Consider the following 61,188-nt stretch of genomic DNA (forward strand, 5'->3'; position numbering starts at 1 on the left):
CTCGCACTGCCTCCAGACAGGAAACCAGCGGCCAAAGCAAGAACTCTGGCCACGTTCTTCTTCGAACAGGATTGTGCTCTGAGAAAAACAGGATGGCAGATTGTTGTGGTTTTGAGGTTGACAGTAGCTTAAAAGAATAAATCAACCCAAATTGAAAATTCTGTAAATATTTACTTCATGTCACTCCAAACCTGTATTACTTCTTCTTCTTCTTCTTCTGTCAAATAGGAAAGGTGAGATTCTATGGTATGTCCTGGCTTGACTTTTCCATATAATAAAGTTAAATCTGGACTGAGTGTGACAAGCTCCAAAATGACCAAAAAGTGATTCATAAGACTTGTGCACTACATTCTAAGTCTTCTAAAGTCATATGATAGCTTTGTAAAATAAGTAAACCAAAATTTAAGTCATTATTCACTGAAAGTTTGACCTTTGGTGTCATTGACATCAAACCCGATGCAATGACACAAAGTGCCATTTTTGATTTGAGCACATGCAGAACAATATTTTCAGTGAATAACGACATCAATTTTGCTTGGATTGTCACATTATACTATTGTATGATGATTGTTGGATAAGTTACTCAAACAGTAATCCAATACAAGTTATTCTCTAAAATTGTAATAAGATTACTTTACAGATTACTTCACAAATAATCAAATATATTTTCCCCTTGTACATTGTCGCACACCCTTCAGCTGTCCCAGAAATGCAAACTGTCGTACATAAACATATGAATTCATATAATAAATATATTTTACAAAAATAGTATTTTAGAAATATGTGTAATCCAAGCAATGTACTTACAAGTAATTACAATTCAATGTCAGAAATGTTAATCTATTTACAAGAATTTAAAACGTAATGTTACACTACTTTTTTAAATTTTATTTTACTTTTTTAAGTAATTATATTACAGTAACTAATTACTTTGTGATTACATTACACTCAACACTGAATATGATACTTTTTGGTGCTTTTATAGTGATTAAAGAGCTTGACAGCCAATGGTCACCATTCACTTCCATTAAATGGAAAAGAGCGGAAAGGATATTCTTCAAAAGTTCACATTTTTAGTTCCATAGAAGAAAGAAAGTCATTTTGATTTTGAACAACATGAGAGTAAGTATATAATGATGGAATTTTTATTTTTGGGATTACCCAGAGTTATCTTGTTAACTGGCTCAAACATGGCAAATTGCGATTCTTTCAAAGAAAATAACTGAAACGATGCCATTAAGAAACTACTGGGGGGCTACAGATCTAAATCTGAATTCCAAAGGCTTCATGCAAAAGGGCCCTTGGCAGAGGTAAGGAATCACTTCCTTTGTTTCAAAGCAAGAAGAAAAAAGTGACCTCATTACGAGAAAATACATCTTAAATGTTTGCACATGTGGACGTTGATGCTATTTGCAGTCACCAAGCAGCAGAGCAGGCCAAGCCTTTGGGGACGTTCCTTCCCCCACCCTCTTCTCCTGCCAGATAATCGTCCATATGCTTTTTCAGAAACATCCTGAGTGAAACAGCTTAATGTCCTGTATGGCTTTCACATGTTTCGGTTGCACAGAAGGGGCTCAAAGACTTCTGCGTCCAGATGCAAGCACTGCAGTCACGTTGTCTGGCTAAAAACACATTAGGAGATGGCTAAGAGCATCACATGTTCAATTGGGGGTTTGTGCATACCTGCAATTTGATTGATAACAGCTTACTGATGACCACTGACCAGTTTGTATAGGTGAACCAATGGCTTAAGGACATTAAAATGTCATTCTGTGCATTATTCAACAGGATAAACGGGAGGCCAAAGTCAAAATCCAATGGAATTCTCATTGAATCTCCCCTTTAATGGTATAATGCCCTGCAAAACACAATAACTCCACATTCCACTTCGGGTCTCTTAGACTATGATCTGTCTTGTGACAGATGGGTTTGGCTCAACTATGCTCAGTTTTAGAGACAACGAAGTGTGACTATTTTATAATCTACATTTGGCTGGACAATCAAAAGGCTTTGAAGCCATTTTCTGTAGCGTATTTACTGTATTTTGGCTTTGTAACTCCGTTTAGTTCACCCAAAAAAGAAAATGTATCTTTTTATGGATGGTGATTAATACTGCCAAGCTCCAAAAAGGACAAAAAGCACCATTACAGTATCATAGAAGTAGTCTATATGACTTGTGTGATATATTTCAAGTCTTCTGAATCTGTTCAACTGCTTTAATAGGAGAAATAGACTAAAATGTAAGATGATATTCACCAATAATCATCCCCTCTGCCGGAGCTCTCAAATCCAATTCACGCTTTTGTTCCATTCAAAAAATTGCAATTTTAGAAATGTTTCATCATGTTAATCATTAATGCAAAAGCATCCTTGGTTCACAATGCTGCAAGTTTGCAAATTAGATTCGAGAGCTACTGTAGAGGAGAAGATCATCAGTAAATGACTTCAATATTTGTCTGTTCCTCACACACAGATATCAATCAGCTTCAAAAAACTTGGAATTTAGCAAATGAGTCATGTGGACTAATTTTATAATGCTTTTTCTGTGCTTTATATAGCTTGACAGCCCCAGTCTCCATTCACTTACATTTGATGGAAAACAGCAGCTCAGACATTCTGCCTAATATCTCATTTTTATGTTTTTCATGGTGAAAAGAAATAATACGGGCTGTACGGTACGAGGGTGAATAAATGATGATAAAATATTATTTTTGGGAAGAACTATCCCTATAACTTGGCAAACAGCATGAATGTAGGAACAGTAACTGGTTTCTGTTTTTTATTGGGCCCTAGAACAAACATGTAGAACTACACACCAGCTAGGCCACCATGTAGTTCTGATATGATCAACTGGTATTTACAAAGTACTTTCTCTTTGTTCCATCTTTTCCTAAAAGCAGGAGCTTCATTGATCATACATGTTAGAAATGATAAAAAAAAAAAAAAAAAGAAAAGAAATAAAACTGTACATCATACATTTGATATAGATTTTTTTGCTTTTTACAGAGGTAAAAATTTGGATCATAAAAAACAAAACTAATCAATACAATAGGGTTTTATTTAATTTTCATCTTTTTTTTCAGTTTCTTTTTTTAGTATACAAGGAGATAGATTAACAATATGCTTCAGGCACTTTTTAACAGGTAAATGTGTGTAGTAGCCAGATGTCGCACCAGGACAGATGTTCATACAGAATGCTTTTGGTTAACTTTCTATTACCACAGATAGAAAAATAAAACTCAGCTCTTCTCTAAGTTTGGATGATGTCAGTATTGCAGAAGCTGACAGACTGAGATAAAGAAAGGACACATGGTGAACGAAGGACACAGTGACAGCTGACACCTCACTGCAGAGGTTTGCATGAACCCCTGCGTTCCTCTCCACCACCTATTTGTGGTAGGACTCCAGTGAACCGACAGGGAGCATCTACTCGTTCTCCATAACAATAGACACCTACACACTCATTAAAGCACATAGTATCACCCCTACACTCCTAAAAATAAAGGTTCCGAAAAGGGTCTTACAATGCCATAGGAGAACATTTTCAATTGTGGTGCACTAAGGGCTGAGACTACATGAAACAATCTGTTTTTGTTTTAAAATTAAACCTATAGTTTATATTATATGTATATATTATCTGGAATTGATAGGATCAGGATACCAGAACAAAAAAAACAAAAACAACAACAACAAAAAAACATATATTCAAAAAGTCTATGGTTCTTAATAAGAAAGGGTTCTTTGCTGAACCTAAGATGCTTTAACAAACCTTTATTTTTAAGAGTAGCTAAACCACAATTGAGAACACAACTCTGAGAAGAACATGATTTTGAGGCTAAATGTTTATATAACATGAACAAGCATGTGACGCACATACACTGTACAGTCACTGACTTTTCACATCCGGTTTGAATATCTACGCAGAGTAATGCTTAGTCGGTTGATGATTTATTCAGACAAAGCATAAACCTCAACCAGGGAAAGTGACTGGATAACCATGGAGTTCTTCACAGGGATGGGTGAGGTGATCGAGACAGACCCGACACATACGAGCTGCTTCACCGATTGTACCATGCCATTTCACTCCCATAATAACTGGAGCACTTTTTTATTAAACACAAAGGCCTATATATTGGGGTGTTATTTTTATTTTTTTAAATATAATAGAAAAATATTTATTCATTATTTTTTACTGTGAGGAACTACTCTGATTCGTTTTAATGTCCTCGCAAAAATTCTCGTTCAACTGAGAGAAAATTAAGGCGTTAAGTAACATTATTGTAATGAAGAAACTGGAGATCGGTTTGGCAAACGTCCCTTTATAAAGCACCCTGAAATCAAGCTTATTTTTCTGTTATGTTTTTTTTTTTTTTTTTTTTTGGAAACTGGAAACATCTCTGAAACAACAATTTCTTTCTGAAGATCATAGAGACAAATTATGAGCCATCTGTCATAAGGGAAAATAGATTGCGGTTTAGTGTTTCCCCTCCTTAGAATATATGAAATTAAATACACTGCTAAAATCATTTTCGTAATAAGTATTTTTGTATTGTTGTCCAGTAAAAACATCTACACATCCTTAAAACACAATACACAATCTTTATATATAAATTAATTATTTTTCATACCCCACTGACAAAATGTTATTTATTTTTTTATTGTTTTATTGTTTTAAGCATAAATCTAGCAAAACTGTGTGATATTTATGCTTAAAACAAGAAAAAAAAAAAAAAGACCAATAGGGTAAGACCAGTGTTGGATGTAATCTGATTACAAAGTAATTAGTTACTATAATGTAGTCTGTAATATTGTATTCTAAAAGTAATTTAACATTATATTTTTAATTCTTGTAATCAGTTTACAGTAACTGACTTTCAATTAAGTTAATTGAAAAAAAAAAGCTAATAAATACATTATTTGGGTTACACATTTTTCTAAATAATATTATTTATGTAGAATACATTAAAACATGAATTATTTTCAGATAAATATCTGTTTTCGCTTCTGTTACAGCTGAAAGGCATGTATAGATATAATATATAATACTTTTCTGTGAAGTGTTTTAGAAAGTAACTTAAAAGTAAAGTAATTAGTAATGTGATTCCTTTCCAATGAAGTAATCAGAAAAGTTTTAGGCCAGCTCCACACTAATACGTTTTCGTTGAAAATGCATGGTTTTCTCATCGTTTTGGCCTTCCCTCCACACAGAGACTGCGTTTTTAACAGCAAAAAATGTACTTTTCAAAAACACTCTCCCAAGTGGATATATTTGAAAACGCCATCCTCGCGTTGCAGTGTGGACAATGTAAATGGAGATATCTAAAAATGATGACGTATTTGTTGTCATGTGACGCAGTCGTGTGATCCATTCAACCCAAAACAATCAAGATGGTGGCCCATTGTAGCGGCGTTGTTGAGCCTGATATTCACTTTGAGAGCATTGTTAAAGATAATCATGGTTGGGGAGTAACGGAATACATGTATTCATGTATCTAAAATACTAAATATAAGTAACTGTATTCCACTACAGTTATAATTTAAATCACTGGTAATTAGAATACAGTTACATTCAAAAAGTATTTTGATTACTGAAGAGATTACTTTGCCTTTAATGTAATTTGTTTCTTTTAATACAGAGTTTATTTTTTTCATATAAATGACGTGATTCGAGGAGCTTTTGAACATCGGTGAAACACTTTCTAATGATGTGTTTCATTCATACGAACGCTTTCACTGTTTTCTGTTGTGAGTGAAAAGGTGGATATGACGTCATTGAGGAACTTTCCCTTGGGAGCTTAATAGAGAAGCTACATCATGTTTCTACGACTTAACAAAACAGTTAGAAACGGTTTGACAGATGAAACATAAATGCAATAAATACACAATTACGTGTCATGTCATTGTTTTTTATGCGGTTAGATTATTTTGTACAAGAAATTCTAACCAACGTTGCCTTTAACATCGTATAGAAGGCTACAAATAATATATTTTCTGCCTCATTCTATGAATCCACATACGATCAGAAAAGGATGTTGTTGTGTACATTCTGTGGAGTTCTGAAGCAGAAAAAATAGTTAACCTTGTGTAAATTGTCATGCGAACATTTAGCTTTGTGCTAAGCTAAAATGCTATTTCTTGCCTTTACATGCATCTGTTAGCTGGCCCGATTATATTATCTAATGAATTCTATGAAAAAAAATTCACATTACAGCATAACTTTTTTCTCTAGTAAGACCTTTGATATTAGGGCAAAGATTGTATTCTTAATGAGAATTTAAATATAGTTTTTTCTGAAAACAAGATAAATTTACTTGCGTAGCAAAACTGCATAAGATATTTAGGCTTCTTTTCAGAGAACGTATTTTTACAGTGAAGTGTGTTTTCTTACTTTATTTACTTGTTTATAGTCAAAACAAGTGAAAAAAATCTACCAGTGCTGAAGAAGTAACCCAAAGTATTTAGAATACGTTACTGACCTTGAGTAATCTAACGGAATGCGTTACAAATGACATTTTACAGCATGTATTCTGTAACTTGTAGTGGAATACTTTTGAAAAGTAACCTTCCCAACCCTGAAGATAAATGTTACTTTGTACAACCTCCAAATTGCATTCCTTCAAAGGCGATGGGAAGTTTAATCGTAATTGCTGTCTGGTGACGGAACATGAGGACAATTGTGTTTCACACCGTACATGGAATGGCAATTTTTCGCATGCACAGTAAGGGGATTTAAGAGTTTTCATAAGTTTCAGTGTGGACGAGAAACTTTTGGAAAACATTTGAAAATGTCAGCGTGGACGGAGAGCGTTTCGAAAACGAAAACACCATTTTCAAATGTATCTGGATTAATGTGGACGTAAGCCTTAGAGAAGTCATTAGCAATCTGTAATGGAGTCTTGTTATCTTATACAAGTTTACTTAAATGAATCTTGTTTTAAGAATATTTAAATATTTTTTACTGGAAAACAAGAATAAAATGATTTTTGCAGTGTAAGCTGTGTGGGCTCGGTTGATGTGCTTCTTTGACCACAGTCCAATAATTTCTCTCTATTTTTTCTCCCTTTGGCTGGTGATTCAATTGACTGTGAAAATAAATATGACAAAAATAATCTTTGGATATCAAATATGCTTAAACTTAAAAGTCACCCTCACATCAAAAATAAGTCAACTATAAGGAAAATGTCCATTGTTTGAAGCACAGCCGTGGCTGTTGAAGATGATTACAATAATTTGATTTTAAACATATACATACGAGTATACAGTATTTACATATACTCTTAATGCAGCTTATGTAAATTTGGCTTAAATATAATAATGACAGTACTATGCTGTGATACAATGTTATCATTTACAACACTCTCTCTCTCTCTCTCGTCTCTTCCATTCAAACCCAAAGTCCACCCAACTACAGGTTTAGTGTCTCAAGCTAATCTCAATGTTATTGTTCTGAATGGTTAAAGGGCTTGGGATATAAATGCAGGTTCGTCTATGGACCTGTTTAGGAAGAGTAAACAGCTAATTTCTCCCTTTGCTGGCCAAAGTGAATGAACAACAAAATCAAATGATAGATGCTGAAATCGAGCACACGCAACATTAAAATAACAAGCGATTCAAGTGCTTGAAACAGTGAAATCAGTGTAAAAAATATAAAGTACCTGCATAAGTAATGCATGACATTATGTCAAAAGAGCAATTTCTTTCACGAGGAACCGGAGAAAATTCCAGAATAAAAGGGGGAGCAAAGAACACACACACACACACACATACACACACACACACACACACATACACACACACATATATATATTCGTATTTATAAAAACAAAACAAAAGAGAAGTACGTAAAAGTTTTTCAAGCCAGTTAAATGCACCAAGTTTCTTTTCTGGAACCAGGAGAGAGCAAACTAAAATAAGACAGTACATTGCAAAAATAATTTTCTTAATCAGTATTTTTGTCTTGTTTTCCAGTAAAATATGTGAACCTTCAGTAAAAATAAGATCAGTTGCTTGAGAAGCAGAATTGTATAAAATAAGATACTAAGACTTGTTTTCAGAGAATATATCTTGATTTAAGATTATTTTTCTTACCCAATTGGCAAATTGTCTTTTCTTGTTTTAAACATAAACATTAAAAAAAAAAAAAGTTAGATTTATGCTTAAAGCAGGGCATAAAAAATGGCAATTGAGAAAAGAAATATAAACTCAACAAAATGTCTAGATATTTTTACTGGAAAACAAGTTCATACTGATAAGAAAATGTTTTTTTGCAATGTAAAAGCTCGAATGATCCACCCACGTCTGTCTGTTTTTTTGCGCTCCTGCCCTCCTCAGTGCGTTCGGGAGGGGGGCAGGGGAGCGTCTCAAACGACGGCCTTGTGCTTTCCTCCGCAGCAGGCGCAAGCCACACCGCAGCGGTGGCACATGTGCAGCGGCGGATAGCAGCACAAACAGGGTGCAAACACCGACAGACCCAGCAGGGCCATCCAGCGCAGACAGAAACGTTCCTCAGTGGTGTCGCAAGAGCACGGGTCCGAGTAGTCACCCTCCGGGTCGGACATGCAGTGGTAGAGCATGCTGTCGGCGCACCACATGAAGCTGACCCGGTGGATGCAGGTTCGGATGGGGTCCGGAGCGTCGTGGCACTGGCCGCGACGGTTCTCCTCGTGGTTAAACATATCCCGGCAGTAGACACAGCGTGACCATTCGCCATCCTCTTTCCTTCGCTTGCCCTTGAGTTTGAAGGAGCGTGGCTGGTTGGCCACCACGACACCCTCGCTGGCCCCACAGTGGCTCTTGAGGTCGCACTGGCTAAAGTCTGAGCTGGGCACATAGGGGTAGTTGTAGTCATGCTTTAGGGTTTCGTTCTTAGCAATGTGAACGTACAAGTCCGAGTCCTCAGTCTGGATGAACTTGTCCGGCACGGCGGCGTAGCGGTAATCTTCGTAGCCTGTGATCAGCCAGCGCTCTCTGGGGTTGATTCGGACTATCTCCTCATCCTCAAATGTGAAGGGATTCCTGGAGAATTTCTAGGAGACAATGGGGAAATATGAGCAGGAGTAAAGCAGAAATAACTTACTAATTGTAGACCTTTGTCAGAGTAGAGTCCATATGTATTTTTTTGTGATTGAAAATGAGGCTGTGAGGGATATTTAGCAAAAACAAAAATGTATTACTTAATCAGTATTTTCATCTTATTCTCCAGTAAAAATATCTTATCATCCTTACAACATGATACATTTGCTTGACAAGCGAAATTAAATATTAAAGAGATAGTTCACACAAAAATAAAAATTCTCCCATGATTTACTCACCCTCATACCATCCCAGATATGACTTTCTTTCTTCTGCTGAACACAAACAAAGATTCTTGAAGAATATATCAGTTCTGTAGGTCCATTCAATGCAAGTGAATGGTGACCAAAACTTTGAATGTCTAAAAAGCACATAAAGAAAGTATAAAAGTAATCCATATGACTACATGTATTCAGAAGCAATATAAGATCAATATTTAAGTCCTTTTTAACTATAAATCTTTCACATTCTTTTTTTTTTTTTTTGCCGATTTGCATTCTTTGTGCATATCGCCACCTACTGGGGAGTAATGAGAATATATAGTTAAAAAAATGACAAATATTGATCTGTTTCTCACCCACACCTAACATATAACTTATGAAGACCCAGATTTAAAACCCGTAGACGCATGGATTTCTTTTATGCTGCATTTATGAGCTTTTTAAGCTTCAAAGTTCTGGCCACCATTCACTTGCATTGTGTGGACCTACAGAGCTGAAATATTCTTCTAAAAATCATAATTTGTGTTCTGCAGAAGAAAGAAAGTCATACACATCTGGGATGGCATAAGGGTGAGTAAATGATGAGAGAATTTTCCTTTTTTGGGTGAACTATCCCTTCAAGACACATCTAACAAAATGAATTATGTTTATTGTTCTGACCCCATTGTCAAATAGTCAGTAAATTTGGTTATATTTATCTAAAAACATGGCTAATTGTGTCATTTAGTAAATGTTATTTGTTTTAAGGGTGTTTAGAATTTTTTTACTGGAAAACAAGACAAACTTCAGTGGTAAAATCCATCCCTACGTCTGAATATCCATACTTCTCTACTATATAAATTAGTATGCCAAAAACACTATGCAATGGAGTAGTATGTCCAAATTTACAGTTTTCATGAAGCAGTAAATGAGAAATACCCAGATGACCTACTATTTCTGGCGAGATTTTTAAGTGCGGATTGACTGGACACTTAACGATCCCATAATCCCTCGGGAGCTGAGGCAACGGCACGTTCAAAACACTGGATTTAAAGGAACGGTGGTGAATCGCAAGGCGGACAGCTCTTCTCAACTGTAAGTGCAATATATACCAAGATATTTGTTCCTTGTGCTTGAATGGTGCTTGTTTAACAAAACCAAAGCAGACAGTTTTCACGGTTATTGTTATTACGTCATATATTCGGGTCACGAGACGATGCCAACGTCCACAGATGAAATATGTCCAAATTCTATTCATACTACTCGAATGCATACCTAAAAGAACGTACTGTTTTGCCAGCAGATAAGTGCTTCCTTCATCAAATACAGTACATACTGTGATAATACGCGGTTTCGGATGCAACTCATGTCTTCAGAAGTGATACGATAGTTGTGGGTGAGAAACAGATCCATATTTAAGTCCTTTTTTACTATCAATCTCCACTTTCACTTTCACATTCTTCTTCTTTAGTTTTTGGCGATTCACATTTTTCATGCATATCGCCACCTACTGGTCAGGGAGGAGAATTTATAGTGAAATAGGACTTAAATATTTATCTGTTTCTTACTCACAGATATTGATTTAACCACTGGAGTCGTATGGATTACTATTATGCTGCCTTAGTCACCATTTACTTGCATTGTATGGACCTACAGAACTGAAATATTCTTCTAAAAATCATAATATGTGTTCTGCAGAAGAAAGAAAGTCATACACATCTGGGATGGCATGATGGTGAGTAAATCATGAGAGAATTTTCATTTTTGGGTGAACTATCCCTTTAAGTAATGTTTTCAGACACATCTAACAAAATTAATTATGTTTATTGGTATGACCCCACTGGCAAATAGTCAGTACATTTTGTTATATTTATCTAAAAACAAAGCTTAATGTGTCATTTTGTAAATGTATCTTATTTTAAGGGTGTTTAGATATTTTTACTGGAAAACAAGAAATAACTTACAAAGTTGTATTGTTTAATATCCTCATGTAGATCGTTCAGCTGACGAAAAGAAATGCAGTTGACAAAAACTCCACCAAACATGAGCTGGGATAATAAAACGTGCTCTAGAACATTTCGATTCTACAACCCATTGAACGGACTGCATGTCTATCCCTCACAGCCCTATTTACAATAGAGAAAAATTTAATATGACTCCAACCCTTACTAAGATCTACACCAAAATAAAATACTAGTAGCCTATACAGTGTTGGGGAATGTTTATTATAAAAGTGGAGCACAACTGAATAGTAAAAAAGGCAGATGCCTTGAGATGCATTTGTAAAACAGTTTTTAACTAGACGTTAAAAAGAAAGGAGAGAAGAAAACAAAATAACAAAACTCATCAAGATGTCCATCTAGCACTTACACCGATCAGCCACAACATTAAAACCACCTGACTAATATTTTGTAGGTCCCCCTCGTGCCGCACCTCAGAATAGTATTCTGAGATGATATTCTTCTCTCCACAATTGTACAGAGCGGTTATCTGAGTTACCGTAGACTTTGTCAGTTCAAACCAGTCTGGCCATTCTCTGTTGACCTCTCTCATCAACAATTTCCATCCACAGAACTGCCGCTCACTGGATGTTTTTTGTTTTTGGCACCATTCGGAGTAAATTCTAGAGACTGTTGTGTGTGAAAATCCATATGACTACATGTATTCAGAAGCAATATGATAAGATCAATATTTAAATCCTTTTTAACTATAAATCTCCACTTCCACTTTCACATTTTTTTTTTTTTTTTTTTTTTGGCAATTTGCATTCTTTGTGCATATCACCACCTACTGGGGAGTAATGAGAATATATAGTAAAAATGACAAATATTGATCTGTTTCTCACTCACACCTATCATATAACTTATGAAGACCCGGATTTAAAACCCGTAGACGCATGGATTTCTTTTATGCTGCATTTATGAGCTTTTTAAGCTTCAAAGTTCTGGCCACCATTCACTTGCATTGTGCGGACCTACAGAGCTGAAATATTCTTCTAAAAATCATAATTTGTGTTCTGCAGAAGAAAGAAAGTCATACACATCTGGGATGGCATGATGGTGAGTAAATCATGAGAGAATTTTCATTTTTGGGTGAACTATCCCTTTAAGTAATGTTTTCAGACACATCTAACAAAATTAATTATGTTTATTGGTATGACCCCACTGGCAAATAGTCAGTACATTTTGTTATATTTATCTAAAAACAAAGCTTAATGTGTCATTTTGTAAATGTATCTTATTTTAAGGGTGTTTAGATATTTTTACTGGAAAACAAGAAATAACTTACAAAGTTGTATTGTTTAATATCCTCATGTAGATCGTTCAGCTGACGAAAAGAAATGCAGTTGACAAAAACTCCACCAAACATGAGCTGGGATAATAAAACGTGCTCTAGAACATTTCGATTCTACAACCCATTGAACGGACTGCATGTCTATCCCTCACAGCCCTATTTACAATAGAGAAAAATTTAATATGACTCCAACCCTTACTAAGATCTACACCAAAATAAAATACTAGTAGCCTATACAGTGTTGGGGAATGTTTATTATAAAAGTGGAGCACAACTGAATAGTAAAAAAGGCAGATGCCTTGAGATGCATTTGTAAAACAGTTTTTAACTAGACGTTAAAAAGAAAGGAGAGAAGAAAACAAAATAACAAAACTCATCAAGATGTCCATCTAGCACTTACACCGATCAGCCACAACATTAAAACCACCTGACTAATATTTTGTAGGTCCCCCTCGTGCCGCACCTCAGAATAGTATTCTGAGATGATATTCTTCTCTCCACAATTGTACAGAGCGGTTATCTGAGTTACCGTAGACTTTGTCAGTTCAAACCAGTCTGGCCATTCTCTGTTGACCTCTCTCATCAACAATTTCCATCCACAGAACTGCCGCTCACTGGATGTTTTTTGTTTTTGGCACCATTCGGAGTAAATTCTAGAGACTGTTGTGTGTGAAAATCCATATGACTACATGTATTCAGAAGCAATATGATAAGATCAATATTTAAATCCTTTTTAACTATAAATCTCCACTTCCACTTTCACATTTTTTTTTTTTTTTTTTTTTTTGGCAATTTGCATTCTTTGTGCATATCACCACCTACTGGGGAGTAATGAGAATATATAGTAAAAATGACAAATATTGATCTGTTTCTCACTCACACCTATCATATAACTTATGAAGACCCGGATTTAAAACCCGTAGACGCATGGATTTCTTTTATGCTGCATTTATGAGCTTTTTAAGCTTCAAAGTTCTGGCCACCATTCACTTGCATTGTGCGGACCTACAGAGCTGAAATATTCTTCTAAAAATCATAATTTGTGTTCTGCAGAAGAAAGAAAGTCATACACATCTGGGATGGCATAAGGGTGAGTAAGGTCCAAAAAGTATATAAAGGCAGCATAAAAGTAAATTCTAGAGACTGTTGTGTGTGAAAATCCCAGGAGATCAGCAGTTACAGAAATACTCAAACCAGCCCATCTGGCACCAACAATCATCCATGCGATAATGATATAATCAGCCAATTGTGTGGCTGCAGTGCATAAAATCATGCATATATGGGTCAGGAGCTTCAGTTAATGTTCACATCAACCATCAAAATGGGAAAAAATTTGATCTCAGTTATTTGGACCATGGCATGATTGTTGGTGCCAGATGGGCTGGTTTGAGTATTTCTGTAACTGCTGATCTCCTGGGATTTTCACACACAACAGTCTCTAGAATTTACTCAGAATGGTGCCAAAAACAAAAAACATCCAGTGAGCAGCAGTTCTGTGAACAGAAATGCCTTGTTGATGAGAGAGGTCAACAGAGAATGGCTAGAATGGTTTGAACTGGCAAAGTCTATGGTAACTCAGATAACCACACTGTACAATTGTGGTGAGAAGAATAACATCTCAGAATGCTGTTCGGAGATGCCGGTTGGCGCTGTTTTGGAGGCACGAGGGGGACCTACACAATATTAGGTTGGTGGTTTTAGTGTTGTGGCTGATCGGTGAATGTACACTGAAACCCAATTAAAATTTAGAGCAGATGGAAACAAGAACATCCCGAGTGAACGAACACTTACTAATAAAAGTAATTAATTAAATTGCTTTTTATGGAAAGCAACACGTTAATTACTTTCACATTATTGTTCCTCACTGTCAGCTGGCCAAGGCTCCATCTCTTGGAGAATGGTAGTGCTATGCTTCGATGTTCTGGTTGTATTATGAGTGGTATGTTTTGCTGTGGACAGTTTTCTTGTCCACCTGATGAGTTTGCATGCAAAAAACTACAAGCCCTGTATTGACATCATGCCACGTGAAGTGTAGACAGAAACATTGATTATAATGGATGCAAACAAATTTTGTTGCATTGCATCACGGCACTTGCATGCACTGTACACAAAAAAGAGTGTGGCCAAAAGATGGGGTTATCAACAAAAATGTTCTGTATACCCTCAAAGATTCTTGATTGACAGAAAGTGAGCTTAAAAAGTTGCTCGCTCTGGAAACACTTGCAACTTGTCAACCATCCAAATGCTTACTCATAATTTTATTATTATTACACACACCTGATCAAGATTGTAGCGCTCAGGTGGCCGATATTGCAGGATGCAGCGATGTGGGTGAGGTTCATAGAAAGTGGAGGTGGCCACTAGCTGTGTAGCATGTTCCTTCTTCTGAGATGAGTTTGAGGAACTGTCAGTGGCGGTCTGAAGAACAGAGACACAGACAGACACTCAGAATAGCCTCAAAAGACCCAGAGACATCTGCAGACAAAGAGCAATAAATCTCCAGAAATATAGACACATCATGAGAAAAACAAGAGAGTAAAACAGTTCATGTACTGTCCAGGAAATTGAGGTCAGTCTTTTGAGAGAAAGTCAAGATGACACCACAATCGCAGTCAGGTGTTTTGCAGAATAAATGTAGTTTTCCATGACCTCATGCGCAGCTGGCATTGATTCACAGCTATAATGTTATACACTACACACAGACAACCAACATTACACACTTACACACGTCAGTGCAGTCAATCCAACGTGACGTGGCTCAACTTGTGTGTAATTAAACAAAAAAAATCCCTCAGGCCGCAGGATTTGTAAAAACCTCTAAAGTCTCCCTGTTATTAGGGGAACTCAAAATGATTCCAGTGCGCTGGGATATTGGCCATCACACACAAAACCAACAGCTCTGGTCCATATCATCACCACAGATGGGACTGCAGAACACCTCATTGGTCAAGAGCTTGTAGTCGAGATAAAAGTCTTTAAATTAACTAATCAATAGACTACCTTTTTAATGTACCTAATTAATATTAATATAATATCCATGACTTTTAAACTATTGGTATAAAGTCTGGTCCACATTGCAGCTTATTTTGGCCAAGAACTATCACCTTAGATGGGAAGGAGCTGTTTGATCCACAAATAAAATGACCAATTGTGCTTTGCTAGGGGTATAAATACACCCAGACTTCTGTATGTTATGTAAAGCCAGCCAGATTGGGGCTTGCCATTTTAAGAAAGCCCTAGCCATTTTTGTGTTTAGATGGTAAGTGAACGGCCCGTGGGCGTCAGAACAATTCTTAGGTTCAGAGAGTCAAGTAATTTTTATTTGTATAGCACTTCTCATAATACATATCATTTAAATTGGTCAAACAAAGAGACAGTCCCTTCTCCAACTCACACCATTGGTTGAATAACGTTGTTGGGGCAGGTTGAAGCGGGTCGCACAAAACAAACAGAGCAATTTTCATAGCACGACAGAAACACAGTGTTTGGCTTACTTATGGTTGTCTTTACGTATTAAACTGAGATAGAAGAACGAATTTTAACGCTGAAAAAGTTACATACTTCAGCTTTAAGTCCCCATTGAACAGCTTCACTGAAAAACGTCTTTGAAAATCATGCCTTAATATCTAAGGCCCCCAGTGAGTGAGCCAAAGCCAACTGTGGCAAGGAACAAAACCTCCATAAGATGTTTAGTTAGCGGAGAAAAAACCTAGGAAGAAAAACTAGACTCAGCTGGGGGAGCCAGTTCCCCTCTGGCTTAGAGAGATGGTGGAAAATGAAAAACTAAGGCCACGTCCACACTAATATGTTCTGATTTGAAAACACATTAATTTCACTACTTTTACACTTCTGATCCACACTAGATGGTGTTTACTCCACCGAAAATGTAGAATTTTGAAAATGTTTTCCATTGCTGCATGCAGAAAACGATGGCATTGGGATCCTGAAAACTGAGTTTTCAAACGAAAACAGAATAGTGCGGATGTGGCCAAAATTGTATTGTTGTTAGCTCAAAAAAAAAAAAAAAAAAAAAAATACTTTAACGTGGACCTCATTGAAACATACTAAATAAAAAAAATATTATGATATGACCCCTTTAAAAGTCATAGCCAGGTTGGAGTGCAACTTCCAGCAACGTCCAGCTGCGCTCCATCGAGAACATTGGCGTAGTCGGTAGACACGAAACATAAGAATGGTGCAGACAGCCAGCTGCCTGCGGAGGTGGGCTGAACAGACGGACAGAACGACAGACAGACAGGCAGGATGGCTGGGTGGAAGGGAAGTGATTAGTGGCTGAGAGTCTGGACGTGATCCTTCCTCTGAATAAACCGGATGCCTTAAACAACCACCTGTCAGGTGCAGTGTTAATGCAAACACACAATATCAGCTTTAAAAAAGATATATAAAAAGAATGTGTGTCTAAATATTATTAGCTTGTTGGCATGAAGCAGGGAGTTTTGCATTCCTATAGCTCAACTGGTAGAGCATGGCACTAGCAATGCTACGGCAATGGGTTCGATTTTAAGAAAATGCATGGACTATAAAATGTATACACTATGTGGCCAACAGTTTGTAGACACCTGAACACCAACATTCATATGTGCTTGTTGAACATTAAATTTAAAAAACATTAAGGATTAATCCCACTCTTTGCTGCTATAATATCTTCAACTCTTCCACTGTTGGAATATACACTCACTGAGCACTTTACCAGGAACACTATGGTCTTAATAAAGTGCCAGATGTGGTCTTCTACTGTTGTAGTCCATCCACCTCAAGGTTTGACGTGTTGTGCATTCTGAGATGCCATTATTCTCACTACAATTGTACAGAGTGGTTATCTGAGTTACTGTAGCCTTTCTGTCAGCTCGAACCAGTCTGGCCATTCTCCGTTGACCTCTCTCATTAACAAGGCATTTCCATCCGCAGAACTAAAGCTCACTGGATATTTTTTGTTTTTGGCACCATTCTGAGTAAACTCTAGAGACTGTTGTGCATGAAAATCCCAGGAGATCAGCAGTTACAGAAATACTCAAACCAGCCCGTCTGGCACCAACAATCATGCCACGGTGGAAATCACTGTGATCAAATTATTTCCCCATTTCGATGGTTGATGTGAACATTAACTGAAGCTCCTGACCCATATCTGCTTGATTTTATGCATTGCACACAATTGGCTGATTAGATGATGGCATGAATATGTAAGTGAGTGTACTTCTGGAGCTGCATGCGCCAGCTGAGCAACTGCCATTGAGATGAATGGGAAAGCTAACGGATAGCTCTCTCCAGTTATTAAAGACCTCCTTGGTCAATACAGAAGAAAAAACTGCACTTGTTAAGTCACTTCATTGGATCTTTAAGATTCACTGGTACACACACAGCCATTAGATCACTGGGATCGGATAATGTGATGCCACTCAAATTGACTTTTTCCTGTTTTTCCATGTTTGAGGCTGGACTCCAGCTGTGCGAGAGGAACAGAAGCCTCCGGTGCTCTGCACCCTGGTCTGAGCTCTCTCTCTCTCTGTCTGTCCAGCCTGGCCAGGCCTTCGTTTCCCCTTCGTGTTCATACAAAGACCTCAGAACTGCTGGCCAAAAATAATACTGGCATCCCTCTAAGGCCTGCCAAGAGCCTGAGCTGACATGATTTAAAAATACATTTAGGAGGATAGCTGGGGCTGGACTGCTGGAGATAATTAAAAACACAGACCCTTTCAGATGTTTACATTGCAGGTCTAAAAAACACTAGGCCAAAGTACTCCAGCAGTATGAGACAGACTTCGAGCAGAAAAAAAAACTTGTGAGCTGCCTCACTGTCTACTACCTACATAGGCAGCATTATAACCGAGATGGAACCTTAAAAGTAACTGATTTGGAATGCTCTACATAGACAGCAACTCACAACTGATTCTAAAAGAGTTTAGCGTTAGCATGTTGCTAAGCTAACAAATCGATTCTCTGATAAGCATTACAATGCATACACAAATATTGTTTAAGTTATCCCATTTGTAGTTAGACTGAACAATTATAATACAATAATAAACATTTAATTCTAATCACACATAGCATTGGTGTGGGAAAGAATCAATGCGACTCTTCTCTTGTTAGGTGCTCAACCAAAACACTTCTGTGAGACGCTCACTGAACTGCCACTGTTCAATGTTAAAGAGACAGTTCCGTTTAAGCACTTGTTCTACATATCAATGTAAATACTTGTAAAGAGCACAAATTATGCATGTAGACAGTAAACATATATGCAATATAATATAAACAATTTAAAGGCATCCTATTTATTGAAGGAATACATGTAATTTGTAGATTTTTAAAAGTGAAAATGTGACCAACATTATGAAAAACTAATTATAAATTAAAACATTACATATTTTCGTAATGTACCAAGTTTGAATGGACATTATAACTGAAATATACACAAAATAAAGAATTAAATCTAATTGAAAGTGGGATTGAATTTAAATGAGAATACCCAGCACTATTTTATGGTACAGCATAATTATGCTGTCTACTTTTTTGAACAGCCTTTGAGTCGGGAGCTTCCTATGATGCCTTAAAATGTCGCATACGGAGGCAGCTCACTAAGTTTTGGAACAAAGAGTATAAGAGCAAGACATGGCACACCAAACTAAATCACTAACCCTCACCAAAAATTAGGCATCTTATCGAAAAGCTCTAAAGTGTGTGGCGTAGCAGAGATAACAAGAGAGTTCAAAGGCACATGTGGCCCAACTCTGATTCAAAGGCATACCTTCTCAGCAGCAGAGCCGATGCCTGCTCGTTAATGACGTGCAATCAGTTCCGCAGTGGGGGAGGGTGGAGAGATAATGAGGGAGGGGGGTTGAGAGAGAGAGCTTTGGGAAACTGAACTCTTTTTAGTAATTTCACAAATGCATTGATCTTGTGTAGATCGTGCCACAGGGTGGCCAGCCTGATTCCCAAACTTAATGAAGGGCCCCCTTCATTAAGTTTGGGACTCAGGCTGGCCACCCTGTGGCACAAAACCACACCAGACCAATTCAAACCGGGCCAGCCAGAAAGTCTGCGCAATAAACTGGCTCTAACCGGACACAGCTTAATGTGGCCCCATAGGACCTGCTGAGAGAGGAACTGCCCGAACTGCACAAAAAATAGAAGCAGCGGCCTGTGGACAGACCAAAACTGAGTACAGAGGTCAGAAACAATAATGGAGGCTTCAAGGAGCATATTGTGAGCACTAATTACAGCATTACCAATGAGAGTGAGATATAGCACAGAATTTAAACAACGAAACACTTACAGTGTTGGCAAAAGGTAGACAAGTTCCCTTCTACTTTTAATTTAGACAGAGTTGAAGAAAACCAGATTGTTACAAGAAAATGAATTGTGCTTGCCCTGACAATACTCTATGCAATGGTGTTCTAGGTGGTTGACAGGGCATTGCTGTGTGGTTTTTAGTTTTTTTTTTTGGCCCATTCCCAAGTCTCTATGAGATTCTGGTCCCTAGATATGGCTTGGGTACCTCCTACAATGTAAGTCAATGGGCATTTTATTGTCCGCCAGATGAAAATAGTAAGTCCAGTTGCTTAAAAAATTTATAGCAAGCCTCCCCACAAGTCGCACAATTTGAGGTGTCATTTATGTCTATAGCACAAACATTGTGGGACGAGTTAATCACCAATGTTTAACACTTTGGGTTTGGGATTTTTTTTACATCCCTTACCCTAAATATGAGGGTAGGCAAGCTCTAGCAATAGGGTTGCCAAATGTCCCGAATTAGCCAGGACTTCCTGTATTTTGGTCGAAATGAAGATGTCACATACAGAATTCCCTATAGAGCTGTTCAGCTTGTAGTCCAAAAACTGGGAAGACAATTAGCATTTTAGGGCCATGGATTTCCTCAGGAATTTCCTATGGGTTTTTATAATGGCAGTTTTATATATATGAGTAAAATAAAGCCTGTGGTTAAAATTACTTGAAGAGACTTTCACATTTTGTTCATAAATACACAGTCATACCTAAAACATAAATTTTGAAGAAACTGTATTTTTAAAAATGCATGTTGCCATCACAATGCTAATTCAGGATTACAACTTCCATGAGCATATGAGCTAAGTGCTTTATGAAATGGACGACTGTTGAAGTCTTTATTTAGTGAAGAGTTAGCAACAAGCATTGGCTTCAAAATCCACAAATGAGGTATGATTGTGTGTAATTTATATTCTAGAACAAAACTTAAAAGTCTTAAGTAATTTTCACCACAGATCTTATTTTACTTGTAATTCAAAAATCCCAATTCTAAAAACCCATAGGAAATTTCTGAGGGAACCTATGGCGAATTAGCTGTTTGTATTTGCCATCAAATTGACATCACGGCTTAGCAGCTCTATTGTCCCATATTGAAACTCTAAAAATGCTCAAGTGCCCCATATTCGTGTAGCGAAAATGTAGCAACCCTTTATCTATCTATACTTATCAAGCATCTCTAATAAGTTAAAAATTTCTTTTGAACTGTGTGTAGCTTAACTTCTAGGGTCAAACTCTTCTGATATCTGCTTGGCTAGATAGAGGGACATCTGAAGGGCTGCATGCCTGACAGTTTGCAAATTTAAAGGGTAGTTTTGCATGTTTCAGCATTACCGCCTTTGAAGCTGTCCATCAAAGCTTTCCTGATGTTCAGGTCATCCGCAAGAACTGAGATTTGATCTTGACCCAGTGCCTACCATTCACATTCTAGTGCGGTCAGTGTGTGCATGGCTACCTGAATGTAGATGCTATCTGCGCAGGGTTGCTTTGTGAAGAAAGTTTTCTATTCTCCAATGGATTCCACACCATTCACAACAAGGTCTTTATGGTGCTTTCAATCCTTAGAATTCCTCAATAAGACACTCAAGAGAGTGAGAAATGTGCTGGAACTAATTGAGTTCCTAGTGAAATTGCCTGTAATTAGCCACCTTGCATCTGAAGCAGGAAGCCCAGAGGGTGGTAGGGCACTGGTACCTTTTCCACTGCTGTGATTAGTGCTGTGAGATTTACGTACACATACTCCACACACAGACGCCCAGTATTGCTAAGGACCAGAGAGAATAAAGCAATAAAGGTTGTCTACTACTAGCATAAAGGAGCATTGATACTTTCCACCTTATTTTTTCCACTACTTCCCAGAACTGGTAGTCTTCCACATCCCACATCCTTTGAGCATCATCCATGGCCCTGGCTGTGAACTCTCTATCCAGCAAAGCCTTTTCTTGCCCTACTGCTGTACAGGAAGTTGTTATTTATTTATTTATTTATTTATTGTCATTTATACTGTATATTCCCCTCATCACACACACTACACAACCTAAAAAGTGAGGAGTAAAAGAATGTATCCTTTCTATATGTAAAAAAGAACACCAAAAACAAAGAAATTATGTTAGCGTTTGATTACTAATCAAAGAATGCTCAAATCAGAATACAACTGTATTTGTTATTGCTAAATGTTATTAGTTAAGTGGTCCTTATTGTGTTGTAATATCACTAACAAAAAGCACCGTGGTCCTTTATTTGGACAATCTTTGGATTACCAAGCATGGCACATAAATATGTAATCATCCAGAACACATAAAAGTACCATGGTATAACCATATGATACCATCCGTCCATGTTAGAACCATACCGAAATATTGTTTCAATCCCGTATTACTTTCTTTTCCTCATGAAACACAAAAAGAGAAAAATGTCTAAGCAGCTCTTTACCATACAATGAAAGTGGTTGGTGATTTTTACTGCCAAGCTACAATAAGTAAAAAAAAAATACTGTAAAGAAAGTATCAGAACTATTGGAAATCTAATATATTAAAACTAGAGGTCAACCGGTAGTGGATTTTGTTGATACCGATAACCGATAAGGTGTTGGGAAAGGCCGATAACCGATTAATCGGCCAATAGTTTTTAAAATTGATTCATAGAATGTAAAAAAAAATAAATAAATAAATAAAAAATACATTCTTAAGTCTTTCCTTACTAGACACAGAGGCTACAAGAGTCCAAAATAAATAAAATCACATATGCAGTTCATTGTTCACCCAAAATCCCAATAATAACCCGAATAAATTAAGATTTGGTGCATAACGCTGGACTTTTAACTTTAAACAAGCCTAAAACACACCAGGGACTCTTATTTTGAAATGATGGAGACTTTGCTCTGTTACAATGCTGTACAATGCTCTTGAATAACAGGGAGGAATAAAAAAATAAAAAAAATAACATAACCGATAATATATCCAAAAAGCAACTATCGGCACCGATTAATCGGTAACACTGATATATTGGTCTGCCGCTTATTAGAACTTAATGCGTCTTGATTGGTCACAAAACATGTGAGAACCAATGCCGTTTGGCATCACTGGAGTCAAAGTTGATGCAAAATGCACCAATTTGAATATGCATGTATGTGATTGACATTTGAGACCTACGGCAAACTCATATGCACTGTTTCTACAATACTTTTTGTCTTTTTTTGGAGCTTGAAAGTTAACAACAACATCCAATTTGCTTAAAATGGAAAAAAGCAGCACAGACATTCTGCTTAATGTATCCTTTTGTGTTTCATGAAAGAAAGGAAATAGTATGGGTTTGGAACGACATTACAAAACATAACATTTTAGGTAAACTATACCTTTAAACTCTTTGATAATAAGATAACAAGTGAGTTAATGATGTAAAACTAATTTGACCAGTCTCACTCTGTATGCCAAATGATGAGTACACAAAAGCTTGCCTGTACTAAATAGAAAAAATAAAAAAACGAAATAATTTCTTTAATAACAAATAACTCATCAGAGCCATTATGATATTTTTAAACTGTATCAGAGAACACGGCTTGTGTCACGGTCTGTGATGATGCAGTGATGGAGTTATGTCAGTATTATGCTGGAGGGCAGAAGAGGAGTATAGCAGGGGGCGTGGAGTTCTCTGCTCTGCTGAAGAGTACTGATGACTAATTATTAGGAGTTAAACTGATATCAATGTCCCTAACCCTTTCTTTTCAAGAAAATGTCCTTTCTGATTAATTCAAGATCGAGGTGTCGTGAGCACAACCAGCCTAAAAACAGGCCTCTCACAGTGCATGAAAGACACACCCTGCTAAAGACCCAAGAGCAAGTTCTATGCCTGATCTGAATGAGCTAAAATGAGCTGACGTTAAGTATAGGTTAGTACATAAGGAAACATCAGGAGGAATGTACAGTACATCCCAACAGAGGAACAGCACCCTCAACATAATCACCCTGATCTGTAAATCCAGACCCACATTTCTGCTGTCTGTGGCCACTTGCCTCACATGGCAATATATGGAAAGGTCATCAACACCAGGAACCGACCCAACAACTGTGCCACCAGCCTCACGTTGAAGTGTGTGTCCACTCGCTTCTGAGTGTGTCTGGGAGACATGCCAAGTGTGTGTCATGCAAAAAAGGTGGGCTTTAAAAAGAACCGGCAAACAGTAGCAGGGCTGTGCACCATTCAGTATTGAACTGAGGATATCTTTTAATTTCCAGTTCAATTCCTTAATTTGAATTGAGGTAACAAACAGGATGCAGGATTATAATCTGAAACTGAAATAAGGAATCTATCTATCTATCTATCTGTATGTCTATCGTTTTATCGTTCTATCATTCTGTCATTCTATCTATCTATCCATCTATCTATCCATCTATCTATCTATCTATCTATCTATCTATCTATCTATCTGTCCCTCCATCCTTCCATCCGTCTATCTATCTATCAACAGTATATGTTTATATATATGGTGGAAGAACACTTCATTTCCCAGAGTGCTCTAATAAACCTTGTGACCAAAGTTTAACATGTTGGGTTTCCTCTCCTGTGTGATTGTGTTGAATTTCTTTGAAATGCAATTCAGCCAATTCCTCTTCCTGTCATTCCAACTCAAATTCAAATTCAGCATCCTGTGGGGAGTTGCCAATTCAATTAAAATTCCAAATCATGAATCGAAAGGGAGCCAGTTCTTAAAGGCGAATTGTGTGATTTCTGCGCCGCCAAATGGAATTGCAAAAATAATGATTTTAGTTTTTTAAACATTCTCCCCTTCTGCCACTGATCAGCAAACAAATAGTCCCGCCCCAAACTCACACCTTTGGTTGAGCCAGTGTTGCTGTGTCAGCGTGTCAGGATGCTCATACAAACAGAGCAATGTTTTGACAGCGACTTAAAGTCACAGTGTTTACACTTTTCAGGAAAATTAACCTACAAATCGCTTGCTAACATTTGCTTCTCCATAATAACTTGGGATATAAGAAAGTACTAAATACATGCAGAAAAAAATTACACACTTCACCTTTAAATTCAGAATTTTGGACAGTCCTGCTCAACAGTAAATCTAACACTTCATTCTGTGTCCTGATTGTAGGGACACTCCCAACAGCCATAGAACAGCATAAATTCCAGGACAGAAAGAAGCGCTGGATTAAGTTTCCTTTAGAGCTCGAGGTCCTTGGTTTAGTAGTCTACATTTTTGGCCTGAAAGCGAGACAGACAGTGAGTGAAAGACGAGCTGTGAGGCTTCCCCAGTGCATGCCCCCCTCCTCCACCCGGGGCGGCAGTAAATCAGGATGGCAGTTAGCTAGGAAGCAGCTGCTAATGATAGTTTTACTGTGGAAAACAGGAAGAAATCTCCTGACCCCGCCTGCTACTCCTGCTCTCCTGTGACTGTGACAAAATGACAGCGAGTGGTACAGTCTGCTCAGAAATCGCCGCAGGAAACCTGCCTGCTATCACATCCACCATCTTCAGAAAACAAAGGCCCATCTCTTCCACCACAGTCTTGGCGGGGTAAAAATATAACAAGGCTTTTTTGGGACGCTTACACACACTCAAACAAAACCCACAGACATGAAAGCGGAAAAGAAGGGAAAAGGAAGTTACTAAACATTACTTACAAAATATACATGTCTTTAGTGAACATATAGCTTAAAACAACATACACTACAAATAAGTTAGGACGAATCTCACGTAACCTCTCAAGATCATGTTTCTTAAGAAATAAAAAATGTATTATATGTTGCTTAAAGAAAATGAGGCCTATTTTTTGGACCATTAACCATTCTTTTTCATTTCAAATACAATTTCCCCAATGCAATTTTTTTATTTATTTTTTATTTGCATTACTTGGATACAAATAATATATGATTTAGTTTGTAAAATATGTATACATAAATGCAATATGCCAGATAGACAGAGACACTATGCAGATTTAAAAAATAAACTGTGTTACAGTATCCCAGGAAGAATTACTGTATTACAGAAATGAGAACTACCATTGTAAATAACGGGAATTACAAACAAACTTAAAAAGAAAATGCCTGGATGCATTACAGTAAGGAGAAAATGGAGTGACTAAAAATAAGCTTAAATTCTTTATACAAAATATAATTGTATTACTTTTAATTTTGGATTTAAATACAACCCACACATGATTTCGTGAGATTCTCCATTTGTAAGTTAATATGAGGTGGATGTTTGATGCACAAATGAAAAGGAATTAAATAATTCTCTCTTACTGTGAATACATCGTCATCTCCAAGTTCAGCCTCATTCTGAAGCGTTGAAGAGGAAGTTGTGGAACCTAAAATAAAGCACACAGATACAGAAGACATAAATCGACAGACCTTCACAGATCCTGATGGTTAGTGCTGCTTTTTGAGGCTGGTCACATAATCCTGCAAACTGACAACTCGAGACAGATATTTCAAAGCGTATCACTGAGACCTGCCTTCACTACATTCACATTGTTAATATACAACCTATCTACCCTTCTGTACCATTAGTTATAGTTCATTCACAGCCCTGCATCTCACTTAAAATTGTGGGCCACCAGAGCAGTGTACTTGTAAAGAAGAATGTGTATTTGTCTTTCTAAAAAGACTCATTAAAATTTAATTCAACTCCAGCAATTTAAATATCTTCTATCCTTAATGGGTTTATGTTTTATGCATTTTGTTTTCTTGTTCACTGAATTGTATTTTATTAACGTATTTTATTTTTACTGTACGCATGTGATATGTTTTTGTTAGTGCTGTCAGTCGATAACATTTTGTTCAGCGCGATTAATCGTATAATTCTCTTATGTTAATCGCGATTAATCGCAGATTTTGAAAGTGCTGAAATTTGACTGTATAAATACTTATTTTCCTGTAAAAATGCATTTATTTCCTTCTTAGGAAAGAAAAGAAAACAAGCTGTAACAATATAATGCTTTTTTTTTTTTTTTTTTTTTTTTCCAAACACAGCCTTCCACAGTATAAAGATAGAAATGCACTAAAATAGCACCAATTCAAGTAACATTAAACTTTTCCCAAAGTCTAAGTGGGAGTTTGACTAATTGAAAAAATAGTCCCCACATAGGTTGCATGTTCATTGTAATGGGCATTAAATCTCTTAATCGTCCACAATATTAATCAGTCGACAGATCTGCTTTGTTACAGCAATCGTGAACTCATGAAAAGTGCTTGCAGACAAAAACACCATATTTGGTTTGGTAGCTGCAATTGTGAGCTGATCAATGATTTGATTTGAGATTGAAAAACAACTTAAATGTTCTTTTTAGTGCACAAAGTAATCATATGGTTTCAGAACACTTGGAATATAGTGGATGAGTCGTATCGACTACTTTTACTGTGATTTTATGTCATTTTTTTGGCTTGACAGTCACTATTCACTTTTGTGAAGAGTTTTTAAATTTTTTCCTTTTGTGTTCCACAGAAGAAAAAAGTCATACGTATTTGGAGTGTCATTTGGGTGAGAAAAAAGGATGGAACTATTCCTTCAATCCTCAATACAGACATTTAGGCCAAATCTAAGGTGGTGTTTTTAAAAGTCCTCACCCTCTGTTATGTCCTCCAAGGCTTTCCGTACACCTCTGTCAAAGGCACGGGCATCAGCGGGGCTATGGAACGTCAGGCCACATTTTTTGTTGTCGACTTTCCAGTGGTGAAATGTGGGTGTGGCCTTGGTGTAGATCAGATCCTTCCTCACAAAACATTCCAAGATCACCTGACAGCAAAAACAAGAAAGACAGTTTAGAGCCAGAGCTCAAAGTCTGCAGTAGCTCTGGCAGAGGTCACTGCCAGGGAAAAGTCTTGTGCATCACATTACAAATGCATTTCTAAAAAGAATGCAGCATGCAAAACTCCTCAGGATGTTAATCAGCCCTTGGAGAGGAAAACTATGAATCTTGGTGCCACACCTGCTTGTCTTTGAGGCGCTCGCCATGGATGAGGAAGTCGCTGCGGCCGGTCAGTTCAGCAGGCATCACCTTACAGACGCCCACCCTACTGAGGCCCCCACCTTCCTGTGCCAGCCAACCTCCACTGGAGTCATCTCGGGTCATGACCACCGCTTTGACACTCACAATGTAACTTTCACTGAGAGAGAGGGAGAGAGAAAGAGAGATGGATTGAGACTGGGGCAAACACAAAATTAGGGCTGGGCGATATTCTCGTTATATTTGTAATTATTTTGTTTCCAAAATAAAATGAAGCAACATTGTGCATATCGCTTAAACATGAGACAGATTTGAATCTACTGGGCAACCTGTTTTAGAGGAAATACATAAATACCAGGATATACACCAAATATCGCCAAATGGTGAAAAATGTCAAGACTTTTTTTTTTTTTTGCCAGAATTTATTTTTAGCCAATTCACCCAACCCTACTCCAAATACATTGGTATATTTTTCATTCATCTGTGGCTTAACAAAATGATGTCATTCATAGCAGTAACAAAACTCACAGTATTCACAATGTAAATGTTATACATGGCCAGATGACAAAAAAGTGAAAATAAAATAAATTTAAAGCCTTCCCTTTAGGCATTATCACTAGTCCAAGGCCCGAGCCAGGTTTACTTTCAAATGAACTCAACTTGACAATGCAAACTGCTGAGCGAGTCTTGTCCAATGTTCTTCCCCTGTAATGCTGTGAAAGCCAGAAGTCAGCCTTATATGGTAACCTGAGCCGGCATCTTCAATAATTAACCAGAGAAAGAGAGAGAGAAAAAGAGCGGAAGGGTGAGGAAGTGAGGGCACGTCTCAAGACCAGAGAGTGACTAAATCAATACATTGAGACAGAGGAAGGAAAGGGCCTCATGTACGTGTGAACACACAGACACACACAAACACACAAACTCACAATGCACATTAAGACTTCAATCTTTTGGCTCACAAACAACCCATAGGAAAGAAAAAAGCAAATAAGATCTCCTTAATATCACAGTTGTTTTTTCTAAACTGTAATGATTTTAAATAGAGAATAAATAGAAACTTTAGCTCTAGAAAAGTTCACCCCAAAATGCAAATTTTGTCATCACTTACCCTCATGCTGTACCAATTCTGTATTATTTTCTTTCTTCCATGAAAAAAGGAAATGTTAAAAAAATAGAATATTTACACAGCTCTTGTTCAAAGCAGTCCGAAGAAAAAGTGTTTTTTTTTTAACTCTCAAGCTCCAATAAGAAAAAAAAAAAAAATGAATATAAAATAGCTTTACAATAGCCATTCGATAGCTTTACGAAGACATACGGTAGCTTTATGATAGCCATGGTAGCTTTATGAAGCCATACGATAGCTTTATGATAGCCATACGATAGTTTTACAACAGTCACACCATAGCTTTATAACAGTCATACGATAGCTTTACGAAGCCATACGACAGCTATATGATAGCCATACGATAGCTTTACGACAGTCATACCATATCTTTATGACAGTCATACGATAGCTTTACGAAGCCATACGACAGCTTTATGATAGCCATACGATAGCTTTACGACAGTCATACCATAACTTTAAGACAGTCATACGATAGCTTTACAAAGCCATTTGATAGCTTTACGAAGTCGTACGTCAGCTTTACGAAGCCATACAATAGCTTTACAATAAACATACGACAGCTATACAACAGTCATATGATAGATTTGCTATAGCCATTTGATAGCTTTATGAAGTCATACAATAGCTTTACGAAGCCATACGATAGATTTATGATAGCTTTACAACAGTCATATGATAGCTTTATGATAGCCACACAATTTGCTTTATGAAGCCATTCGATAGCTTAACAAAGTCGTGCGATATCTTTACGATAGCCATCTAACAGCTTTATGAAGCCATAAGATAGCTTTATGACAGTCATACGATAGCTTTACGACAGTCATTCTATAGCTTTACGACAGTTATACGATAGATTTACAAAGCCATGAGATAGCTTTACGACAATCATACGACAGCTTTATGACAGCCATATGATAGCTTTATGAAAATCCTATGACAGCTTTATGATAGCTTTACAACAATCATACGACAGCTTTACGAAAGTCATGTGATAGCTTTACAATAGCCAAATGATAGCTTTACGAAAGTCATATGATAGCTTTACGAAGCTATACAATAGCTTTACAACAATCATACGACAGCTTTATGATAGCCATACGATTGCTTTATGAAAGTCACGTGATAGTTTTACAACAATCATACGACAGCTTTACGATAGCCATACGATAGCTTTATGAAAGTCATGTGATAGCTTTACGAAAGTCATACGAAAGCTTTACGAAGCTATACAATAGCTTAACAACAATCATACGACAGCTTTATGAAAGTCATGTGATAGCTTTACGAAAGTCATACGAAAGCTTTACGAAGCTATACAATAGCTTAACAACAATCATACGACAGCTTTACGATAGCCATACGATAGCTTCACGAAAGTCATGTGGTAGCTTTACGATAGCCATCTGATAGCTTTACGACAGTCATACAATAGCTTTACAAAGTAATAAGATAGCTTTACAACAATCATACGACAGCTTTACGATAGCCATACAATAGCTTTATGAAAGTCATGTGGTAGCTTTATGATAGCCATACGATAGCTTTATGAAAGTCATGTGATAGCTTTACGACAGTCATACAATAGCTTTACAAAGTAATAAGATAGCTTTACAACAATCATACGACAGCTTTACGATAGCTATACAATAGCTTTATGAAAGTCATGTGATAGCTTTACGATAGCCATATGATAGCTTTATGAAAGTCATGTGATAGCTTTACGATAGCCATACGATAGCTTTATGAAAGTCATGTGATAGCTTTATGATAGCCATACGATAGCTTTATGAAAGTCATGTGGTAGCTTTATGATAGCCATACAATAGCTTTATGAAAGTCATGTGATAGCTTTACGATAGCCATACGATAGCTTTATGAAAGTCATGTGATAGCTTTACGATAGCCATACGATAGCTTTATGAAAGTCATGTGGTAGCTTTATGATAGCCATACAATAGCTTTATGAAAGTCATGTGATAACTTTACGATAGCCATACGATAGCTTTATGAAAGTCATACGACAGCTTTACGATAGCCATACAATAGCTTTATGAAAGTCATGTGGTAGCTTTATGATAGCCATACAATAGCTTTATGAAAGTCATGTGATAGCTTTACGATAGCCACAAGATAGCTTTATGAAATCATGCAATAGCTTTATGAAAGTCATGTGGTAGCTTTATGATAGCCATATGACACATAAGAACAAACAGTGTTTAGCATCACTAATGTCAAACCTGATGTGACATGTCTTCACAAGCCAAAATGTACAGTATATGCACTTACATGAATGAGAGCTCTGTAAAAGATTATCATCATAACAACTTATATTTTGGGTTTTTCTTTTTGTATGATTTCATAAAACCTGAAATATAGCACACATGATGTACAGACTACTTTTATGGTACTTTGAAACTGCTTTTTGTCATTTTGGGGCATCCAGTAAAATCAGCATCTTCTTTTATTGTACTGAAAAGAGCTGCATGAACATTCTATTTTTTAACATTTCCTTTTGTGTTTCACAGAATAAAGAAAATCATATGGATTTGGAACATGAGGGCAAGTAAATGATAACAGAATTTTCATTTCTGGCTGAACTACCCCTTTAAGTTTCAGATTGTTATCCTGAGAAAAAGCCCCCAGTAATCTTATATATGTCACCTCTAGTGTTTTAGAAGTGATCTGAACAATGTCTTAAACTGTGCTCAGATTTGCCAAAATACCAAAGTATGCAATCAAAACTCAGAGGTTTCAATAGGAACTTTTTTTAATGAAATTTAGAAGAAACACCCAAGATAAAGCTGATACTTAAATGAAACTAAACTGAGAACTCCATTAAATCAACAGAGCTTTGAAAATGAAATGGGAAGTGGTCACTTTGATGGTTTGACATCAATCTATTAAGAGAATATACAACGGCACCTACACAACATAAGTCGTAGCATAGGCCTTAGCAGCCATGAGCCAGTATTTGTAATTGTTACACACAGTGACTGGCTCTGGGCCTACATATTTGAGGCCCCTCTTGTGGAAAGAAATAGAGAAATGGTGTCTGTGGGATTAGAATTAATGAGTGAGGAAGTCCTGTGGGAGCAGCACTGTCTAATGTACTTACACTAAAAGGGGCAGGCCAGGGGATTGTCTCTATGCCAGAGTCATTCGATATCATCGGCTAATTAAAATAAAATCAAACTTATCTCCTAATAAAACTAGGTGTTTTTCATAATTAAGCGAGTGGAGGGCTGTAATTCCTGTCTAAACTGCAGCTGTTGGTGCGATTCACACCACACGTCCCTTTGGGTGTCTGGAGGAGTGGTCGATTTTACAAGAGGACACACTGAGGAGCAAAAGGTGGGAATAGACCTGAACGAATGCATGGACATTTTGGTCCAATCAAAGCACTGAAGCATTACTAACAACACAGACTAACTAGTAGCTGAGGAAGGGCAGCTTGTGGCCGATACAACAGAGATTTATATATTGGTGAATCTCACAAGGCCTGTCACTCCAAAATCAAAAGATCTCACCCAAATAGTTGGTTTTACAATCATTAGATTATTTGGTTATCATAATAATTGCTAACTGCAACCCTAATGTACATGATGTAAAACATACTAGTCAGCAGTTACTTTTATGCACCTGAACACATGCAGTTTGTACAAATCGAAATATTTTTAGGATCATTAAGATTAATTATTTACTTTCATGACAGTTTCCCCCCACAGTAAGAATTGGGGAAAAATATGCTTAAATGTCACGAAAATAGTCACTGCAAAAAAAAAAAAAAAAGGTCTTTATTTTGCATTTTATTTACGCGAAGTACAATTTCTTAATTTTTCTTTGATTTTGGTTGTGAAATCTGACCTGGATATGTTTTGTGTGGATTCACCCATATAATACGATTTAACAGTAGCAAATAAAATGCACAAAATTGCTCAAATTTACACAACAACACATATTTTGCTATATATATATATATATATATATATATATATATATATATATATTCAAATTGAAAGGACATTTTTTTCAAAAATATTCACAGGAATTGACACAAAGGGGAATTAACACTTCTGTTAATCAGCCAATTTGTCACAGTTATCAGCCGATGCCAATAATCTCAAAATTTAAAATATCAACCAAACAATCAACCTGGGTATCGATCTATCACTAAGGCTAAATTATATTTTTTTAGAGCAATGCTAATATTACCAATACGATCTCTCAGCACTGCACTGCAATGAATGAGGACAAATCTATAAGAGGATAGATGATAAAACCTGGATCTTAAACAGAGAGGCGAGTGAGAATGTCACTGAAGTATGTGTGAGTGTTTATGTCTGTGTGTGTGTGAGAGAGAGAGAGAGAGAGAGTGAGTCATTCCATCCATCTGTGATGTGGAACTTTACAAAAAAAAAAAAAACACAAAAAAAAACCTTTAACTCATCTTCTTCCTAGTTCAGATTGAAAGATCATTTACAAATGCAATTTTGAGTTATACAAATGCAGGTATCTCCTGACCTCACACACACACTCTTGACATGCACATCCGCTGTTGTTGTTTCCACCTTCTTCTCCTGTTGTTTAGCGGTGATTACATCTTCTAGCGCTTCTTCGTGACTGTAACAGCTCAACTGTGAGAGTTGCCACCTTGTGGATGCACTAATTAGTGAAAATAATTCTAGGCGCATGCACATTCAGAGGAATATGCACGGTAGGGATGCGCGTTATACTGGTACTAACGAAATATCGCAATATCAAAAAATTTTAAACAGTACGAAATCATCTTGTTGCTAATTTTGGTACCATACTATATTGTGGTGCTATTAGCACAATTTTACAGGGCTCCAGACTAAAAAAATGACTTAGGAGCCACTGGCCCCTAAACTGAAACATTGACTGAGTCGCCAAATCACAGAATTGCTCAATTTAGATTGCTGTTCAGAAACAAGATAGAAAGCAGAAGAAAAGGAAGACAGCTGACAACCCATTAATCAGAGGTTTAATAAACAGTATACAGTATATAGTTGAGAAGATAAGTTTGCATTTCCTTTTGCCTCATAAATGTTCACACCCCTTTCATAATTTATAAAAATATAAGAGACAAAATATTTTTTTTTATTTAATACTGCTTTTCACAATCTACATTACAGATAAATATATATAGTATGCATATAGTAGTTTGTTGTCTTCTTGAGCATCAATGAATGTGTGTATCTTGTGTAATAGTTGTGAACAAGACCTTCAATTGTCCTAAGTGTCAAAAGCTTGATCTCTCTCTCTCTCTCTCTCTCTCTCTACATATATATATAGTATATAAATTGTTTTACAATATTACTTTTTTTTTTACAAACTTTTACTGTTACCAGATGGCCCCAGGCACAGAGACTACAAGAGTGCAAATTGAATGAAATCCCAGATACAGTTTATTGTGCTACTCCAATCCCAATCAATAATGACCAGAAGAAGAAAAAAAAAGTACACAATATGGGACTTTTAATTATAAAGAAGCCCGAAATACTCTTGGGACTCTTATTTTGTAATATCTGCGTTCCCAGTTGTGAACACACTGGCGGCTGATTCGCTGAGAAAGTGAATCTGATTCAAATTGCTAACCTGAGCTCCTGAGTTCAAACCCTCAGTTCTTTTTGGGTGATTCATGAAAAAGATCCGGTTCAAAAGAGTCATTTGGTCATGACTCATTCGTGCTGGATTTGTTGTTGTTGTGTGCGGTGCAGCAAGCTCGTCATCACAACAGAACGAGTGAAAAGCGGCACGAGACACACTGGTGCTCTATTGATGTATTCAGCAACTCACAAGATGATATCTGATGAATCCGCATATGAACGCACACAACCCGACTGTCACCGATTTTAAATCATAGTCGCAATGAATTATTTTTGGTCGCATTTGCGACCATTTTAGTCGCAGTCTGGAGCCCTGCTTTACAAGATTTTTGAGATGAAATCAATGACAATTTGACAATTAATCGAATCAAAATCTTGATATGGTCAAGTGTGATTATTAAACAGCGGAAGGATGTCATTTAATTAAATAATATGCAGCCTGCACATGCTGCACGCTTCAGAATGAAAAAGAGGTGCTGATGTGCTCCGTGTCATACTTCACACACACAAAAACAGATCGCACGTGATTCACATAATGCGGTGTTTAGTCTTTGAGTGACTGTGAATATTCACATGAACTCCTCCAGTGCTGCTCCGAGATCTCAGTTCGCGAGTATTTCAGCATTTCATTTAGAATAAGGACCTTATTAAAAACTAATAAGGGACTCAAAGCTCCGTCAAAATAAAAGTTCAGCCAAAATAAAAGCTCTGTTTAACTGGATGCGTGAAATTGAACTCATTACGACAGAAAAATATACCGTTCAAAGTAATAACAATAATATTACTAATAACAATAATTTATTAATAAATGGTTTTATTATTATCATTGTTGTTTATAATTATTATTACACCTAAGCAATATCACAAAAACAAGTGTACTGAATATCAGCATACTGTGATTCAGCCATAGATGCCTTGGGCCAGGTAATCAGATTTTTTCATTAGTGTTTTCATTAATACTGTAAAGCTCTGTTGCGCAGCATTTCATTTGACCAAAAATTTTAATTTTGGTAACACTTTCTATGTAGCCCATATTTATAATGCATTGTAAAGGCATTCTACATGCAATATACAGCATTCATAATGTTCATAATATTACACCTTATAATAAGTTATAGCTTCTCATAGATAATTATAACTACAGTTATAATACATCATAAGACTTCCCCTATTCATAGTAAAACTTTAAAGTATAATGCATTATTATAACACAAGCAACATCCAATGTTATCGTAGCAGAAGCTAATAAAGTTAATCGTATAAGTGCTGTCATGCAAAAGCAGCATAGTGTAAACATTTAAAAGGCTTTATGATGTGATCATATTTTAAGTGGTCTTTCTCTGCTTTAAGTTACAAAAGCAATATCTTCATATAAACAGCCATAACATAAACTTTTAACATACAAATCAAACTTATACAATGGAAATTATTTATAAAATAAGTCTCCAAATAAGATGCACAAATATTATAGTTTATTGAATAGAGTCCAGAACAGAATCAGTTTGATTTTTTTTATTTATTTTTTTTTATTCTTGGGTGTGTTTACAAAATGTCTTTTAATTTTACAGAGATTGGGGAGGATTTCGCATACATAAAGTATTAGGGGTTAGGCTATATCACGGTATGAGTTTTTGGTATCATGGTAATATACATCAAAGTCATTTTGTTTTTGTTTTTTTACATACAAATCGTGGTAATGCCTAGGTTTGGATAATCTAGTGAATTAAATACTTTACAAATTAAAATGCTATCAATTGGTGGAGCAATAATCAGCCAATAAAATATTTTAGAGCAGAGCAAAACTAGAAAAAAATATCGTTACTAAGGAAGCATCCATGCCTTTTTAATACTTTTACTAATTTCCATACATTTTCCATGTTTGAAAATCCAAACTCTGAAATCCCCTGATATTTCTAAGATTTTCATGACTGCAGGAACCCTGAAAATAACACGCATGGTTCAAATACTTCAGTTCAGTTCAGAAGTCAGGTCACCTCATTTATGGTACACAGTTGCTTTTAACAATGATGATTGGCTTTTCCAAGTAAGTAAAAGAGAATATTTTGCACGTCTCTTTCGCATGCTGGGACATCTACTATCTGGCTTCTGGGGGGGTAAATAGGGTCATAGAATTACAGGCATTTAACAAACACAATGCGGAACATGTGCACACACACAAGTACACGTACACACACACAACAGAATGTACGAAGGCGTCGAAAGCCACGACTCCCTCTGCTCGCTGCCATCGCATGCTGGAAGGTGTCTCGGTGTGGCCTCTCTCCCATCTGTGCGGCAGTGGGCGTCAGGCCAGCATCACACTGGCCAGCGTCACACCCCACCAAAAGCAGCCAAGAAATGACTCGCTGAGCACAGTACAGGTGATGCTCAACCTGAACACAACCAGCTTCCATTCATATGCATCTTTTTCTTCCGTCAAGAAAAAGGGGATTACAAGTTAAGTTTACTCATGTAGCCTGACCTTTGACTAAACCCTACTGCAACTTATTCTGGCCAAGAACTCACCGATCAGATTATAACTTACTAAATGGATAACATGTTTTCATGTTTTGTGTGCAACATACTGTACATCAGACTGTGGATGGTCCGTGGTCTTGCCGTCTGAGGCTGAGACTACCACTCTCATGACCTCTCAAAACTAAAAAAACAAGAAAGAAACATCCGTGCAATCACTTTGACCCATGCACACAAGTATCGGACTTGTATTTACTAATAAAAAAAATAAATAAAAAAAAACTTTTCCACTTTATCACGTAACAGTTCAACATCTGATTGGTTATGGTTAAGACTAAGCATCTATGCTTCATTATACAGGACTGAACTGTTAGAAGGCCACTGTGAGAGTTTGGGACAGTTAGCTGAACAGTCACTTGCCCTATTGGGCCAATACTGTGTTTTCACTACATTTTATGTTTGTTGATCATGTACAAATGTTATTATTTGGGCTCTCGATTTAATACGTTAATTCAGTGCAATTAATTTAATTAAAAAAAAATATTTACGCAATTAATAATGTCCCCGGACCGTAATAAGGAATTTTTAAGTCCAACCTGTTTTCAGCAGGGAGCAGTAAGCGAAACTCCAACTGTGTAGGCAATGCAAAGCTTATACAGATAACAAACCACACTTATCGACAAAAGACAGCACAAGAACGCATTCTTGCTTTCAAACACAGTTTGATGGAGCGTAAATCCGAACGTAGGGATCTCAAGACACGCAAGACAAGTTTCAGACTATGTTTAACTTGACACACTGACCTAAAATCTGTACATTTATGATGCGACTCAACAAAAGTTCTACACCCAAGTTTAAAACCAAAAAGCTGCACTTCAGCCCAGCTCTCCTATGCATGTTTATAAGAGAAGCTTGTTTACGCGTCCTCGTGTGTTTACACGAGAACTGGTTTGTAACAGTATAAGGATGGGCAAGGAGGAGGCGGGAACCGGCTGAACAGTAAACATACATTTTTAATGTCAAACTCAACTTAAAATCAACATAAACAAATATGCAGCGTGGCCACGTGCGTCTCTCTCTTGAACTGGTGCCTCCGGCTCATCTTTATACCCCTCCCGGCTGATTAGCCCGATTCAGGGCCGGCCATGTGTCTTCACGGCCCGGCCCCGCCCTCCTCCTCGTCACACTCCTCCATCACCAGACTCAGGTCGGGGAAACCCCCGGCATGACGCCCTTACCTCCCCTCATTTCCTGGAAAGGGGGCATTGCCTCTAGCGGACGCCAGCTCGCTCCTCCCCCGGTGGATGGCAGCGAGTCCTCCAGCCCCTGGTGGACGGAACCACTCCTCCCCTTCTTCGGCGGACGGCTGTGGCTCCTCCGGCTCTTGGCGGCCAGCAGCGACCACTCCGTCCCCAGGCAGATGACCGCGGCTGCTCCTTTGATGGATGGAAGCAGCGAGGACTCCGCGACAGCACATCCCTCCTCCTTTCTGGGTTTTGGCACCACTGTAACAGTATAAGGATGGGCAAGGAGGAGGCGGGAACCGGCTGAACAGTAAACATAAAGTTTTAATGTCAAACTCAACTTAAACCAACATAAACAAACATGCAGCGTGGCCGCGTGCGTCTCTCTCTCTCTCGAACTGGCACCTCCGGCTCCTCTTTATCCCCCTCCCAGCTGATTAGCCCGATTCAAGGCTGGTCGTGTGTCTTCACGGCCCAGCCCAGCCCAGCCCCGCCCTCCTCCTCATCACATGGTTGTACCGCACATGCATCAGGGACTTGGGACTTGCATGCTGTCTACATGTTGCTCATCTGACTTTCTCAAGGCCAATTCAGAAAAACACGTTTGTTGGGTCAATGTGTTCACCCCATTGGTGTTTGTTGGGCCAGTTTGATAATGTCAGTTATGCTTCTCAACATTCTAAATCCAAATGCATCCAATTGCCAACTTCAGAATTTTAGAGTTTGTTGGAGCAGTGTGATGACCTTTTTTGGCCTTTAGATGAAAACATAATCGTTTAACAAAGCTGAAATGGAACCTCATAAGAGACCGCTTCGGAACACTCTACATTGGCAGAATTCTGTGTGTCATACAAATAAAGACTCTTGATTTCAATAGAGTTTGGTGTTAACATGTTGCCTACTTTTTGAAGCAGCCTATAGGTCCAGGAGCACACCTGATGCCTAAAAAAACTTCCTACATAGAGAGCTCAATAGGTTTTGGGACAGAGCCATTGTTTTTAAGTGTCATCCCCCCAAAGTTTTTTCAGACCTACTTGACTCATCGGTTATTTAAATGCAGGTGAGAAAACACTGACCACCTCCGTAAATGACCTTTACAGAAAACTTTAAAGAAAGTATTCTCAAGCTAACCATTTTAAAAGGCCATAGACAACCATAGAGATTCTTTGGTTGGCCACAGCAAGTGAAAATACCCACTTGCTCTTTATTGACGACAGTCTGAAAGTTCCAGTTTACAGAAGTATAATTGACAAAAGGTTTTGCAGATTCCCAGTGGTTGGGTTTTTTGGTGTACGTGCTGGTTGGCAGGCTGTGGAGGAACTGGGGTGAAGTCAGCAGAGAGTGACGGATTTGACTCACCATAGTTTAGTTTATTTGTGTGATAAGGACCAGAGCAGTCCCAAGGAGAATCACAATGGAGAGAAGGAATGGCATTCCAAAATATGTTTATTTGGTTGGAGGTGTGCAAAATGTGCAAATAAATAAGTATTTAAAAGCAAACATAAAACCAAGGTTTCATAAATTTTTTTTAAAAAACGTCTAAAAACTAGACCTGTTTTTGGTACTAAGATCAGTACTTACTCCCCTCCATAAACTATAGCGGACAGAGTTTCGTTTGCGCTCGAGCAGCGCTAGCAACCTTGTCCATGTGCTCAAACACTCTTAATCTATCTTGTCTTTCCACCTCTAAAGGTGGCTGGTTTAAATGCACAATTTTCCCGCCATTTCCAATTGGACCATACCATTAATTTAAATAAAATTAACCCTCACCTCCCCATTCTTAAATACAATATAATTGAACAAATACATAAGAACAAGGGATAAATGAGAGTTAAAACACCAATAAATACATCAAACAGGACAGATAAAAATATTTGCACAATAAAACCCCAATAAATTTTGAAAAATGGTGAGTAAAATAATAAAGAAGTCCTTCTGAACACATTAAAATCCCGTGATGGAGACCGACTCGCAGGCTCTCCATCACAATTTGATTACAATTAGGGGGCACCGCAGTTACAATAGGGCATAATGATTTCCGCACAATGTGGAATTGTCCACGTTCTCATAGCTTTAAATGATATGTTGCCACCTCTTCCCAGAGACTCAATGAGATCAACAATGGACAACTCAGGGAATTATGACAGCGTGGCTCCAAATGAATTCAATCCTGTGAGTGCAAATATAGCTTGGGTGATCGAGGTCACTGTGAGATGCTGGAAACATTATTCAATAATGTAATTTCAATAAAGAATTTCCATTAAAATCTAAACAACCACAACAACGAATATAAGGCTAAGGATTTGTGCTTATTTAATTCAGAACATTCCAGCAACAAAGAGGGGGGCTACTACCATTATAAAAAAGTACTGTGGAGATACCATGGTACCATGATGGTATCAGATGGTAATACCATAGTGCTGTAGTATATACCATGGTAATGAATGATTGCCATGTTTATTTATCATGGTATTTACATTGTATTCTGAGGCACTTTAAAGAATACCATGGTAAATTCCCAAAAAACATGGTAATACCATAGTACATGAAGAAAAAAACAAACAAACATGATATTGATTGGTACATGTTTAAAAACCATGGTACTGCTATGGTACCATGTGCAAAAATCATGGTAATATTGTTAGTGTAGTGAAGGAACTTTCATCGAACCATTAACTGAATCAGTCTAAACTATTGCCCCTTTGATTACTGAGGTTAGTTACCTCAACACAATGCACATAATGCAAGAACGCATGTTAAGTATGTTCAACAGTACCACAGGCATGCAACGTGTTGATCAGGCATTTGCTTCAATTTGATCTCAAATGATCTTTTTGGTGTCCACCCTTGCAAAAAAAAACAGCGTTATACCTCAGAGAATGTTTATTACTCAGACCACTCCTTTCCTTCTTAAAACATTGTACCTTATCTTCTGTTATCTCATGTTAGTCATCTGTAAATTAGTTCAGTTAAAATTCATTATAAACATAAATCAGATCCCCAAAAGGGATACACAAAACTACAATGAATGCAAGCGACACAATTATAGAACATATTGTCACAACTTGATTTCCTTGCATTCTATCCATTTGAATTTGTAAAATGGAAGTTACTTAATCCATTTGAGTTGGGACTACATAAATACTTTTTGTGGTTAATGTAGCACTGACGAAACTGGGCAAGGAATTTCCATTTCTAAGCATGGGACCTGATAGGGAAAGTAAATGTTAAAATGTTGTGTTATTTTATGTGTTTTAAGATAAATATAAAGGAGACACTTTTTAGTATTTAATGTTTTGTTATGTTGGAGTTTTAGGGGTTACCATTATGGTGAAGAGTGGAACTTGAGCAAACGATGAGGACAGGTAGATGTTGCACATGAAATTGATTAGTTGAGCAAATGCTGTGCTAACCATAGCATAGTTACTTAATTGCACTCTGTAGTGCTTCCAACAGCATGTATTTAGCATGCTAACATTTACTTTTACTAGTTAGTACATAAAGAAATAAAAGAGATTTATTTGAGTTACATTGGCATGTCTAATTTTGTTGGGTTTACCCAGTTCAACCAGGTTCTTTCTACACAAAGTGTTTATGTTGCAATTACATAGTAATTTTAAGTTAAGAAAACTCATTTCAAACATCTGGAAATTAATCATCCTGAGGTGGAGAGCTGTAGTTCCAACCACGCAGCTTTGCAATGCTGTTTATGAATGTTTGTTGAACTATGTTGGTAAAAATGGTAATTGTGACTATAGTTGGCACCCTGTGAATATATCAATCAATCAATCAATCAAGTTTATTTCTATAGCACATTTAAAACAACACAATATAGACTATAGTTGGAAATGCACCCCGGGCGATATAACGGTTTCACAATTTCCGACACTAAATTGTCTTTAGATGAATCGTGTTCAAAGCAGTTGTAAAATGCTGTTAAACGTGCATTCTACACTAATGCGTCAAGTTGCAGCATTGCCTGGCAGCCATAAATAGTCTACAGTTAGGCAAATGAACTTGTCAAAAGAACTGTTCCCTTAGCCATGGTAAAATCACTGTACGCATGGCCTCTTATTACTTATTGCCAGATCCACACGGCATCTGCGCAAACAGAACTATGCAGAAATCTCTGCAAAATAGGAACGCTTGTCATTCACAAAATTCTACAGGGTCTACACCCCTTGCATTTACTTTTGTCAAATATTTGGGCTAATTTAAATGCTTTGGGCTACCAATAAGGGTGTTGTACTCTCAGTTCCATTTAACACATTTTACACACCCTGGTAGCCAAGAACATTCTGCAGAATTTCACAGACTTTCCACCGAATTCGGCACAGAAAATGTGAAAAATGTTAACAGATTCCAAATGGGCCTGCTTATTGCTTTTACATACAAAAGCCACCATCTCTTGTGCTAATCTGATTCATAGATTTCCGTTTCCCAGTCATTTCACGAGACATTCTTCTTCAACCTGTGACAGACACAATGGCATGATGTTTTGATCACACACATGCAAATTTTACTCCACCACCGCCAACCTTTGCCATTCAAAGTGTTTTGTTTCAGCCTACAAAAAAACAACAGGCTATAGATTCCGCAGAATTGAGACACAGACAGAGCCAGAGAAAGCAAGCACAAGGCACTTGACATCAAAACAGTCCAGAAAAACCTGCCTTGACTGGGCTTACCGGCTGTCGTCTGTCATCTCTGCGTATCTTGCAGCAGCGCTCACGGCATCGGCGGGGTGACCGTCTCCCGGGCGAGCACACAAGGACGGAGTCCGGGCTGTGCCACCAGCACTAGCATGTCTGCAGCCCAGTTTGGTGTCCAGGCTGGGCGAGAAAGCTTGAAGAAAGCTCCAGCCTCCTCTTCACACACTGTATGATTCAGTCGCTTTGACAAACACTCAGAGTGCAGGAGTATGAGTCATCCACAAGCAGCCATTTCTGCCTTCAGTTGGCGGCCTACAGCACAGCAATCTCCCTCACTTTCCTTGCTTTTGTGGCTCTCTTGCAGTGTAACGTGCAGAGAATATAATCTCCAACCGCCGTAAGCTCCAGCTCGCCTACACCTCCAGCTAAAGCTACGACCAACAACACCCACACATGCACAGGGTGTGAGCTCAACTGAACATGCACCAGTAAAGTTAGTACTGTGCCCCTCTACATCAAACAACACACCTACACGCACACTGAGAGCTTACTTGGAGCTTATACACTATGTAAACACCTACATCTTAACCATCAATCATTATGTGAACAGGAGAGCTATTCCTAAAGACCACCTGAGTGCTACATGGGAAGTGTTTGTGCATCTGTAACTATGTGTTTTTCACTGTAGCTTTTCAAAAACATAGCTAATTGTGTTTAGCACTTCAACCATCAACTTCTACTCGTCCTAGTCCTTCGCTTGGTTTCCATCCATCACAGCAGTTTCCGGGTGAAATGAATACTAGAGGCTCTACAGCATCAATGACTTTTATTTACTTTCAAATGGCAGATTTTCAGTTCATCAGTAAGAGAATAAGAACTTAAATTTAGATCTGTTTCTCACTCAAAGCTATCGAATATCTTCAGAAGACATGGATTATACCACTCGAGTCATATGGATTATTTTTATGCTGCCTTTCTCTCCTTGGACAAAAATACCTCATAGCTACATTCTTCAAAATATCTTTGTTTGTGTTCCGCACATGAAAGAAAGTCATTTGAGTTGGCTAAAATGGCTAAAATCACTTATATAGCACCTTTGAATAGAATTTGCCATGGGTTCCCTCTGGATTTTCCTATGTGTTTTTATAATGGGGTTTTTGAATTTATGAGAAAAATAAGGTCTGTGGTACACATTACTTTACGATTCGTGGACGTTTTGTTCTACAACATAAATTACAACTTTCATACCTCAAACGTGAATTTTGACCCCATTATAAAAACCCATAGAAAAATCCTGAGAGATCACATGGCGAATTTGACTTCTGGGTTCACCTACAAATTGACATCACGGCTGAACAGCTCTATACCAACAGCCTTTCAATGTAGTGAATCTAACATACTCATTGTATGAAAAACGGCCTATTTACACCTGATATTAATAATTAGGGTGATCCGATCACATGCGGTCATCTGAGATAGATTGTCATTTACACCTGGTATAAGGAATGCCAATTTTCAGACATTTTCATAATCAGAAAACATAATGTTCATTTATAGAGAAATGCTTTATGCATGGGGTGATATGCACAAAGAATACAAATCGCCAAAAACAAAAGAAGAAGAATGTGAAAGTGAAAGTGGAGATGTATAATACAAAAGAACTTAAATATTGATCTGTTTCTTACCCACACCTATCATATCACTTCTGAAGATGTGGATTAAACCACTGGAGTAATTCGATTACTTTTATGCTACCTTTATCTACTTTTGGACCTTCAAAGTTTTTGTTACCCATTCACTTGCATAGTGAGGACCTACAGAGCTGAGATATTCTTCTAAAAATCTTAATTTGTGTTCTGCAGAAGAAAGGAAGTCATACACATCTGGGATGGCATGAGGGTGAGTAAATGATGAGAGAATTTTCATTTTCGGGTGAACTATCCCTTTAACCCTTAAACGCATTCCTCGGGTTTTAGAGACCCAGGACCTCATTCCACCCCCGTACCTCATCCATTTTTTGGAGTTGTGCCCAAACTTCTTTATTATTCCTCAATCTATCTCTTAAAAAAAAAAAAAAAGAAATCAAAATTGCAACAATTTATTTTTTATATAATGGTGTATAGTACTATACTCATACAAATAAACACTATATCACGTTGATGTTCTCTGCAACATTGGTGAATTATCTGTATCTCATATGCGTGTACACATACATATTATACATGCTATTTATTACTCAAGGTGGCACTGATGTTTCAGTGATTGACTTGATTTACATTTAACATTGCTAGCTGACATAGAAATAACATGGAAGTAAACTATAGCAAGTGTAACACATGAACGGTATGACATGACTATTGTCATTTGGGTGTACTACTGAAATTATGTAAGTTGTGCATCTATTCAGATTCAATAAGTGCCTGAGAAAATATGCATATGTAACTTAGGTGTAGCTGATGTGTATCTTATGTGTAGATTATGTGTTTTGTGTAGCTCAACATGTGTTTGACATCCAGTTGCATCTCAAGAAATGTCAGTGCGAAAATAATGAATCCTGTTCTAGATTTGTCCTGATATGTTCCATTATCTTTTTGATTTATGAAAAATAATTTAATTTTTATATAATTTAAAAAAATGTGACACTACCTGGGCATTTTGTACATCCATTTTTGATAGATATAAGTGCCGGGTCTACGTAAAACCAGAATACGTAAGAGTGACTGGGAAAATTACCATGCATTTAAGGGTTAATGTTCGTTGAACAGACCTGAATATTTAGATATTTTAGAGAGAACAGCAAAGATAAAAGAGAAAAAACTAGCAGCAGGCACCAAATTGCATCACAGTTCTACAAGAGCACAATCTGGACCGGAAAACAGGATGTCCTCAATATTAAGTCCAGTTGTGCAGCGGACATTTAGTAGACATGTGAACACATGACATTTATCACATGAGTGTTGCAACACTCAGTGCAGTCAGTAGAGGACTCACCCCTCTCTCTCTGGGCAAACACGTGAAGCCTGGGGGATGGGACTCAACCATGCAGCCACTGTATCAGCTAAAGTGAGCTGTCTGCTCTCCTTTTTTGTATCAATATCTCAGTCTCATAGGACAACATTGCAACGGGTAAGGGGTGTTTTTAGTCATGACACAAAGCGGAGTGCCTAAAACCCTCAGAACAATGGTAAAAATGACAGGACCACATGATCTCTCTTGGCTTATTGCTTTTATACAACTGCGACAACAGCAATATGAAAAAAGATGCTAATGTTCTATAATATTTCTGAATGGTATTCATTTGAAATTAACCATTATTCCGCTATTAGCACTTTATTAGGAACACCTGTACACCTACTCATTCACATGCATGTCTATTCAGCCAATCATGTGGCAGCAGTGTAATGCACAAAATCATGCATACGCATTCAGGACAGACTTTGTTTCACACCTCAAATGCGATGTGGTCACATGCCTTTTTGACTACCTCCATATATGTGGTTTCAGTGATCTGATCACAAAATGTTTTGGACCCCGTATACAGCTGTATTTAACCGGTATTTAAAAAAAAAATGTTTTCCATAAAAGAAAGTCATTCGTGTTTGGAACAACGTGAGGGTGAGTAAATGATGACAGAATCGTCCTTTTTGGCTGAACTATTCCTTTAAAGCCTTTCATATAATTTTACAGTAACAAATACAGAGGCCCCAAGGTGGAAATTTCATTCAAACACTAAAACCCCTCCCTTTGTACTCATACAAGAAAACTTGCTCCATGCATACTATAAATACTCTTAGTGGTTTATAAACTCATTTGTCTTAAAAGCAAGCCACCTGACACCTTACAGGCCACACACATAAAAAGAAACGAAAAAACGCCTGAGCTAGAATTGAAATAAATATATATGTGTGGGGCAAAGTGGTTTCCGCCCCTTTTGTCATGTGGGTTAAACAGTTGCACCACACCTGATAAGCGCAGACTGTTACTTCCTTAGATAAGGTCTCTCTAACCCTGCCCAGCCCAACTCACAGCCACCTACACAAGAGAGGGAAGGGGAAAACAACCTTCCAGCATTACGATTAAAGGAATAAATCACCCAAAAATGAAGATTCTCTCATAATTTACTAACTAAGATGTTAAACTGTACACCATAATGTTGTCATTACCTGAAAAATGAATTAAACATAGCTTGAAATGTCAAGTTTTGGGCTCATAACTCAAATATCTATGTTCCTTGAACTTATTTTTCTTAAAATCCATAGACTTAAGATTTTAAGTGTTAATATCTCAAACTATTGAGTAGAAAATGAAGGCTATGGTGAATACTCATAATGCCTTGCACTTGAATTATTTAATTATTTTTCCTTGGTCAAAGGGAACATATGGGGCAATTTAAATAGTAGTTATTAAGAATTCAAAGAGGTTTTAGCTCTATTGTAGAATAATTTATGTCGTTTTGTTGCAAATTGTTGTTTCGTGTAATGTCACCATTCGAGTGATCTGTGTCCCCTTTGGTCAAGTTGGATTCTGTTAACACTATCTCAATTCTCCTTGTGCATGTGCAACAGAAGTACATACAGTGTATGCATTTCTGTAGAGAAATACATTTATTTAAGCTGTGTTTTTGTAGGAACTAAATCTGAGTTCATGCAATTAAAATGATTAAGTAGAAACAACAACATTTAAATAGCACATCTGAGTTAAGTCTACTTGCATCAAGTTACCTTAACTTAAAAAGTTACGTTTATTCTATATGGTCACCAAGGAAAGTGAACTTAATTACACAAGTTTTGCAGATGCCATTACTCAATTCAATTGAGGGAACTAGTTTACTTAATCAATTGAGTAAAGTCAACGTATTAGGGTTTTCAGTGTATAATGAATATCACAGACCATTTTTTCAATATAATGGCAGTGGATAATGCCTCACTTTAAAGCTTTAAAAAAGACCCAAAAGTAGTCAGTACAACTCATGCATCATCAAGTCTTCTGAAGCCATTCGTTAGGTTTTGGTGAGAAACAACCCAAAAGTAATTTTTGATGAAAATCTTGATGTCTACAGCGATTTAATCAATGCTGGTAGTCGAGACTCTGTATTGTTGGTTGCCAGTATGCGTTCCATCTCTACCATCAAAACTACCATTTTCAAAAAGTTTTTGATGTCAAGCCGCATATCCATCAAGTAAAAAGTAATGACATATTTTCCCTGCACCTTGAATACGTGTGAGTGAATGCATCTTAAAGGAATATTCTGGATTTAACAGAAGTTAGGCTCAATCAACAGCATTTGTCGAAAATAATTTAGACTCGTCCCTCGTTTATTTAAAAAAAGCAAAAATCGCACTTACAATAAGGCACATACAATGGAAGAGAATGGGGCCAGTTCATAAACACTGTTTCAAAAGTATAGCCACAAGACGTAAACATTATACATGTTAACATGATAGTGTAGTAAAAAAGCTGCTTTTACTGTGATAAAATCGCTTACAGGGTTTAGACGCATTACGTTGTCATGGCAACGGAGTTTACTTTAGTTATATTGGACACACCGGACACAACTTTAAACTGATGAGGTTAGCAAGCGATTTTATCACACTTAAATCATGTTAACAAGTATAATGTATATGTCTTGTGGCTATACTTTTGAAACAATGTGTTTTTTAACATTTATAGACTGGCCCCACTTCTATTGTATTGTCAGTTTTACTCCATTTGACAACCTAAACTAACCAAGTCAAAAAAGGTCAACTGTGATATCATTTCCTGAATAGCATTTATTACATATTTTTGGAATAAATATATAAAAGTTGACACAAATGTATGAGTAACAAGCAGTACTCTCTGAACATAGTGCTATCCAGCCATAGATCTTCTCTTAGTGTCTTATCAACCACATTCTCAATCTGAGAAGGGGGAAAACCAGCCCTTAAGGCCAGAAAGGACACAAAGAGCACTAAATAATGGTGGCAAGTAACACCATTGCTATTGTTCATGTCCAGTTCTCCCGTTGCATTTGATATTCAGTTTCAATCCTGATTTAGAGACATTTGGCAGCTTCTATCTACTGTCTTGGGAACGTGTTGGCAAAACTCCCCTCGTTATCGCTCGGCTTGTTTTCGGATGGCCGATCACTGGGCTGTGGAAGCAGACTGAATAAAAGGCCTTGTGCAGTTGACTTGACTTCCAGTGGACACAAGCACATTTCCATATGAGAGCAGTGAATTTCACAAGACCTCATTTGGCTCTGCAATGCTTTTCAGGAGGGGCGTATTGAATGAAAAAGAACAACAGGTTCAATAAAGCGCAGATAATGGCTTCCTGTCTGGATGGTGAAAGAGGAGTTATCTGTACTCCCTTCTCAGCAGGACCACAGTGGGGTGAGAGGTTGACAAGGCATCCATTCTCCTGAGGATGGGGAGCTGTGTTTGGACAGGCTGCTTTACAGCAACAGAATGGCCTTCACAAATAAACCATCACTTTTTACTACTCGGCTTGACCAAGAAAACATTTAAGGAAACAATCAAATAAAAAATGAACAGCTTGGAAGGTTGGGCGGAAACATTTGGCCCTTGTGTCTTTTCCACAGGATGTAAAACACTTTTATAAAAGCACAGGATGCCTGATATTGGGGAAATAAGAAAAGCAGTTCTTGAACTCTGAAATGGAAATCTGTCGGGCTAAACATCGGCTATAAATCTCAAGCTACTACATTCTAAATGTTTCAACGTTATATATAAATATTATATTTTCTTAGACAGATTACTGCCTCAATATTTTACTATATTGTTGCTCAATAGGGTATCTAGAATGTAAGGGGGGAAAAACTCACTTAACTTGTGGGCAAAAACAGAATAGCTCCAATCTATTACATAACGCAAGAATGACTCTTTGGACTTCTAAAATGACCCAAAACTTACTTCACTGAGCTTGACTTATGTTCATTTTTATGCAATGTGATCACACAGGAAGTCGGCATGTTTCTAAGAGTTCCGGTACTCTAGGATCGGCCACATTATGCAGACTCACTGACAAATGCCATCTCCAAAATCAGACATTTTTGCATCGGCTCCAGCGTGTTTACCTTCACCTGTGGCACAACCGAAAGCGCGTTGAAACCAGGAAATATTCACACTCGTCACTGATTATTATTTCGGAGGTTGCAGTTTTCCCTCTAATTATATTTGCACTCAACTGATGGTTAGGTTTAGGTTTGGGGTTTGGGTTGGGGGGTGCAGTTGATAAAAGATGCATTTCTCTTCACTGTATTACAGCTTTTACAGCCGAAAACAACTTGCTTCACAACTCGCTTTCGGCGTCCCGCTGTGGACACTTTACCTGGATAATGGAGCTCACATGTGCCCATACAACTAACAACACTTACCGCTCTGACCACTGGGGGCAGTGTTTCAAATTTCAGTAAGCATAGACCGATTTTAGCTCAAGAATATTCAACCTACTGTTTCCGATTTCACTGTTTGAATTTCAACTTTTAATGTTCTGAAATCTGTGTGGACACATGTGACTAAGATAAACAAATAAAAATATTAGAGTATAATCATTTTAGAAATCATAATTCCCTTAGAAGGATAAGGAAAGTTTTAAAAAAGGACAGTTTTGTAGGACTTTTGTGGCAAAATACTGTGAGCTATTTCATTTCAACAACAAACACAAAACAAAATATGTCAGTAAATGGTATTTGGCCAAAGATAAAGACATGAAATAAATAAAATAAAAATCAACAATCACACAAAATCAACAGTTTTTCCCAAACCAAGCTCTGCTGTTTTGCTGGCCTATAGGACACCAATCAAAAACTAATACAAAATACATATTATAATACTATAAATACAATTTTGGTCATGGCAGCTTAACAGTCAATCCTTTTTTATTATTCTTCAAGAAACATAAACCATTCAGAACATAAGCAGACTTTAGTAAAGCTCTTTTTTTCCCCAGACAAAAAGCCAGGGAAAGCAATACTGTCCAACAAAATGCTCTCCATATCCTCGAGGGAATTAAATGGCCAACATTATCAATATTACATCAAACTAAAGGGAAGAGAGTCATGAGGCTCTAAATTGCCGAAATTGCTCTTGTACATTGAAGACTCGTCATTTTAAGACATTAAGGTTAATTACTTCTGTAGATTTAGCAAGCATGTCAAGTATATTGGACACTGACACACTGGGAAAAGAAGTTAGGAGGGGCTAGAATGAAGTAGAAAGTAAACTTTGAATCAATGTCCTCCATTGGTCCAGTAAAGCCATTTCAAAAACTTAAAGTGCCATAGTTGATTTAAAATGAAGAATTATTTAAAACATGTAATATAACAGATACTGTAGATAGAGTGTACCTTTAGTTATTGCGATATAATTAGCCATGGACAGAGAGTACAAATTTTATTTATTGGATTTTACAGTCCGTGTAGACTTATCCTGTGAGTCAGAGAGAAAATGAGGATCTGAAATCAGATCCTGCATGGGGCAGGGGATTGGGAATGGTTGCGGTGACTTTATCTGAAAGTCGTTTTGCATTGATGTCTTCAGTACTATTTACTGGCAGAGTCAAACATGTTAGTTTGGGAACATCATTACTAAGATCAATACCATTGACATGACTGGTCTGTCTGTGTTTGTGTATATGCGAGTGAGGCTGTTGCTAGGAATTTTGTCGTTTTTTCTTCTTTTTTTTTTCTTTTTTTATTCCCTTTTCTCCCAATTTGGAATGCCCAATTCCCACTACTTAGTAGGTCCTCGTGGTGGCGCGGTTACTCACCTCAATCTGGGTGGCGGAGGACAAGTCTCAGTTGCCTCCACTTCTGAGAAAGTCAATCTGCGCATCTTATCACGTGGCTCATTGTGCATGACACCGTAGAGACTCACAGCATGTGGAGATTCATGCTACTCTCTGCGACCCACGCACAACTCAACACGCTCCCCATTGAGAGTGAGAACCCCTAATCGCGACCACGAGGAGGTTACCCCATGTGACTCTACCCTCCCTAGCAACCGGGCCTGTTTGGTTGCTTAGGAGACCTGGCTGGAGTCACTCAGCACACTCTGGATTCGAACTTGTGACTCCAGAGGTGGTAGTCAGCGTCAATACTCCCCAATTTTGTTGGTTTTAAGATTCTATTACATTTACTTTATCTTACTGGGAAGCACGGTCCTAAACCGGCTAGTCCTTAAATGACTTAGCAGACCTTTAATTGTATGCCCTTACAAACATTCCTCATGGCAACCATAGTTTGCAAAATACCATAGTTACAATGACTGTTACTACGATGAATGCACAGATATGAACGTTTCTGGCTGATACTGATACCGATTTTAAAAAAATACTGTAGGCTAATTCCGATAATTTGGCTATCACTAACTTTATTTTGTCATCAGATCATTGTTTTTCTTGTACAAAGAGGTACAAAATCTATTTTATTGTTCTAACAATAAATAATATCCATTGAACATGGATTGGATCTGTTGGAACATATGAAAGTGCAAACTTGTATGAGAGACACAATAGCCGCGTTTCCACTATTGGGCCAAATTAGGGTGTGCTAGTGCATGCCAGAGACAGTTGCGTTCCCACTGTCACTTCCAAGGCTTCAGAGGTTCTTTTTCTGTTTTTGCTAAACAATAGAACTCACATTTAGCATATTATGATAGAACATTACAAATTCATATTATGCATGTTTAACATGCTTTTTCGGTTTCATTTATTTTGATAGGTGTTTCTTTATATTACACAAAGAATTTTTTTATAAACATTACACAATGCAAAAAATGTACATAATTGACTATAAATAAATCGAGACCCATATCCAGACCAAGACTAGACCCTTCAAGACCCAGACCAATACTAGACCCCCTAAGACCAAGACCAGACCCCTCGAGACCCATATCCAGACCAAGACTCTTCAAGACCCAGATCCAGACAAAGACCTATCCCAAAGACCCAGACCCAGACCTGTCAGTCCAAGAACCAGGTAGTACATTTTAATGAACTATGATGCTGAATTTATATTTGAAGAATGTGGCTGTCCACCACAGCAGAGGTCTGCATAGCATTGGTCTGATTTTCACTGCATGTACACCCATTCCTTTTATTCCCCCACCACCTCACCCCCCAGGTGTCACAAAGCTGTTTATTCTTCTACCGTAATAAAAGTAAGATAAAAAAGTGTCATACATGGATACTTATTGCAGGCATCATTTATTTTCATTTACTCCCTCATGCCATCCTTCTGCTGAACATAAATGAAGATTTTTGGAAAAATATTTCAACTCTGTAGGTCCATACAATGCAAGAGAATGGATGCCACATTTTTGAAGCTCCAAAAAGCTCATATAGCTATCATAAAAGTAATCCATACAGCTCCAGTGGATTAATTAATGTCTTCTGAAGCGACACAGATCTGTATTCAATAGATCAATATTTAAAACTTTTTTACTAAAACTTCATGAGGGTCAAGGCCATGCACCCTCTTGCGTGACGTAAAGTAAAAGGGCATATATATTCATACATAGATGCCTCATTCAGCTGGTTTGGATACGTCAACTGCGGCGCCATCTTGGAATGGTCAACAAGGACAGCTGTTTGAATCAGTTTGAATGCAAGTTAATGGAGGAGATGCCTCAGAGCTCCTTGCTCAGACCGCTGAATAAACTGCTTTTGTGTTGAAACAGTATCGCAGTCCATAGGAACAGCTGCTAATACGGTATCTACATATGAATATCTATGCAGAGGTGGCATACGTGCTTACGTCACAAGAGAGGCAGTTTGAACTCCACCCTCTTCAACGAGCTGGCTGGAATCGAACATTTTTAGTAAAAAAAGTTTTAAAAATGTATGTGTTTCTTACACCAAGCATTTCGCTTCAGAAGACATTAATTAATCCACTGGAGTCATATGGATTACTTTTATGATAGCTATATGTGCATTTTGGAGATTAAAAAAGTTGGCACCCATTTACTTGCATTGTATGGACCTACAGAGCTGAGATATTCTTCCAAAAATCTTCATTTGTGTTCTGCTAAAGAAAGACAGTCATACATATCTGGGATGGTATGAGGGTGAGTAAATGATGAGAGAATTTTCATTTTTGGGTGAACTATTCATTTAGGTCACTGGCGCAGAAGAAATCCACTCAGCACTCGCTCATAGAGTTCTTCCGCTGCACTCTCGCTAATGATCTCATTATAAACCACAAGGTGTAGAAACTATGTAAATAAGAAATTTATTGTGCAGTGTAGACAGCTTCATTGATTATAACGGTAGATTTGGTGAGAGTGCAGAACTCAGTCAGTGAGTTCTCGCTGAACTGAAGTGATTGACAACTCCACTGATTATAAAGGGAGTGTTCTTTGCTTGCTTTCTGTATATAATTTAATCACAATTTGAATAACAGTTGTATTTCATGTTGCTAAGAGGAACAAAGTGAAGTTGACCGTTAAATCACTGTCTTGATTTACTGATGCATAAAACAGCAATAAGTAGTCGACCGATATGGGGTTTTTAATGGCTAACGCCGATATTCAGAGAGTAGGGTGGCCAATAGGTCGATACAATGCCGATATATCACACAATTTAATACAGTAAATAACAAACATAAAATTGCTAATAATAATAATAATAAACTCTTATATAGCATTATATTTCCTCAATTTCACACAAAACAAAAAAATAATATTGTATTTTAAATGGTAGATAGCAGTTTCTTCAGATTTCTTAGTCATCAAATTTTAGTAATTTATTTGCACATTAAGAAATTGTTAATATATTAGGAAGAAGGAAATAACAGTACACACAGTAGTCCAGCAAACATGGATGTCATGTCCACGTTAGAAATCGCATTTACTCAAAAAATACAAAAACAAACCAACTGTACATACAGTGCATAGTGAATATGACATTTACTTGTAGCACACGTGAAACACTTTTAACTTGGACTGCATCAGAAAATGTAGTCAGCTGACTTGCTACCATGCTGCCTAATCAGTTAATGGCTTAACTGACATCTGTTTTGAATGAATGAAACTCTTAAGGAAACTGATCTCCGAACAGTTTGAAAAGCACCTTATTTTCATTGTACCTCCATATACGGCTTCCGGAAGCAGCGTTTTCCTGGTTTCGGATGCAGCCTTGAAGTTGCACTCACGCGCTCGTGCGGATCCAGTGCGAGCAATAATCTCCTGACAGTTTAAACGGCCTGGATCGCCTACTTGGATTATTACAGAGTGACTGTCGTGATTTGTGAATGAGAGGAACTTTTGATTCTGATCCTGAAGTTTTTGATTCTGCACTTCAGAGAAAGATATTAGATGAGTGATGAATGAGAAGAAAATGCTGGATTTTCATGAGGTTCGTGAATTACACCTGTTTAAACGAGATATCTGCATATTTGCAAATGGTATATAGTACAAGTTTTATTGATATTTGCCTTTTATCATTGGAAAAGTTACAGGGAACTGTTGAGGATAGACTGTTAGAATACATGCTTCAGAGGAAGATTTATGAGCGTTCCAAAGGATGCTGGATCTGCTCAAGTTGTGTGAGGTTGGTTTATTACATCTGTTTAAACGAGATATGTGCATATTTGCAGACAGTATATGATATTGGTTTTATTATCATTAGACAAGACAGATAAAAGTTACAAGGAACTGTTGAGGAGAGAGAGGGAGAATGAAACAGGCGAGCACTTTAACATTATGAGCTCAAACACGTCTGCCGCGGCTCTGATATGCGGACTGTTTAAATGACACACTGGTCTATTATTGTATTGTCTATTATTTTGTTGTAACACGATGGCATGTGACAACAAAACAAACTGTGACTGGTCATTTACATGTCTCAGTCGCTTAACATGCAAGCAGGCGATCCTCGGCGCCCTCAAGAAACAAATCGGCCAAACAGGAAAATTTACCGCCTCGGCGATATATCGGTCGACCACTAACAGCAATGAACTAATTCAGGAACACAGTTCTCATCTTGTTTGGGATGTGTAGCATCATAAATAATATGGCATGCAATAAATTTATATTAATCAATATTATTAATAGTGATTACAATATCAAGGGAAATTATTCAATGATTCAATTATGATTTTAGTCATGGTCATGCAGCCCTACTCCAGCCAACAACTCATAAGAATACCGGCCACTCCCGCTTACAACTCCCACAATGTAACAAGCTTATTGGGTCCCGTGATTACTGCACGTAGCACGTAAGTCATTGTCATGGTAACAAGATTCTGAGCGGATTGCTGCAAAACTAGAATAAAAGTATTGTCAAATCATCGTACAATGCAGTAAAATATCTTCCCTTCCCTGCGATCGATACCAGACACGACGTTGAGGATATTTAATTTCAAAGAAAAAAAAAAAAATCAGTGAGCCTAAGAGCTGAAACTGGGACATGTATATATATATATATATATATATATATATATATATATATATATATATATATATATATATATATATATTATTATTTTTTTTTTTTTTTTGGAGAAATGACGGTTCACCGGGACTGGCTCCTGGTCACCCTAGTTTTCTACCTGCTTTGCTTCTCTCCATGATGTACTGTAGTGATTCCCTCCTGCTCTGTCTTTGCTAATGTAATGAGGGCAATAGGCTTGTGCTATCGCCGCCTAGTGGCATCTTCATGTTAAGGTGTTAGCGGATTTAAAAATTTTAAATACCTATCACAACAAAAATGAAAATGAAACCTTTTTTTTAACGATTATTTTTATTTTATTTTAGTTTTTTTCAGAGCCATGAAAATGTATTTTAATTTAGTTTCAGTTTTTCCAATTATGTTGATTTTTTATTTTTATTTCAGTTAAAGAAAATGTTTTTTTAATTTAGTTTTCATTTACGATAATAACCTTGCTGTGAATCACCAAAAACTCAAGAAGAAGACTGTGGTATCATGTAATATCACTTCAGAAGACATGGATTTAACCAGTGGAGTCTTTTATGATTAATTTATGCTGCCTTTATGTGCTTTTTGGAGCTTCTACGTTCTGGCCACCATTCACTTGCATTGTATGGACCTACAGAGCTGATATTTTCTTCTAAAAATCTTCATTTGTGTTCAGTAGAAGAAAGTAAGTCATACACATCTGGCATGAGGGTGAGTAAATGATGGAATTTTCATTTTTGGGTGAACTATCCCTTTAAAAGAAAGCTTCAATCGATGGGATGCAAGCTATTACACCATAATAATATCAAAGATCATAATCAAAAAATGTTGACAGATACCACAAGACATCACAGTAAAAACATGAATGGAGGGTATTTTTTTCCCATGTTGAGTGCAAGATCTAGCCCTAATCCTGTGACTGACATGGAGTTACTTGATGAGCTCGTCAGAGACAGACCAGTGCATTTAAACATCTGCATTTACACATATACACATTTGCTGTATAAAATACAAGAGGTAAACACATTTTCCCATTGAAAAAGTTCAGGGGATGGATTTTGGTTTTGCTGAAAGTAAGGGGGGACACTTCCCCTTCGCTTTCTGTGCCCCTGCTGGATTTAAGTAACCTTAGATATAAAATGTAATCTTAAATGTTTGATCAAAGTCGCTGACTACCACCCCTGGAGTCATGAGTTCGAATCCAGGGTGTGCTAAGTGACTCCAGCCAGGACTCCTAAGCAACCAAATTGGCCCGTTTGCTAGAGAGGGTAGAGTCACATAGAGTAACCTCCTCGTGGTTCTCGCTCTCAGTGGGGCGCGTGGTAAGTTGTGCGTGGATCGCGGAGAGTAGCATGAGCCTCCACATGCTGTGAGTCTCCACCATGTCATGCACAACGAGTCACGTGATAAAATGCGCGGATTGACTGTCTCGGAAGTTCAAGCAACTTGTCCTCCCACCCGGATTGAGGTGAGTAACCGCGCCACCACTAGGACCTACTAAGTAGTGGGAAATTCCAAATTGGGAAGAAAAGGGGGTAAAATAAAAATAAAATAAAAATCATGAAATTTTTTTTTTTTTTTTTTTTGATCAAAGCAAATGTTTTAAACGTATTAAGGAGCTTAAAATATTAACAGGCGTCAGTAAATGCATTTTAAACGCTATCGCAGAAGCGATCTGGTCGTTGGCTCCCTGGCTGCAGTCATGAATGAAGCGGACTGAAGGTTACAGCTTTTATGAATGAGCACAAACAACAAATCTTCTGCCCTTCCGTTTGACAAGCGCTGGCAGACTGACTCCAGTTCACCCGCAAGGCCACTATTGTTAACGTGTGTTGAGGAATTCTGTCACGGAAGGCCATGACAATAGTAAATAAAAGATGTCATTCTCACACTGACAACTAAGACTTGGCCTCCCGTCGCGACTACGAATAAACCAAATAAATAAGTCCTGGATACCAAAAACGCGAAGATGTGCTTATAAACCATGATTAAAACCGCATAAAAAGCCTACACATTTTCTTTGGCGAATTTACAAAACGTCATATATTATTCAGGTAAACGGAATAAATTAACATGTAGTTACTAAGTTATAAATATATCAAGTCTTCCAGGCCTTATTTACGCCAATTTATGTCACTAAACAGCCCGAGCAGCAAACGCCCATTGGCGATATTTCTCAGACATATAACGCATTGTCACAGAGCCAACTAAGTCAAATGGTGTTTTTATGAATGAAGCCCTGCAGGCAAATGAGACCGATTTAAAGCGCCAGAGAAATACATAAATGGCGGATATACCCGACCACTGCAACAGACTTTCTAGAACATACAAACACTTCGTCGCAAATGCAATACTTTATGACTAGAAATCATTTCAGCGAGCTGAATTATTCACGAGACAAATAAACAAGCAAACAAAGGCTTCGTCGGCGTAAAACAACAGGTGACGAGTAAACACATAGGAAGGGCCTTTAAAACATCAAATCCCTTTACAAAATATTTCCGATCCACCCCCACTCCATCTTCCTCCCTCCCTTCTTCGGACTATCTGTGGAGGGCCTGATCCCCCCCGTCCACTGACAACACACGAAACATTTCAGCAAACTTTTTCAGCACCATCTTCTGATGCGAGCACAAAATAAAAGGTCTGGCGTGAGAATAAATGTTCACACCAAAGACAAATCCAAAAAAAAAATAAAATAAAATAAAATAAAAAAATAAAAAAAAAAGAAGAGCTTTCTTTCCAGGTACTCACTCGTTTGGGTGTGTTTCTTCAATCATTTTTCTCGTTTCACCTACAATAAAATCCCACAACGGGTGATCTCTTTTCGTTCGTCATTTTCTATGCCACTCTCTTCCAAATAATCCCTCACTTTTCGTTCAGCTATAATGTCTTCTTGACTCTCTTTCTTGCGGTGCTGGATTGTTTTGCGCTCTCCTCTCTTCGTCTCCGTCTTTTTTCGTTTCTTTTTTTCTTTTCTTTTTTCACTGGATCTAACCAGTTGCTGATATTGGAGGATATTGGAATAAAAACAACAACTTAAATGGATTGACAGATCCCCCGAATGATATTCCACAGTGTTGTTATTTCAGAGTGCTTCAATGTATTTCCGAAAAATCCCTTAGTTGAAGTGTGCGTTGATGTAGCTGAGGGTGGCCCCGACGAGCCCCATCTCTGATTACTCCATGTTGGATTATAGTGCAGCAGCAGCACACGGAGGGAGGGAGGGCGGAAGCGATGACGTCACACTGCAGGCCGAAATGCCTTTTAAACCAGAGGGGAGGCCAAAATATTAATATATTACTAAATACATTTCAGAGGGGTAGCCATACACTCTTGTAACCACATTTTATCAAGATGTTTTCATGTGGACTGCTTATTTGGCATAGAGGAGCCAGAAACATTAGAAATATCATTTTATTGTTATTTCTCTTAAAGGGATAGTTCATCCAAAAATGAAAATTCTCTCATTATTTCCTCTCCCTCATGCCGTCCCAGATGTGTATGACTTTCCTTCCTTTATGTCGAACAGAAATGAAGATTTTTTTTAGAAGAATATTTCAGCTCTTTCAATGCAAGTCAACAGGGTCCAAAACTTTGAAGTTCTAAAAATCACACAAAGGGAGCATAAAAGTAATCCATACGTCTCCAGTGGTTTAATATATCTCTTCTGAAGTGATGCAATCACGTTTGTTGAAAAACAGGTCAATATTTAAGTAGTTTTATTTAGTTAGTTTTTACTATAAATATCCACTTTCACATTCTTTCACATTCTGACAGTGAAAGTAAAAGTGGAGATTTCATGTAAAAAAAAAGAAAAGAAAAAAAAAGGATTGAAATATTGATCTGTTTCTCATGCACAACTATCATGTCATGTCTGAAGACATGGATTAAACCACTGGAGTCGTATGGATTACTTTTATGCTGGCTTTATGTGCTTTTTGGAGCTTCAAAGGTCTGGCCACCATTCACTTGCATTGTATGGACCTACAGAGCTGAAATTTTCTTCTAAAAATCTTCATCTGGGAGTGAGGGTGAGAAAATGATGAGATAATTTTCCTTTTTGGGTGAACTATACCTTTAAAGGTTTTCGAAAGAATTATCAAACTATTTTGTTGATATTAGCTTCAAAGATGTGGTCAATTATTTTTCACTCCAAAGTCATAGCTGTGAATTTGAACCTTATGATTTTATTTGGCAAATTTTATAAACATAAAAACAATTCTGACAAATCTAAACCATGTTTCAATATTTTTAGAACTACATATGAAAAAGAAATCAATATCTGCTATTATATGGTAAATACTATAATTCTCATATAATTACAAAATATAATAAAATGTAATATTTTTATTATTATTATACATTATTATTATTTATATTGTTTTTAATTAATATTTTAATATACAGTTTGTAAACATATGTATTTTATATTTTTATTATTTAATATAGTATAAAAATTGACTAATTATAATATATATTCTAATATTTCAGAAGATTTGGAATAGGAAAAGTTAAAAAAAATTATTTATTTATTTTTTGTTTCCTTTCACTTAGATTTTTACAACTGGAAATGTAATCTCTGTTATCCTATATCTTTTTGTAAATTCATATGGATGCCCTTGGTTCATAAAAAAAAAAAACAAAAAAAAAACTTGCAAACTTTTCAAAAAAGTTTTACATTTTCAAAAAGTTTGTGGGATCTCAGATAGTGTAAATTGAAAAATCACATGTCTCTTGCTGTGTTTCATAGTGAATGGATATACGTGTCAGTGAACAGTGAACCTATGTGAAATTGCAATAATCAAGTATAAATAATAAAA

At 37.3% G+C, this 61,188-nt stretch overlaps 1 protein-coding gene across 4 annotated transcripts; it reads right to left on the reverse strand.

Annotated features, from left to right (window-relative positions):
- Positions 1–2,766: 2,766 nt before the first annotated feature.
- LOC127412111 (sprouty-related, EVH1 domain-containing protein 2-like) lies at positions 2,767–59,558 on the reverse strand. Of its 4 annotated transcripts, none has more exons than XM_051648195.1 (7): positions 59,120–59,558; positions 28,483–28,581; positions 27,805–27,982; positions 27,443–27,611; positions 26,120–26,184; positions 14,844–14,984; positions 2,767–9,026 (listed from the first exon to the last, which is right to left on the reverse strand). In XM_051648195.1, exons 1-7 carry the CDS (start codon positions 59,143–59,145, stop codon positions 8,361–8,363), a joined length of 1,344 nt encoding a protein of 447 aa, XP_051504155.1. In that variant the 5' UTR covers positions 59,146–59,558; the 3' UTR covers positions 2,767–8,360. The 4 variants fall into 4 exon arrangements, with proteins under 4 accessions (XP_051504155.1, XP_051504156.1, XP_051504153.1 ...); XM_051648196.1 differs by lacking the exon at positions 59,120–59,558 and adding an exon at positions 42,983–43,014; XM_051648193.1 differs by lacking the exon at positions 59,120–59,558 and adding an exon at positions 38,289–38,542.
- Between the last annotated feature and the right edge of the window lie 1,630 nt (positions 59,559–61,188).

The sequence above is a fragment of the Myxocyprinus asiaticus genome, chromosome 21 (genome assembly GCF_019703515.2).
Source record: "Myxocyprinus asiaticus isolate MX2 ecotype Aquarium Trade chromosome 21, UBuf_Myxa_2, whole genome shotgun sequence".
Classification (NCBI taxonomy): Eukaryota; Metazoa; Chordata; class Actinopteri; order Cypriniformes; family Catostomidae; genus Myxocyprinus; species Myxocyprinus asiaticus.

Excerpts from the sequence above, each read along its gene's own strand:
- LOC127412111 (XM_051648193.1), bottom strand. The coding sequence starts at position 38,527 with ATGTGCTGTCGCGGAGTCCTCGCTGCTTCCATCCATCAAAGGAGCAGC. Across the intron at positions 26,185-27,442 it reads CTTGGAGGACATAACAGAGG|GTTCCACAACTTCCTCTTCA; the intron begins GTGAGGACTTTT and ends GCTTTATTTTAG. Across the intron at positions 14,985-26,119 it reads GAGATGACGATGTATTCACA|ACCGCCACTGACAGTTCCTC; the intron begins GTAAGAGAGAAT and ends TCTGTTCTTCAG.